Raw genomic sequence first — 59931 nt, forward strand, 5'->3', positions numbered from 1 at the left:
TGAACATTTCCAGAAGAGAAGCAAAATGGTTGCCTCATCACATCAATAAAATACTAGGATCAAGGATGCAGGAAGCTAACCTGAAACACATTACCTTCCCAAGTCAGCCTAAGCCTTTTGTCGACATTAATCTTTACTCTTTTCAAATGTAGATAACTTTTGAAGGATTAAAAGAGAATTTGACTTATTTGATATTTATTGAACTCTTGTTTTACAATTTGTTTTGATTGCGAGCCTGAAGAAAATGACAGTATTTTTGAAATTTCTTCATAATTTTTTCACATTCCCTAAAAATAAGAGAAGGGATAAAAACATTTTCAAACAGGACAAGTTTCAAACGTGAAAAGTCCTTGCAGCTGGAGAGGCTCATTATGCCTCTATTGGAAGAAAGAGAATAAGCGGGGCCATAACATGAAGCATTCCGCGACCTTGAAGCAGAAGGTCCAAGAGATCAGAATGGATGAAGAATAAGAGCTCTTAGCATTTCCAGATGACGTTGTCAATAACCCATCAAGGAGTAGATGCTCGCCATATTTGAAAGGGGCACATATCTCAGTCCGAATAAAAATGCAAGACATTTGTTAGAAGGGTTGATCACTTCTTAAGTAGCACGAAGAAATGCCCTCAAACTATTTGACAACACTACTGTGTAGTGACACCAGAATGAGAACATTCAAGTTGTGATATGTTGGGGCACGAATGAACCCACATCATGTTGAGAAGACAAGATTCAGACCAAGGAGGCATTAAGAATGAGCCTTACAATTTGAGGTGTTGGGGCATTTTGATTCCCGTACCAGTATAAGATAATGTTGGGGCACGACTGAACCCACATCATGTTGAGATGAAAAGATTCAGACTAAGGAGGCATGAAGAATGAGCCTTACAATTTGAGGTAATAGGGGCATTTTGAAAGGCCCGTACCAGTATAAGATAATGTTGGGGCACGACTGAACCCACATCATGATGAGAAAATAAGATTCAGACCAAGAAGTTATTGAGAATGAGTCACGCAAATCGAAGTGTCAGGGGCAGACCGTGAATTTGAGCTGAGCTTACCTTGTAAAGCAAGTCAATTGAGCATCGACCAATGGCAGAGTCCTGGAAGAACAACTCTAAAAGCATAATTGAGCCAAGGATGGAAATGAGGCAACACATTCGTATTTCTGACCATAGCAAGAACTCGAGAGAGTAAGCGCTTTCTCCAAAATGAAGACAGAAGACAAAGGCGAAAAGAAGATAAAAGAAGATCAGATGGCTCTTCAAAGATGCAAGTTGAAAACTATGAGTTGCTACACGAGCATATGAAGTATACCCTTAATAGAATGATCAAATAGAAGAAGACCGAGCTCACCACTTTGGAGCCAAGTGAAGATTGATTCAACATTTATGCATTCATGATAACATCATTTGCATAAAAGAAAATGCATTACACTGATACGTTGAATTGCATTCGTGTTTCTTGCATAAATACATGATTTTGACAGATCTTCCGGCGCAAAGAGAAGATTCAGAATGTTAAAATCCCAATGATCGAAAGGAAGATTTTAAACCTCAAATGCAAAGTGTTAAAGAGGCATACCCTGAAAAACAGAGAGGTCTAATCCATAGAAGGAGCATTGCTTTAAAGTGAAGGCCATCAGATGTAGAAGAAAAACGAAGATTTTCGTGTATGAAGAAAGACTTGCACACATGAGATTGGAGCAAAGTCAATCTTAAGCCTTCACCGAAGAGAAGTGAAGCAAACCATCTGAAGCCTTCACTGGAGAATAGTGAAGCAAACTATCCTAAGCCTTCACCGGAGAATAGTGAAGCAAACCATCTGAAGCCTTCACCGGAGAATAGGGAAGCAATCAATCTGAAGCCTTCACCGGAGAATAGTGAAGCAAACCATCATAAGTCTTCACCAGAGAGTAGTGAAGCAAACCATCTTAAGTCTTCACCAAAAAGTAGTGAAGCAGATCCATTTTAAGCCTTCTCAGAAGAGTGTTGGAACAAACCATCCGGCCATCAGATGTAGGAGAAAAAGAAAAAGTTTTCGAGTACAAAGAAGCTGATCAAGTGATTAAAAGGAAACGCGCGCGAGGAGTCATTAACCGATTCAAGGTCTCAGAAAGGGAGAGGTTCAAATGGCAGTCAAGTCAAGGAAGACTCTCGTATTCAATTGCGGCGAGACAAGCTCTCACAAGAGAAATGATTTCGAAAAGATTCTCTTAAATTCTAAATTTTTGAGTATAATGTTTTTCGAATCTTCAAGCATACATTAATGATTGATAATGTTTGATTTTCAGGTTCGACCTTTGAAGCAAATCAAACTCAAGCCTTCACAATAAAGTGGTGAAGCAAATGAAGATTATTTGAGTTCCATACTCCTTAAAGAAAGAAGGAGCGAACCCGTTTAAAGATGTTCGAGTTCCATACTCCCTAAAGAAAGAAGGAGCGAACCCGTTTGAAGAATATGTCTGAGTTCCATACTCCCTAGAGAAAGAGGGAGCGAACCCGTGAAGAGATGTTCGAGTTTTATACTCCCTAAAGAAAGAGGGAGCGAACCCATTTGAAGATGTTCGAGTTCTATACTCCTTAAAGAAAGAAGGAGCGAACCCGTTTGAAGATGTTCGAGTTCTATACTCCTTAAAGAATGAATGAGCGAACCCGTTTGAAGAGATGTTCGAGTTCTATACTCCCTAGAGAAAGGGGGAGCGAACCCGTTTGAAGAATATGTCTGAGTTCCATACTCCCTAGAGAAATAGGGAGCGAACCCATTTGTTGAAGATTGTGGGTCTTATACTCTCTGAAGAAATAGGGAGCAGACACGATCGTTGAAGATTATGGGTCTTATACTCTCTGAAGATATAGGGGGGAGACACGATAGTTGAAGATTGTTCGAGTCTTATACTCTCTGAAGAAATAGGGGGCAGACGCGATTGATGAAGATTGTGAGTCTTATACTCTCTGGAGAAATAGGGAGTAGACCCGATTGTTGAAGATTGTTCGAGTCTCATACTCTCTGAAGGAATAAGGAGCAGACACGTTTTCAAAAGATTTTCGAGTTCTATACTCCCTGAAGAAAGAGGGAGCGAACCCGTAGGCAAAAGATTGTACGAGTTTCCACTCCATGAAGGAATAGGGAGTGAACATGTTTTCCAAGGATTTTTCAAGTCTCACCCCGGGGGAGGAGTGAAGCATATCCCTCATCAAATTTTGAAGTAAGAAGATGGAATTGGACAAAAACACCCAAGTACAATATGAGTCGTCCGAGCCATTTTAAGCTTTCTTAGAAGAATGTTGGAGCAAACCATCGGATAAAAAAAAAAGTCGAATATTCTCGGGTTTGTGCACGTGAGATAGAGGCGAAAGTCAAGAATAAGACTAAAGAAGGGAAATAGACGGTGCGGTCAGACAAAATTAGGTTATTTTTTGTCTTTGCCACGTTCTTGTGTTCACAACAACAAGCAAAGAGGGGCAGCTGTAATACCCTAATTTTGTCCGGGCCATTTAAATTCATTTGAAGACGATCGAGAATTAAGTTGAAGATGTTTGTGCTTGATGATGAATTATTTCAAAAGATAAATCACGGAAGTTTACGTTTGAAAGCTTGAGGTGTTTAATTGGACTAAGTCGTATAGGTTCGTTTTGGAAATTAAGGCACAATTTGAAATTTAATCCCAAATACAAATTTAAGTGTCTAAAGACCATTTATGTCTTTGAAGTCCAATTACAAGCCAAATTAAATGAAAGTTCGAGATTCAAGTCCAACAGCAGTCTCAAAATGAAAACCCATTACACCAGACTCGACCCATTTGGCACCATTTCCAGCTCTAACACGGTGCTATTGCTGCCCACGTGAAGGAGACACCCAACAGCAGACTCCTCCCACGTGCACCCAATGTGAAGCACTCATCCACTGCAGCAGATCATGCCTCCCAAGGAAGCCCATGCTACTGCCAAGCACCACGCCCGTGAAGACTGAGACATGGCCTGGCTGCCCATGCTCCACAACGCCTAAGTGTCTCCCACGTGAAACGCATAACCGAGCGCCCACGTCAATATGAAGCAGCACTGCCACTGCATCAGTTTGTACCGATCACTCCACTTACAACCTGGAACACCCGGTTGAAACATCACGTGAGGCCAGTAACAACCCTCAGCAGAAACCACCATGAGCTCACCATTTCCAACCCGTGCCCGTGCCTTCACCATTTCCAACCCGGGCTTACCATCCACCCACGTGAAGCGCGGCAGACAAGGCTCGGCACCCCGAGCAAACACCACCAACAGCTCATGCCCATACCCTGCAACGCCCATTACTCCATTAGCAGGGATACACATAATTAAAGAGGAAGCAGAAAACAAAAGCAGTTCTCGAGGCCATCGGGAAGAGCGGTTTTCATCATCAACAAAAAGAAGGGAGCTTGAAAGAAAGGCGGGGGGCATTCATTACAAGAGGAAAGGAGGAGAAAAACAAAGATAAGAGGGGTAACCATTTCGAGCAGAAGGAGTCAGTGATCAATTGGAGAACAAGCAAAGAACATTAGAGCAGGGAAAGAAGGATACCAATAGAGAGCTCACGAACAGCAGAGCACGGAACCAAAAAAACCAACAGAGGAGGGGATTTTTCGGTAACAACAAGGGGGTTCTTGAACGGAAAGCAGTGTAACTGGAGAAGGATTCCCCCGTATTCGAAAGCAATGTGAACAGGGGATCCTTCCATGATTTTACAGAGGAATGAAAGGCTAGAAATCATTTTTAAAGTTTATTTTCCCGATTTCTTCATAAGTTTTTTTTCGTTTTTTTTACAATCATTCTAAAAAATGAAGAGCTCTAAAAAACTAGTGAAATGCCATTCAAAACTATCATCAGCAACAACCCGACAACACAAGCAAAGCAAGCAATAAAACCCACTTTCGTATTTAAGGTATTTCTCTGGGTACATCTTGAACAAACAAAAGGCATTGGTAAGTTCACGAGGTAAATGCTATTATCTTTATTCGTTTCGATTCCATGTGTGTGGTGTGTGTGTGACTTGTTTCAAAATAAACTAAATAGATTGAGGCGAGGGAGTAATGAATACCTGTTAATTGAGTCTTCGTTGGAGAGAACGCTCGGTAGCGTTGGTCGCGGAGAGGAGTCGAGGCTTTCGACTGTTTTGGGTTTTAGAGAAGTTTGGGGTTCAGGAAAGCTTAGGCTCATTTTGGGATTAACCAGTCAGTTTAGATGGGTCACGAAGTGGTCTGGGGTGAGTTTCGTGGTTGAGTCATCGCGGCGCGACGGTTGGAGCCGTGGAGTTTGGGTCTCTCGGCGGCGTTCATGGGATGAGGAAGGGAGATAGAAGAGAGATTGCGGCTGAAGATGGTACAAATGAAAATTAGGGTTCATTTTACCCAATATTTGATATGTATTGATTCCTCAAAATGGTGTCGTTTAGTGGGTGTTTAGGGTTTCCTATTTCGCACGTGGGGTATTCAGCTTAGGAGCCATTTGATTTTCCAGTTTCTTGTATTTCAGTCCTTAATTTGGCATTGATTTGTTTTTAATTTTGTCTTCCTGGTTTACACACATTTAATTTCAGTCCTGTTGTGATATATTTAATTTCTAATTTTTTGACAGTTTACTTTCAATTTTCACATGTTTGGTTCCAGTCCCTAGGTCGAAGTTTGCATGTTTCTAATTCTGTCTATTAATTATATGTTAATTTAATTTATGTCCTAAATGTTGATTTGTTTCATTTCTGGTGTTTAGATTTTAGACTTTAAGGTTTTCGCATGTTACATTTTAGTCATGTGGGTATGTTATTTTAGTGATGTTGCATATTTGGCATAGCATTTTCCCGATTTTCATTTTAGTTTTATAGGTGGTCTCGGTTTTACTTTGATCTTAGAATATGTAATGCATTGATAGGGTTATTTTTGTGATATTTGTTTAATAGGGATTTTAGCTTTAGATTTATTTACTCATTTATTTTAATCGCATGTTTAATTAATTTTTATATGACACCCTTTTTGCATAATTTGTATGTTACCCTCATGTGCATGACCGACGTCGTTACATAATCGGATTAAGGGTAATACCCTTTTAATTTAAAACTGTCGGAATGGCTTCTCCTAACTTACTAGAGAGATATTTTGGCAATTTTAAATTAAAATTGTATCCCGTTAGTAACGCCTAATTAAATTTGGATCTATCACTTTAAAATTTGGGAATGAAAGAAAAAGAAATATTCGACTATTTAAATTAGTTGAAAAAAGATCGTTAGAACTCACCTAAAGATCTGGTCTCGATATTTTTAAATAATCGAATATCCTTTATCTTTCTAATGGTTTGGTAATTTTAATTTGACCTATTTTGTTGCTTTTTGAATGTTATAAAATTTGCATTTATTATGGTTTTAAGGGATCATTAATCAAATTAAACTCGAACTTGTGAAATTCGTTGCAAAGACATTAATTAATCGACTAGGTACCGATTTAGGGCGTTGTGGGGGTGCTAATCCTTCCCCACACGTAACCGACTCCCGAACTCGGATTTTGGTAACGTAGACCGTAAATTTGTCGTTTTAATTAAAATTAATTTTTATTTAAAATGACAACGTTTTTGGGTGCCCAATCACACCCTAATCAAAGATTGGTGGCGACTCTTCGAACCATATGTTTTTATCGTAAAATGAATTCCAAATTTTCGAAACGAGAGGTTTTCTAAAATTGCATTGTTTTTAATTAAAATTTAATTGAAAAGAGAATAATTAAAGATGATGTGGTTTTCAAAATCTCGCCCCCTCCCGCCGCTTAAAAATCGTTTCGACAACTATCGATTTATTAATAGAAAAAGACGGGTTTAAAATGTATAAATAATTAGACGATCATTTTAAAACTTTTAGTAATCGTGTGATTCATCAAAATAACACCTTATAGTAAGAATATTATTTTAAAAAATTTAATAGTTAAAAGACCTAATAAAACATCATCTTATAGTCAATGAATCATTTGTGTAATTTATCTAAAAATATATAATATATGATTCAGTAAAAGTAAGGTGTGAAAATTATATAATTATATAATAATCTAAATAAAATATCATGAAAATATGATATAAATACGAAAGTTATCAAAGATATTTGATAAAATAAAATAAACTGTTGAATTTTATAAATATTGTATTTGAATATAATAAAAATTCACGTCTATTGTCGTCTTCAGCTAATAAAAATCAATACTGTGTCACGTCTTGTCTTTTATACCCTCACTACTTTAACCTTTGTGACCATCTTACCACATGGTTTTGTCAATAATATCAAAAAGCCCACACCACTCTATCTATTATAGAAACTAAACGCAACTGAAACTTAATTCTGCCACACAATCTCCTCTTCTGCTTCATACTGAAACCATAGCTGCTGCTCAAAGTTGCCAGCTTTCCCTCAAGGCTTACCTGCTTCTGGGTATTTTTCTTTCTTCCATGTTTCCTCTCTTTTTCCTTTCTTTTCTTGATATACAAACAGATAATCAACAATTTTCCCATCTCTAACAGATTATATATGTATATAGAAATAAGTATATTCATCATTGAAATCAGTTTTGAGGCTTTTAAAAATCAGTTTTGAGGCTTTTAAGTAACAATTTTTTTTATATTTTCTTTTCATTTAGTTAGGCCATTATTTGGTAGACATTTACTATAATCTTTTACGGCATTTAAGTAAAATGGTAGTCCTCCAGTCCAGAAGCTTGTTAATTTTCTAAATATCTTGTAGATTATAGAAAATCGCTTTTGGAAACAGTTACCACCATTTTTGGAACTTTGAGATTGTTTTGTTAGTTGTTGAAATTTCATCAATTGATTAGAAATTATTTTGTTAGAATCTGCAAGTGGAAGAAAAAGAGATGGTAGTTCAAGCTTTGTGGCTAGAATGAAGCATTTTGTGTTCAAAGGAAATAACTTTTTATCTTTTTTTTCCCTCAGGAAAAAGAAATACTGTGGAGATGCCTTCTCTTCTGCATGTACATGTACACCCAAATCAGCCTATTTCTTTTCCAGGCATTTCGGGTTTTCCTTTATTGCAACCATCAAGAACATCAGCTACTACTAATTTCATGCGAGGTATGTCATTTTGCTTCGGCGGACGGACACATGATTTTATAATAGGGTGTAAACTTATAAAATTTTAGGCGCTCTAAAACTGATTATCAATAAAAAAGTACAAAGAAAAAATCTAAATTATACCAGAATTTGAACTTCTTTGAAGGTATAACTTGTTCATTTCAATTTATCATCTGGGATTTGCCATAAAGCATCTGGAATTTTATGTATTCAGTAAGCTTGAGAGTGGTGAATTATGGTCCTGTTAGTTAATGATATGTTAAGTCATTTGTTTTGAATTTTTTGGACTCAACTAATGATTGAGAATCCATTGAGCTTGATTTGATAGGGTGGAATGAAGATACGCAAGATGAAAAAAATGGAGAAAAGTGAAAAAAAGGAGAAATTATATATATATATTGCCAATACTATTATGGCTTGAAGAAAACTTAATTTGTTCATTTTTTTTCTTTTCCATATGAAACATTTGGTAAAACAATAGGAATCATTTTAGTGGTGATCATTTTTGAGGTACACAAGAAGTTCCCTTTATTTTCTAGAGTCTTTTTCAAAGTCGATGAAAATTCTTTGGTATAAATATAAAAGACAAAGAACACCTTATAATGTTGTATCTGATTGCAGTTATTTTTGGTTACATTGCTTAGGTACTGCTGTGCCTCAGATCTTGTATAAAAGAGAAGCATCTCTCTTTCTGCAAAATGAGTTGAACAACACAAGGTCAAAGAAACTGGTCGCCATTGCTCCCAGATGTAGCAGTTCCACAGACTCCAATGATAGTAAAGATCAAACTAAGGCATGCGCTTCGTATTGCTGATGAAGGAGCTGATATAGATATCGTTTTCTGTATTATGCATGCGTAATTTACCTCTAGATTCTTCATAATACATATTCTTGCCGAATGAAATCTAATTGGCAGTTCCATAAGTACACACTCGACTTTCATCATGGGTTGATCTTGTCGACATCGTTACTGAAGTAATATCTTGCTTGTTCTTGCTCAGACACCGTTCGGGTACACAAGAAAGGATGTTCTATTGATTGGTCTTGGAGTCACTGCCATTGGATTTGGTTTGAAAAGTGGATTGGAGGTATTTTGCCAACAACTTTGGCTATCTTTTTTTCCCTTTACATGCTTGATTGCTTTTATTCTATATTCTTGGTAGCAGCAGCTCGATACCTTGCGAATTATGAGTATGCATCGATGAACAATTTCTTTCAAGTAAGAATCTTCTTGACCTCATGATGATGGTGATGCAGTTTGTGGGAGTTGATCCTTTACAGGCAGGAAATGTAGTTCAGTTGGTAATGGTTTTGGGTCTCACAGTTGGATGGATTTCAACATACATCTTTAGAGTATCGAACAAGGAAATGACGTACGCTCAACAATTACGTGACTATGAAGTCAAAGTCATGGAGGTTTTTGTTTCTTCACTTTTCTCCTTCCAATTTTTAGTTATATCTTCCAAATTGGTGCACTATTGTTTGCCACACCCCTTTGCCCCTAATATGCAACAAAGAAGATATTTTTCTTTAGATATAATGTCAAAATTTATCCTCAAGGCTTGACAAAATAATCACTTTGGTATATATTCTTTTTTAAACATTTTGGTCCAGACATTTCATTTGAGATAAAATGCTCTCGTTTGGATGAAAATCGTTAATTGATAATGGTCATAGTTTGTTGTTGACGGGAAGTTTTCTATGTCTGAAGTGATGATATGACAATGCCACGTGATGACACATAATCACTTTGAACATGTGTCATGCCAACGCTTTGGACACATGACATTTGTCATGTAAGCATGTTAGGCACATAAGACTTATCACATCATCAAAAGTGTTGACTATTAGTCAACTAATGGTTTCAATGGACATTTTGCCTCAAAATGGAACGCTAGGACTAAAGTACTAAAAAAAAAGAGATAGAATAAGAGTCAAAGTGGTTATTTAATCAAATATTAAAATATTGTTTTGGTATTATACCCTTTCTTTATCGTGTTGTTGAAATATGTAGCTTTTTTAACATGGTAAAACCAAAAATACGACCACATGGTAAAATTCATTCACTCTAGAATAGTTTCTGTGTGATTGCCTTAGAATGTTAAAAGAAGAATGCGTCTGTTTAAAGCCGATGACGTGAAATTGCATGTAAAATGTCTCAAACTAGGGTTCATGCATAATCGGTTTGAGAGCTTTCTTGGATCCTGTTTCCACATCACAGCTACAAAACTAGTAGGATCACCAGTCACCTAAGAACCTTGATTGAGATATAATATGAGAGGGGTTCAGCATTTGCCACCAACCTGTAAGATAGTCGATGTTATCCAAAGACGAAAAAAAGAGACGTTGGATCATTTCCTAATCATATACCAATCAGCAAGTAATGTATGTCAGAAATATGATTTTTTCCCTTTATGCAGAAACGGTTAGAAGGTTTGACAGAAGCAGAGCTGGTAGCATTGCTTGAACAAGTTGAAGAAGAGAAGCGACAGCAAGCAAGAGGAGAGCAGGTTAACTGAAGCTGAAGCTCTTTACACTCTAGTATCCACTATTAAATTTTGATAGGCTGGATAATGTGTGGACTTGTATATTTTCGTTACCAAGCAAGTATGTCCCATTGCAGCATCACTGTAAATGTGACATGTATGATTAGTGAAAAGGAGATACATACATGATCCAGTAAGTTTCTTTTGCATGCTATAAACAAACACATTCTCAATGTTGAAGAACCTCAAAACACAGTTGAAAGCACAAAAATAAGCTCTACTGCATCACAAGCATTAATCAACCTTCCCTCTTCCTCTCCTCTTTTCCTTGCTTTCTAGACTTGAAAAATATCAAACTTTTAAGGGTTTTTCTATTTCAATTTTGTTAAAGCAAACAAATATAGCAAAACTCATCTGTTTCTTTCCATTGATCAAAAACCAGGAGGTGCCATTGGAATAGCCTTTCTAGCTACATTTTGTACGACTCCGGCCGTTTCGCAATCAGCAAAATCTCTCGAAGATCCGGTGCTATTAGCTTGTCCAAGGTCCCGCAATGCAAACCTAGTAAAAAAAATGTAATAAACAATTTATTGTTTCGATACATAGGTCACTCGGGGTTAAGGATATGTTACAATCAATATGCTTGAGTGCACTTCAGAACAATTATCATAGGAATAAATTATACCTCTTAGAATAATGCTTGCTATCTCATACTATTTTTTGGTTTAAGCCTCTTGAAAGCCATAAATGTAACTGCAGCAGACAAAGAATACCTGCAGAAAAAGGAGATAGATGCCAGGTAAGGGGTATGATTGTAGGAAGAAGAATTAGCTTCAAAATTCTGAGATAAATCTGTTATTTTATTGTCTTTTCACTAATAAGCTGCTGAGGTGACACCATGATTTAGTTCAGAAAAAGCCAGCAATAGCAAGAATGTGCTCAAAACAAAAGGTGTAGTGACAGGCATACAGAAACCTAAATAATACTATCACGTGCATGCTTCCTTGCCACAATACATCATGCACCCATATACACATCTCAACAGATGAATGTAGAAGGATATATGAATCATCATGTCCCATCATAAGACATTTTATTGAAGTGAATTTTTGGTAAAGATACATATTTCAGATATGCCGAATCTTGAATACACAATATTTTTTTTTTGTAGAAAATATAATTTACTAGAAAAAATACTATGAATTTACTTCAATTCACATTGAAAAATCATAATGGTACAAGACTGTTTTTATAGGTGTAGTTTAAGAAATCCTAGTTACAAATAAAACAGAGTTCTATCTAAGTCAAGAGTTCTAACTAATCTAAAATTATTTTTATTTAAAAAATAGGTTGCTAGAGTTAGTGTTATGATGAAACACTAATATTTACAAAGTAATAACTGTAATATAACTCACACTCCCCCTCAAGTTGGTGAGTAAATATTATAAAGACCCAACTTGGATGTGATTTCATCGAAAGTGACCCTTGGAAGTGCTTTGGTCAAGACATCTGCTAGCTGATTTTTTTGAAGAGACATAGTTTAGTCTTATTGTTCCACCATTCACCTTTTCAGCAATAAGATGTCTTATTGTAAATCAAGTAAATAATGTGCACTTAAACTATAAACAATTAATGTATATAATGGTATGAATAAGGTGATGTGGATGTGTGGAAAAATATTGAAGTGCGTAAAATGTTGTAACAAAAAGGTAAAGTAATGATGTAGCAAAATTAGTGTTGAGAAATGGGTGTACAAGATAAGACAACGGCACGACCTCACACGTGTGAAACTTTCAAGAAAGCTAAAAGACTAGGTTTATCTTGGAATACTATGTCTTGACCTTAATGAATGTTTAACAATTTGTAATTAATACGATGCTCAGTAGAGTTTTCTAAGTTATTTTTAGGTTATCTCTAGTAAGAAACCTGACAGTCAAAATGCTAAAACAATACCTATTAGCGTGAACCCTAGCAAGATATTATCCCTTAAGTCCTACTCTTTTTAGTCGTTGAAACTTTGTCCTTATCTCTAAGGCGAGTTAGGGTTTTGCTTCCCATCTCAACCCTATTGTCCACATAGATTTATGCTTAACTTTCTTGATATTAAGCATCAACATTAGATAAATGATATCTCTCGAAAGCTCTTACAAATCTAAATAATAAAACAGTGAACAAAACATGTGTATAAATTAGAAATGCTTCATCATTCATTAAAACAAAACATAATCATTCAAGATAAACCCAAACCAAGCTAAGTTAGTTCATGGTTGGTAAATAGCATCCATAATCATTCGTTTAATACAACCCATAACAGAAAAGATGAAGAAATAAAGAGCAACTAAAGGTGGAAGAAAACTCTCAAGCTGTGAGCTACCGTGAACTACCCCAAGCATTGCTGCTTCTCTCAAGGCCAACAAGCTTATCCCTTGAAGCTCCAAAAATGGAGGTCACCACGATGACGAGTGACCACCTCTCATTTTTCCCTTTCTTATCTCACATATTCTATTCTCCTTAATAATTGGGGTGCCCTTAGCTTTATATAGTGGGGGCTCCTAGGATTTTGTGTCCTTAATTCTTTATCCTATAGGAAAAAAGATTCCCTTCACGTGTAGGGCATAGTTGGTAGGGTGTCACAAGTGGGTTGCAAAATATCTTCAGCTTTTGTCTTCTAATGCACCCTGAAATATCGTCTAAAATACAGCAACATAAGCTCGATCCTCCAGCAATTCTCCTTAAATTACCTACACATCACCTCACCAAAACAAACCTTTTTTTCTCAAATCATCACCAATTTCATAAATAAATAAAATAAAACAAGCAAACACTACCACATGCAACTATATGCAACTAAATGGGTTTTAAAACAATAAGTAACTCAAGTAATAAGGTATGAAATATACCCTTTTTTATGGGGTTAACACACCCCAAACTTGAGTTATTACTTGTCCTCAAACAATAAAAAGTAATCAACAAAGGAAATGTTATGACAAAGTTCTATCAAAAATAGTTGTATGGCATAAAATGCAACCCTCAAAAATATAGGATTCAACATGCTATACAAGTTGAGAATTCAAGAATTTTTCCCTAAGACAAGGTCATTTACATGTGTGTATAATTGTATTCGATTTATGCTTAACAAAGGTAGAAAAATTCAGCCTTCAGCAATTACAGGAATGTCAACATAGAACCACTGTCCGGAATTTGGATCATTTGTGGAGAGTAAAATGACACAAAATTTAAACACCTGAATCCCTTAAAGGCGGGTTACTTTTGAAACATTTAAAAAGGGGTTTTAACACAAGACTGTAAGTTTAATGGGGTCTAAGGGATCGCAGAGGGACCCTCTAGTGAAAATGTAAAGCTTTCGAGAAGCAATGGGTTTAGTTGAAATTAGGGCAGTTAATGAGAGAGACAAATTGTTAGCTATTCGAGTTCGATTCGGTTAAAGTTCAGTCAATACTCAAATCGAATAGACTAGAACTCTTAACAAGCTAAAGCAAACTACTTGATACCTGATTCGAAAAGCAAGCAAGTAATTTGAAAAAATGATTATTGATTTTTTTTATTTTTAATTCAAATTATTATTAATGTCAACATTTTTGTTGTTTTCCTTCTAAATAAAATACAAGGTTTTCATGTACTTAAGTTTAATGTTTGAACTCGAGTTTGTACTTGAACCGAGCTTGAGTTTGAAGTTCAATCAAGCTAAATCCGAAAATGTTTTGAGATCAAATATTTTTAAGATCGAGTAAAACTTGAAAATTTTCAATCACAACCCAAATCAAAAGAGATAAACCGCCTATAACCACCCCTAACCCAAATGTTACCACCACAAACAGCCTTTACTAACATAGATTCAGCCCGTAATACGTGTCATTTTCATTCCTATGCATTCTCTTCTCTACTCATTCCCACAAAGATGCTTAAAGATATATACCAAATTAAGAGAAAAGAGGAACTTAGTGATAAGGTGTTTAGGAACACACAAATGAATTATTAGTCTCCCAAATTTCAAGTGTAAATGTAAACAATAGCACCTTCAGGAGTATATTTATTGGAAGAAAAAAAACTACCATGGACTGCTATTGTATCAGTGCTTGACTATCGTACTATAAACGACCCAAATCGAGTTCGAATATTGCTGAAATCGATTCGAAAAGTTTAAAGCTGAATTAGACTTGAAAATTCGAAAGTTTAAAGTTCTTAAGCTCGACTCTAACTCGAGAAATTAAAATTCGACTAGAAAAATAACAGATTTATCTCAGAAAAGTTCATGTTGCTTGATTTTTTCTGAACTTAAATTGGGTAAACTCTATCATTAGTCATCAATTTAATATTATTTTTTATTTTGATCACCAAATTATTTTTTTAACAAAATCTTTACTTACGTTAATTTTTTTAATTTTGATTAACGGCCATTAAAAAAGAACAACAATGATAATATAAAATTTTTATTCATATTATTTTTTCTCTCCTTATCAATTTTGATGATGATATTGGTTAAATTTTAAGAGCAATGACCGAAATAAAAAGATAAAATATTAATAATATTATTTAAAAGAAAATAATTCAATTATCAAAATAGAAAAATGATCGTTACAATTATCAAGTGCATGTGAATCATTTTGGACTCATTTCGAGCCTCAATTTATACAATATCCTATTAGGGTTTTCATTGGCTTTATGAATTAAATTTATAATTTAAAATAAAATTGAAGAATCAAGTAAGATAATTTTATAATTTATACAAAATGTAAAAGATTTTTTACAAATTTATAATTTTAAAATAATTTTAATGTTTTTAATTTTTTTTTGAAAAATCTCAAAAAATAATATAATTTTAAATATAATTGAAGAATCAAATAAGATAAATTTATAAGCCGAAGTAACCTAGGTTGGACTGTTTATATTTCAAAGAGTTAAATTTGGATGATAGTCAATACCCAAGCTATTGAGCACCATAAATTTGACTCCAAATTCTTATTAATTCCCATAAAATCGGATGTTAACACCCAAGTGCTCCATCTGCATATTATATAATGTATGATACAATTGCTCACTGCAGCCTTCGGCATAACAACTTTCGGGCCATCACGATAGAGCCATTGTCGGTTTGGTCTGGTGGTGCAGGGGAGAAATCTTTTAGAAAACCGAGCATGTAATAAGCAGATATCGAATAATATGGAAAAGAGTGCGGCACGGTATTCACCTAAGCAACTCATCTTATGCAGGAACGGGACTCAATCCAGATGATCGTTGCACGCCGGCGGCATAGTCTCGAGCCCACAGGTCATAATGTATAATCTCCTCTAGGGAAGGAGTGGCCACAAGTTCTTCTTGGTGCTTCTCACAAGTCAACTCCACCACCTTGAAAATGTCCAAATAGCTGATCCTGAAAACGGGTAAACAAATTTATCAGCTCCAAGTCCTCGACATCCATGGTAAAAGTTCGTTAGACGCCGGAACCGGGAAATACTTGCTTTTCATCAATGAACAGTTCCACGGCTTTCTCATTAGCTGCACTAAGAACTCCGGTCATGGTGCCTCCAGCCCTTCCAGCCGCATAGGCAAGACTCATTGACGGGTATTTCACGTTGTCAGGAGCCTTAAAAGTTAGTGAACCAAGCCTGTATCATCCATCAACCAACTTAGCACATCAGTATGATGGCAATGCATTTAACTGTTATCGTAAAATGTAAACCAAATGAAAACCGATCGAAGCTCGAAAACTAAAATCAGTTGTTAAGTAAATTTTGAAAGGAGAAGAGCTGGTTACTTGCAAAGATCAAGGCGAGGCCAAGTTAGTTCAGAGCAGTAAATTCTTTCTGGCCATGACATAGTGTAGAGGATCGGCAAGCGCATATCCGGCCATCCCATCTGAGCTAAAACTGACGAATCCTTAAACATAAGAAAATGCAAAAATAAAAATAGGGAATGCAATTCGAATTCCAGTCTGTACTATCCGTATCTTGCAATTCAAGGGCACAGCTCCAGCACAAACTAAAAGGTGAACATTGAATAACGTAATAGTCGTGGCATCACCGAGCAGTAACCAACAAGTTATAGTTAAGAGTAAAACCTGTGTTTCAACCATTGAATGTATAATAGACTGCGGATGAATTACAATCTCGATATTATCATACTCAGCTCCAAATAGATAATGAGCTTCAATGACTTCGAGACCCTGTCGAACAGAGAAATCGCTTCATGCTAGTAATCTAGATCAGGGTGACATCTAAACAATAACATGCTATATTAAAAAGTACAACATGAATAATTTCGAATAAGAAATTTGATAAAACTAAACCTTATTGAAAAGGGTAGCAGAGTCCACAGTAATCTTTTTCCCCATATTCCAGTTAGGATGCTTCAAAGCGTCGGCTACTTTAACTTCTTTTAATTTATCAACAGGCCAATCCCTACGGGAAACAAAACGAGCAAATTGTTCAAAATTTCGTTTTTGTGCACTCTCGAGCCTAATTTTAATAATGTCAACTTCAATTTCTTTTCAACTGAGGGAAGAAAGTGAGGAGATGTCTGCGAGTAGACTTAATCATTCTAACTTAAATTACGACTATACACCTGAAAGCCCCACCGGATGCTGTCAAAATAATACGCCGAAGTGCACCCTCTGGTAATCCCTGAATACACTGTAATAAACACAAGACTCTATGAGCTTATTCTGTAATATTGAGAATGTGTTAAAGTGATAAATGGCAGGTCAAACAAGTTGATACAACAAGAGTTACACCAAGAAAAGAGCGAAGACGCCCAACAATTGATATGAAAACAACATAACTGGAAAAGAATTCCGAACTATTAGCAATTTCATATAATCTTTACTCATTGTGTTATAGTTCCATACCTGAAATATGGCAGAATGTTCAGAATCAGCTGGAAGGATTTTTACTTTATGTTTGTGAGCAAGAGGAAGGACAAAGGGACCACCGGCGATCAAGGTCTCTTTATTGGCCAAAGCAATATCTTTGCCTGCTTCTATTGCAGCAACCGTTGGCTAAAATAGACCAAAAACGAAAGAAGGAAATTTTAGCAAAGCTTAAATATACTGATAAACAACAAACTGTTTGCTTCTCTTTTTAAGGCATATTCTAATGGTTGACGGCAAACCGTAGTTTATAATATCTTGGACATACTTAGTCTAGTGGATGGCTGGATGCAAAGAAAGTTGTACACAGAAAACAAATATCAGTGCCTACCTTCAATCCCGCACAGCCTACAATCCCGGTAACTACACTGACAGCATCCGGATGGCGAGCAACCTGGAAAAAATTAGGCCAAACCATTTAAATACTAAAATTTTCTTTATCTAGATAAATAAAAGTATTGATGAATTATATGACACACTACCTCTATAACACCTTGTTCCCCAGGAATAATCTCGGGCTTTTGTTCCATATCAGCCAAAGCCTCTTTTAGTTCACTTACCAAAGACTCATTTCTAACAGCAACCAATTGGGGTTTGAATGTCTTAACCTGTAATAAGAACAATTATCAGCCTCAAAGTTTCTAATCCCTATTCATTTAAGCAAAAACATGAATCTTGTTTTAAATATTTTTTAGCAAAATTTATCAGCCTCCAGTATATCGAATTATCGATAAGAAAAACTTTTAAGCATATGCTGAAACCATTTTGTATGAGATTATGACACCAAAATTGTGTTAGTCCATGAATCAAGCTACTTGAGTCCGAGTTCAACATCTCCAAATGGTTCGTATGCAAGTTCGAGACAAATAATGCTTTACAAGTTGCTGTAACACGATAAAACCGAAAGTTACCTGATCAGCAAGAAGGGTGACATTTGAACCAGCAGCAAGCGCCACAACTTTGAATTTATCTGGATTCTCAGCAACTATGTCCAACGTCTACAAAACACCAAATTATGTATGATTCTAAAGAACTTGATTAAGTGCTAAACAGAACATGGAAGCCTCAAATTGGAGCAAAAAATCTACAAGGGCACATGGCCAGATCAGTTCAATAGTCAAAAGGCCAAAAAGCTGCTTTTAAGCAACTTCCTCCGCATGATTTGTGTGGGTTTGTCAATTAATAAAGATTCTAAGCAGATACTAACATGTAATCACCCAGACTATTCAAAAAAAAAAAAATTAAAAGTTTTCATTTTTCACCCCCTTTTCACCTGAGTTCCAATAGAACCAGTTGAACCAACGATGGAGATAGGCTTGGGGCCATCCCAAGTCTTGAGACCGGGTTCGGGAGAAGCTCTTCCAGGCCATGCAGGTGGTGGTTGTGGAGCCTGAATTGAACACTGAACTCTCTTCCAAAACACTGTACCACAGTCCTTCCTCCTCGAAACAAACCCCCCTTAAAATTTCACAAAACAAAAATATTCAAAATTGTGAATCCAAACCCAATAATCCAAAAGTGAAGCATTCTCAAGGTTCTAAACAAAAAAGAAACAATTTTCCAGGTTTCTAGGAAACCAAACAGATAGGGGGGAGAAACAGACCTGGAAACAACTTGGGGAAGGAGCTGGACTTGGTGGAACCCAAGAAGGAGATGGAGTTTACTTCAGGAGGAGAAACCAAACTCAACGCCATGGAAACTGTTAAAAAAGAGCAAACTTTCAACTACAAAAACAAAAAGGAAAACCCCCACCAGGTTAGACTTTGGAGAAATGGAAAGAGTAGGGGTGTCAAAGGAAATAAACTTTGACAACTCTTTGTATAGAAAATTGGTATATAAATGTGTGGAGGTGGAGGAGTTTGCGAAGTGGCAGACAGTGGTGTGGTCTTCTGGCGTTTGTTTCTTTAGCATATATAGTTCGGCAGTGGGACAAATGAAGCTTAATTTAACCCGAATTTGATGGAATGTAATTCGATTCGTGGCCTTTTAAATGCAATTTTAGTTATAAAAAAAAAGTGTGTTTTGATTGTAAAATTAATGTCAAATAAATAAAAAATAAGAAAAAAAATACGATGAAAACAATAGTTTCAAACCAACCGGAAAAATTATAATTTATAGCTTTTTAATTTTTAACTTTGATTTTAAGAGTAAATTATAATTTTACCTTTATTAATATATGAACTTCACTCAATTATGTATTTACATTTTATTTTAATAATTTAATATTAATATTTTTAAAAAAATAATTAAGTACTTAATAATTTATTTTAATTATTTAAAAACAAATAAAATTCATGATTTGTATATTGAAACATTAATAAAATATTTTATATCTACATGTTAAAAAGTATTGATGATATACTTTTCTTTAATAAAATATTTTATTAATAAAATATTATTAATGATTTATCTTAAAATATTTTCTATATTTTTATTATAGTTGAAGGGATATATTTTATATATCATAGTATTAATAAGTGTAAATATAATTTAAATTATATATTTTTAATTTACAACATAATGTCTATAATGGATATTTTATATTTTCAAATTTATTTTTTAATAACAATATAAAATAGTTAAATTTTAAATTGAGCTTCTAAACAATACTTTTAAAAGTTCTTTTCTACACCACTTTTAAAAGTTATTTTTCAAAAGCCTTGTCAAACTTGTAACATCCTAATCCGATCCAACCTAAAGTCAAGATGATTAGAATGTCATATGGAACCACCTAAGTGACTAATCATTTATTTTGAAAACGTTTAATCATTTTAACATTTAAACATAATATTAATATCACAAAATAGTAGTACAAGTACAAAAATATAAATATTTAAAATACGGGAGCTCCCGACAATAGTCTCCAAATACGCAAGTGCAAAATAGAGTTACAACTCAAATAAATGAATATATAGAATCTATGACAATACATGCTCTCTACAATATTCGAGACGTACTCTGATGAAGGATCGAGTCTGAAAATCTATGACCCGGCGACGAGCTCATCGACTGGCACCTAAGAACCTGCGCACGAACACACATTCCATACGCTGAGCTTCACAAACTTAATGCCAAACAAATAACCCTACTATACTATATGCATTCAACATATGAGCACACTACAGGTATGGTTATGAACATTTGCATACATCAATACAACAAACAAGTAAGCATCATGGTGTAGCTCAGGGTCACTTAGCATCACGGAACTCACACCCTTCTCTGCTTACTAAAGAACCTTAGGCGAGACATGAGTCATACATCATCAACTACTCCCTGGACTTTGAGCTAAGTTCGGTTCACATAGCATCGGAAACTCACTCGGCTAGTTTACTCTTCTAGAGTACTCGAGATATGGCCAAGTCACTAAGCATCGACACTTTATCCAACCAACAATTTAAAGTGCACAACACTGGTTTGGATATATCCGGATAATCCTCATTTTATCATACAAACATAATTCGAGTAACTCAGGTGTCCTCATCGTTTCCCGAGCAATCAAACAATGACATAAGTCTTATAGAATCTTACCTCATTAAGACCTTATATTATCTCATAATTATTAAGGTTTTCACTTGTATTCTTATTGTAAATTTTCCCATCTCGATAAAATCTCGACTTCAATCCTCTATCTCAAACTAGTCTCACTACCCAACCAATCACGATGGTATCGATACTCCCCCTTGGGTACTCAAATTCCCTGTGATACCAATACTTCCCTGAGTATCAGTACCGAATTTACCTTCAATGTTTGAAAATTAGACTCGGTATCGGTACTCGTTTGGGAGTGTCGATACCCACCATCCTCAGTATTGATACTCTTATGAGTAACAATATCAAAATTGCTTTCGATATTTTGAAAAATACCCCTGTATCGATATCTTACCCTTAGTATCGATACTTCTTCGAGTATTGATACTAAAATTAACTTCGATGTTTCTGATCAAGGCCCTAAGTATCGATACCACTTGAGTAGTATCAATACTACTCTAAAAATTCCTTTGAATTTTACCCTCACTCGATGGGCAATATCGATACTGTTATAACAATATCTATACCATCAACCTAGAAACTCTATTTTCTCTCATTTAAAATCCTCTAGTTCATTCCCAAAGTGTCCCCAAGTCCCCCCAAATGGTGTTTAAAGCTTATTTCATACTTAAGGAACATGAGAGGTCATTATTTTACACATGAACAACAACAAATCTCGTTTTCATGCATTTAAACACCCCTAAATGCTCACTAAGGCTCATACACCCAAAACAAGCAACAAACAACACATGTTGACTTACAAGCAGTAGAGGGAGGTTAGAGGTGTGTTACCTTAAACCTAGGAGATGTAAAACAACCTTAAGCTCACCCAAGTACTTCTTTCTCCTTGCTCTTGCTCTCGGAGCCTCACCCACTTCTCTCACTAAAACAACAATGGAAATTGCGTAATTAACTCACCTAGGAGCTTAAGGAAGGTAAGTACGAGATTCCTAAAACTTAGGAATAGTTTAGAGTCTTCTACAAGCTCTACAACATTAATCCCTCCTAAAACCCAACCATGGCTACCATGGTCAAACTCAAAGGTTGAGAGCTTAATTTAAAGCTCTAGAGGAGGTGATTTCAAAATTTACTTTCACAAATCGGAATGAGAATGATGGTTAACAAGTTTCCACCTTGGCGCAAGATAGAGAAGATGAGAGAATGGACTTTAAAGAAATAAATAAGACAAGGTTGATGAGGAAAATAACATATGATAAATGGCCAACTTTTCCACTTCTTCTTTGCTCGGTGACATCACCCAAAATTGAATGGAAATCAGCCTTTGGTATAAGGGAGAAGTTAATTGTTGTTTTGGTCCTTCTTAGATTTACCCCAAATAAAAAATACCCCTTTTTAAACCATAGCGGGCTCTAGCCAAGAACAAAACACTTCATTCATGGACATGAGTTTCTCCCAAGCTAAATGGGTTTATTAAATTTTTTTTCTCGGATTAGCCCGAGACTTCTAACCCGGGATTTGGGACGTTATAAAATTGGCCCTTAATAAAAATGAGTTTAAGTTAGATTATGTCAAATTATGTAAAGAATGAAGTTGATTGGCTCAGATTTATGTTTATAACATAAAATAATTTAGACTCGATCTAAAATAATAATATAATTTTCTTATATATTACAGGACAATTGCTTATATAATAAATAAGTATTAAAATATATTATCTTTTTTATTTAAGTATTTAAAATATTTTTTAATCAAAAGAAGTAACTAAAGCTATCTTTTTGGTCAAAAATAAGTACTTTAAGTATTTTTGGTCAAAATAAATACCTAAAATATACAATTTTTTATCCAAGTACCTAAAGTATTCCTTAATTAATGTCACGTGTCAACTTTTTTATAACTTAGATAAAAAATTTGAATAATTTAGGCACCTATTTTGACATAAAATACTTTAGGTACCTATTTTAACTAAATATAATTTTATGTACTTATATGAAAAATAATAGAATATACTTTAAGTACTTATTAATGATATAAGCCATAGATAATTGTTGTAATACATATATCTCAATAATTATTTTCATTTAATTTTTTATTTTATCAAAAAATAAAAATATACAGAGTTTTACTCAAAATTCATATTAAATCTCAAATTAAATTTCAAATAGGATGAAATTTCTCTAAATTTAAATTAAATTGAATTAATTAACAATTCGAATTCGAATAGGATTATTCGGTTTGAGTTTTTCAATTTACGATTCATTTTATGTTCGGTTCAAAAAATATATATCTAATTTGGTTTAATTTTGGATTTTCATATGGAAACCGTTCGATTCATATTTTAATGAAAAACCGAACCGTGATGAAGGAGTCAGCAATTGGCTTAGGGAGGGGAGTCAATAGTGGTGCCTGTTGTGGCTATTGTATTATGTTAATTGTAATTTTAATTTTGATTTTATAGATAATTTATTTAATTTATGACATTCAATCCAACAACGCAGTTCGATAATAATTAGAAATATCTTAAAATTTTAAATTAAAATTGTTTCCATATATCAAGTAACAAATTAGTTGTCTTAAAATCCTATTTGGAAAGTACAGAAATTGGTATAAATATTTCCCAAAAATATATTGTTTTTAATGCGTGTGGGGATGGGAGAGTTTAGCAAGTGGAGGATAGTGGGTTCCGATTAATTCATAAAAATAATTAATAAAATATTAAATAATATTAATCTTTAATCTTAAAAAATTAATCTAATTAATCGTCTCTCAATATTTTTGTCTCGTTTTCTTTTTCGCTTTGATTTTTATTTAACCGACGATGGTAACATTGGATTTTGTCGGTTGGTGATTATTAGTTTTTTTTTTTACTTTTTATATTATATGTTTTGTTTTTTTCTCAAATCTTTTTAATTTTGAATAAAAATCTTTATCTTTGTGACGTGTTTTTCACTATTCTTGTGACACACATTTCTCTGCTCTCGTGGCACGATCTTTATGGTTTATGGTATGTTTTTTGCCTACTTCTACGGATGTTTGGTGCTCGAGCAAAAACCATCATGACATTTATTTTCTGATTGATTTGTTGGTGGTCATATATAGTCAGATCCCCTCTTTGGTAAAAGATTGTTTGTCAATATAATCAAAATCGTGTATCGTAGCAGCCTACCAGATTGTTTGGTTCACTCACCACTCTTTTATCACTTCGTAAAACGTCTCATTCGACAGAGACAAAGAGTTTTTATGAAGGTTTGATGCTAGTCGCCATTCTCAATGGAATGTGTTGTTTTTCTTCGTATCTTTAGGTTTAATATTTTATTTTTTATATGAATATTTTGGTGACTATTGTCTCCAATTTTCTCTCTATATTTTGGTGGCTATTGTCTCCAATTTTTTTCTCTATATTTTGGTACGTTATAATTCCGATTCCTTCCATTATTAATGAAATTTAGTTTTCCTTATTCAAAAAAATATTAATATTATTAATACTTTTGTGAATATGCGAATGAAATATTTTATTTATAATTGAGTTTGAAATAAAATAAATTATATATTATTTTTAAACAATAGATATGTTATGAATAATTATCATGTAATTACATAGAGTATTCATACTTTATCAGCAAATCATATATAAAAATTATAATTCATTATTATTATAAGAATAATTATATTTTTATAATTACTTTACGATAATCAAACTCAACCTAAGTGTTAAGTGAGTCAAAATTATTTCAAATTTCGGTGCAATATAAATATAAATATAAATATAAATATAAATATAAATATAAATATAAATATAAATATAAATATAATATAAATATAAATATAAATATAAATATAATATAAATATAAATATAAATATAAATATAAATAAATATAAATATAAATATAATATAAATATAAATATAATATAAATATAAATAAATAAATATAAATAAATATAAATATAAATATAATATAAATATAAATATAAATATATATAATATAAATAAATATAAATATAAATATAAATATAAATATAAATATAAATAATATAATATAAATATAAATATAAATATAAATATAAATATAAATATAAATATAAATATAAATATAAATATAAATATAAATATAAATATAAATATAAATATAAATATAAATATAAATATAAATATAAATATAAATATAAATATAAATATAAATATAAATATAAATATAAATATAAATATAAATATAGTTAGACAATGGAAGGAGTGGGACGGTAGCATTAGTACATGATAATTGTAGTGCTTTACATTTTTAAGACTTTAGTAGTTAGTACACGCGTAAAGTTGTGTCCTTGTTGCTCTTAATAAATTGATTTCTTACATTCTAATTGAATTGGTATCATCTGTTAATTAGATTTTAATCTAATTTAAAATAATAAAAGAATCTTTATTATAAATATAATAATAATTATTATTATTATTATAAATATAATAATAATTATTATTATTATTATAAGAATTTTATGCATATATATTTAAGATAAAATAATCAAAACTCTTTAATTTAAAATTCAAATTTATTAATAATTTTATTTTATAATTTTATATAAAATTTTCAAATATAACACGTTAATAATCAATTACAACATTGATTCATATTCGATACATTACTAGTGAAAAAGAATTTCACAAATAGTTTTTTTAAATTATACTAAATATTTGAACATTACTTATAAATTAAAAATAATATTTTAATTACATTTTAAATTTTTTAAATGCTTTAAAATACGCCTAATGTCATTTCAGCATTACTTCTAAATTATTTTTTTCACCACTGGTGTATTAAATAATAAGTCTTACAAAAAGAATATATTGTTATTAACAAATAAACAAAATGTTTATCTTTAAAATAGCTATGTGCTCCATTAAAAAATACACACTCATGTAGTGTGTGCAAATAAAAAAATACACATGCACATAGTGTGTCCAAATTCAAGTGCTTTTGACAATATTTTTGCATGCATAAACATATTTAAAGTTAAATTTTTCGTTAACTGTAGTGGTGATATTCACGTGATATAATTTTATTTTTTAAAATATTTTACATTTTTTTTCTAAATTGAAAAGGAGAAACGTGAGACTCAAAGTCAAGACATTTACTTTAATTTCCTCATCAACAACAAATCAAGATGTGTAATTAATTAAACCGTATTTTATTGATATAAAAAATATCGTTATTTATTTATAGTTATTTAGGGGGAGTTTGGATCAAAAGTATTCCCTCTAAGAGGTAATAAAGCATTGCCTACAATGATTTTTTTTTGCCTTCAATTCTCGATAATCTCATTCCTTCTACGTGGTCCTTCGGGACAATTCTACGTGGTCCTTCGGGACATTTCTACGTGGTCCTTCGGGACATTTCTATGTGGTCTTTCGGGACAATTTCTACGCGGCACTTCGATACATATTCTACGCGGCACTTCGGTGTAATTTTATGTGGCAGTTTCGACTGCAACCCAGAGCACAACCTAAATGCAGTCACATACCTTAAGTTATCAGTAATATACCATGAGTTAATTGACACCGTTAAAAGAATTAATTTTGCCCAAATTGTTTTTGTTGAGTTAGTTGACACCGTTAACAATATCTTAACTAAGAAAATAGAGTCCATTGTCTATGGTTATCTATTGAGTCACTTCTTTGTTAAAAGTTGATATTAATGTTAATCAAGATCCTGATATTCCCTTGACATCTATTATCGATCTCAAATCTCCTCGAAAATCAATATGAGAGAAATTTGAAAATGCTTGTAAAAGAAAAGCGAAACAAGGTATTGGTTCTTCCAGAGTGGCTCCAACTCAGCCTCTGCCTCAAAATGATGATGTGTTGTATGATGTTGATGACCCGGTGAATCGCGTTCTTGGTGAGCCACCTTGGGTCAATGGCTAGGATGTCAGTCCAATGTTTCCTCACTTTCGGATCTTGATGGAGACTCTTGACATGAGGTTTACAACCATGGAGTCTCATTTCACTACTATGAAGACTCAGGTTTCAATGATTATTCTCATTAGTTAGTACTACAAGAGATGCATGTGGAGTCCTGACGTGATATTCTTGCTCAATTTGACTAAGTGGTAGATAGGACAAACACTCTTTCTTGTGACTTTGTCTTCGAATATTAATCCTCCTCTATCGAATGCTTGATCACCTTTACTCTATGTTGTTTGCTTGTATTTTGGTCTTGCATTTGGATTTTATGAGCATTTGATGTATTGGATATTTTTATCTCCAGATGTTTGTTTCTCATATTTTGCTATCTTGGATTTGATTGTTTTATGTTCTTGGATGAATTTATTTGAATTTTCATGTTGGATATTTAATATTTTATGCATTTGATATTTTGGATATTTCATGATTTGAGATATATTTATTTGATTATGGCCTTGTTTAAGCTTTCGAGAAAATTTATTAATGTTGAGTAACTTTATTTGGCGATTTTGATCTTCATATATATATAAGTTTGTCAACATTAATAAATTTTATGTCAGTATTGATATCAGTATCCATACTCAAAGTGGTAGTACTGATACTGGCCTTATGTTTTTGAGAATGTCAAATTATAGTAAGAATTTTTGGTATCGATACTTATCTAGTATATATACTCCATTGATTAGTCTTGATACCCCTGTCTCCCAAAGGGCTATATTTTTTTATTTAATGCAAGTAGTATCGATACTCCAAGTGCGAGTGTCGATAATCAAGGCGTATAAGCAACATTTATTACAGACAACTTCATCTCAATAACTCTATTAACTCCTACAACTATCCAAACAACTAGAATTGAAACGGGTATAAAACAATATTCCAAGTCATATGTGAAGACAAAAGATCAATGAAAGTCAAAGCAATCAATTAAAGCCAAAATGAAAGTCAAAGCAATCAATTAAAGCCAAAATGAAAGTCAACATTCTCAAATATTCTTTTTGCTTTCAAAGAACACTTATGTACCTTCTTTGTATTCATTGTTTCAATTGTTATTTTTGTTATTGAATTGTGCAAATACATTCATAGTGAGGTTTTTCTAAGTTTGTAAATTCGTAATTTTATCTTTGAGAGAGTATCTCAAGAATATGTGGTATAATTCTTGAGGGAATAGTAAGGTTACATCTTATCCTCAAAGGTTGCTATAAATTAGTGAATTTGTGAAAATCCTTAGTGTGGATAGCTAAGGTAGTGAATGTAGTCCTTGGTTTAGAAAGTCGAACCACACTAAATTTTTTGTTCATTCTTTTAGATTTTTGTTTAAGCTTCCACCAAAATTTTTATTTGTCAATTCACTCCCACTTGGCTATTTCTTCCATATGATTGACTCAACAAATATGTATAATACTAAAAACGAATGATACAATCATTCTTATGATAAAAAATATTGAATGACCAAAACAAAATAAAAATAATAGTTGGGATGTGTAGACACTTATTTTTGTCCAGGGTTTATTTAGTATATATATAATAATATAATTCATAGTTTTAGAAAACTTTTTTTTTAAAACATACAACAGATGTTTTTTTTAAATGATTTTGAAAATACATTGCATGGTTTTGAAAATACGTTTTTAAAAGACATATATTATATAATTTTGAAAACATTTTTGAAAACATATATATTATATAGTTTTGGAAACATAGTTTTTAAAACGTATAATATATAGTTTTTAGATTTGTTTTTTGAAAAACGTATAATATATACTTTTAAAAAAAATATTTTAAAAACGTATATTATATAATTTTGAAAACACATATATTATGGTTTTATAAAGCAATTTTTGAAAACGTATATATATTATAGTTTCAAAAATAGTTTTTGAAATCATATGTAATATTAAGTTTTAAGATTGATTTTTTTTGGAAACCTATATAATATATTATTTTTAGTGTTTATTATATATATTTTCTATTATTTATTTATTTATTTCATTTTTATTTTTCAGGTCAAGAGTCTATTTGGGTCCAATGAAGCTCAATCGAGCCATGCCAGCTTGACCCAGCAAAGCAGGTCCGGTTAGGGGGCTCGACCCAACCTAAACCAATTAGGGTTTCGTATCATGGAAGTGAGCTGCAACAGGGAGCGCGTGGAGGCCAGCACCAGCACAGTTCAAAAATTGGTCGAGATTTTTGCAAGATTGGTGTAACAGCTCGCACGAACGACACTCGGCCGAACGTCCAGCAAAAGAATCAGACAGTGATCCTGCCCCTTTCGGAGCTACAACGGTCGGGTTCTATGCTATAAAAGCCTCCGACCAACCCATCAAAAGAACACGAAAAAAATCGATCGAGCAAATGTAAAGAACCAAACAAAAAAGCAAAAAATACACAGCAAAATTAACGAAACTCAAAGCAAATCTAGCAAAAATAATATTCGAGACAACCAATAAGCCCCAATAATCACAAATAGCCTTCGGTTTAGCGTCGGGAGAGGAAAGTCACCGAAAAACGAGAGGTTTCTCATCAAAAAGGTAAAAACCCATGACTTTTAGGCTAGATCTACTCCGATCTAGAGATTATTTCGTTGTTTTGAGGCTAGATTCGGTATCGGGGGGTCGACATGAAGCTTGTGGGTAAGTTTGGGTTTTTCGGCCATCGATGGTGGTGGCCGGAGTGGAGGTCGGCGCGACGGGACTTCACCGGAGTGGTGGCCGGCCATCGGGGCCGGTTAAGGAGAGGGGAGAGTGCTTGAGAGAGTTGGAGAGTTTTTTTACAATGGGGTTTAAAAATGATTTTTTTTGGTCACCTATTGTAAATTGGCTCTGAAATTTTAAATTAATTCAATTTACTCACTGTTTATATTTTTATATTTATGCAATTTAACCCCCTAACCTTTTATTTTTCTTCTTACAACTTTCAATTCATTTCGATTTAGCCCCTATTTTAATAATTTCTTATTTAATATTTTTTAAAATTATCTTTTATTTATTTATTTATTTATTTATTTTTACAATCTAACATTTACTTGGTTTTTAGGATAATTTTAATCGATCAAATGTAAGTAATTTGAATCGAATTTTAAATTTTAATTTTAGCAATTAAGACAACCAGAAAATTAAATTGATACTGAAGGGGTAGTGCAAGAGTGTTAATCCTTCATTGACTGTAATCGACCCCGGATCCGATTAATTCTTGGTGAAACGCAGATCAAGTAAAGGGGTAAATTAAAGTATCCGATCAACCTAATATTAAATTATCGGTGGAACTTCTAACATATTTATTTAAGTCGAAGCCCAACTTCAGGTCCACCCGAAGGACGGTTACGACATGATGCTAAACGTACTATTGTTTTTTCTTCCACTTTAAAGGACCTTCACATCAAGGCGAGCCTGAAATCTCGTCATTCAGTTTATTATATTGACATACATCGTTGGGTACCATTATATAGTTCAATTCATATTTTTCCCATAATATATAACCATTATTGTAATTTTAAATAATATAAACTTAGGATTTATGCAATTATTAGAGTCCTTATAAATGACGGTTGTTTTGGATTAAAATACATTAAGAAAGGGGATCTTAAATAGTAGTGAAATTTGGAGATATTCCAATCTCATGAAGTTTGTCCTTTATGTATTAACTTACAAGTTTGCATCAAAAATAAACTTACACATCGTCGAGACATCAGAGTTGTATATAATAGAATGTATAAATTTAAAATTTTATATTAAAATATATGAAATAATATTATAAAATTTTAGCAAAACATATTATAAAAATATATATAATTATATATAATTATATATATTTATATGATAATTTAAAACTTTAGTGTGCGTTTGGTTCACGGAATGTAAGATTACCAGTAGAATAAAATATTACCAGGGAATAAGATTACTAGGAATGTTGTATTTTGTGTTTGGTTGGTTTAGCAAGAATGTAAGATTATCGTGTTTGGTTAAAGGAATAAAAGATTATTGGAATGTATATTTGAACAAATGTCCTTATTATATATTGTATAATATTACAAATTGTAAAATATTTATATATTTTCTTTAAAAAATTAAATTCATAATATTTATATAATTTTTTTTTGTAAAATTAAAAATATAAAAAAGGTTTAATGAAAGGGTAAAAAATTTTAACCCTGAACTTCATATAAAATTTTAATTATAGATTTTTTTTGTAAATCTAAAATATTTTAAGGATAAATTTGTAATTTAACATTCCTAGAATTTTTATTATTCAATGACAGAAGAATGATATTTTTAAAAAAAAATAAAAATTTAAGGGCATTTTAGTCCAAAACGCCGGTAATGTTACAATACTTAAGTGAAAAGAGGTAATGACATTCTCGATAATATACCCCAAAAAATCTACTATTGCTAATAAAATATTATCTGGAATGAGATTCCCGACCAACCAAACATAAAAATGTGGGAATCCCACAATCCTTGAACCAAACACCCCCTTGAAGATATCTGAGGTCTCTATTATTGCTGGCTAAGATATTCGTTACAGATATTTGTTTAGTAAGAAACATGTAATTTAAGTGGCAGCATCTTGTTCAGCTTTGTCTGTTTACACACCAGCATCTCCCTAGTTTTGTTCTCACAATAGCAATGCCTTCGATGAAACTGAAGTATATATATTTTTAATAGTTTAAAATGATATATTTTTACTTTTATACGTTATATATTTTATTGCATAGAATTAAATTTATAATATATAATATAGAAACTAAAATATATATTGAATTGTTTGTATATAAATAATAATAACTAATAAATAAATTTAATAAAATATGTCATCTGTCATATAAAAACATATTAATGGGGTCTTGATGAGCCTGTTTTTCATGCTAATTTCCCGGATTTTATTTCGAACGCTGTTGATCATGATTCATGACGCTTTTTATGGATAATATATGCCGGTTTTCCATTATAAATAAATCATATTTGTAGAAATCCGTTTTTGTCTGGATCTATAAAAATATTTTTATTTTATTATATATATATATATATTATTTATTATTATTATTTTTATTATTTTATTATTTTTATAGGCCCCGCACTCAACAACCTCAATTTAGTGAGATTTAAAAAATAAACCAACGTATTTAAGTCCTATTAAAACACTAAAACCAACGTATTTGAGTTCTATTAAAATACTAAAACCGAAGCATTTGAGTTCTATTGAAACACTAAAATCGAAGCATTTTGAGTCCAAGTATGACTCTAAATCTGAGGTAAAAATATGTTTCTTTAGATTATAAATAGACTCATGCATCAAGAGGGAAAGACACAGAGAAAAACGTAGAACCAAAATCAGAGGAAGGGGTAACGATTTGGAAAAACTAAGGGAAGAAAAGGAAAAAAAATAAGCGTGGACGATCCAAAGCCAGTATCTAAAAGCACGAGGAGTGACAGAGCATTTTCATTGCAAATCTAGTTTCTCTACACGCAAAACATAAGAGATATAACAACTTTTGACTTATTATTTTTATTTCATTTTTTATTTATTTACTTTATATATATATTTTATTTTCTCCTAATTTTAATATTTTTTATTTCTTTTTTACATTGTTATATATATATATATTTATTTATTTATTTTTTATTAATATTATTATATTAATATTTTTATTATTCTTTTCTCATGTTTATTTTTTTTTTACAATATAACACTTTTGACTTTTTAGGGATACTTTCAATCGATCAAAGATAATTAATTCGAATTGAATTTTTAAATTTCAATTTCAATTTTTATTTTCGCGATTAAGACAACCGATGAATTAATTGGTACCGAAAGGACAGTTCAAGGGTGTTAATCCTTCCTTGACCGTAACCGACTCCCGAACCCGACACGTTTCTGGTACAACGCAGATCAAGTAAGATGGTGTCCGACCTACCTAAATTCGTTTTAAATGGTCGGTGGCGACTCCAATTCATTTAATCCAAGTCGAAGCCCAATTCGGGGCCCAACCGAAAGACGGTGCCGACAGCTTGGCGACTCCGCTAGGGATAGGTAAGTGAGTCAGGCCGAAATTAATTTTCGGTTGTCTTTTTATGCGAAAATGATAAATTTAAATTTATTTATTCGATTCCATTTATTTATCTTTGACTATTTTTCAAATAAATAGTTGTACTGACGTTTTTTAATGATTTCAGATTTTTTTTCAAAATTGTCATCTCTAGCTCTATACCCGAGCTCTAAACCCTATTTAAGTGGGGGTGAAAACGACGCCATCGTGTGAATTTATTCACCGTGCGGGCCTAGCAAGTAGCCTTCGGGATTCATATACCTTATGTCTTCGTGTGAATTTATTCTCCGTATGGGCATAAGGGAATGTTTCCTCCCGAGTTTAACTTAGTCAACACAAGCTTGTAATGGGCTTAGGACTAAGGGTCTGCAAGCCCAAAGGGCACCAGCAAGGAGAACTCGGGTACCCTTTTTAAAACCTAAACCGGGAGACTACAAGGAATTAGAGTCCACCCCAAAGCCTCATTTCAAACCCTAGTATGCCTGAATTATTTCCTGTTTTATTTTCTGTTCAAAGCATGCGAACTAGACAAATATGCGGTTAGGATTTGTTTGAAATTAGCATGTGGGATAGAGATCATGTCCGGGTAAGAATAATAAGCATGTAAGATAGATATAATGTGGGGTAGGATTTTTCATTTTTATTATTGTTTTGATTTACCTCACTAACTCTTTTATTTTTGTTCTATTTTACTTTGTTTTCATTATTCGCATCATTTAAAAGAGGTGTTGATCCACCAAAAAACGTGTTTGTTAAACATGAATAATCTGCATTAATGGACAAAGGGGTTGTAATACAAGAGATGAAAATGCAGAGGATAGTCTACAAGGCGACTATGTGTCACATTCAATCCAGAAGATGTGGTGCCCACAATTGAAGAGTATATCACTCTACTGCATTATAAAGGACTCATAATGAACTGGGTCTACATTAAGCACAATGAAAGTCTATATTTGAAGAACTGATTGGCAGAGGTTGCAGGGGCAAGATGAAGGTTACTGATCTTAGGAGTCCCTTCAAAGACGACAATGACAAAACGATAGCTGAAATTGGAGACCATTGCTGACAAATTCAAGAAACAGACAAATGAACTTCACATAGTTCCTATCAATTAAGGGCTCCAATGACGTATTCGTTAGGAACAGATTCAACAAAAGATAAATGCCAGAGATGCAGTCATTCGAGACTTCTTGGGCCAGTATAAAAAGAAACTCAACATTTGCACGGTTCGTCCAGACTGGTCAACATGTCAGAAGCTGTCAGGATATTTTTGTCTCTTAAAAGATAAAATACTTTTGTCCCAAATAAGGATTATTTCTAATATCATACACATTTTTTGGGTCAATGCCTCGAACATTGCATGCATTATGCATTTAAACATATTTTGCATTTTGTTATTTTCATTTCTTTACATTCGCATTATTTTTCTCTTTTTTATTCACATGTCTCATAAAAAATGAGAATATTTCGATCATATTCCCATGACTTACAAGGAACTTTACCAACAACTTTTTGACACTCACGTAGTGTCATCATACTCGGTGAAGCCCCATACCCCAGGCGGTATGATGAGAATGCTCATTGTGAATATCACGACGGTGTCCCAAGGCACACAATTGAGAACTGTTACGTATTCAAGAGAGTCGTACAAAAGATGCGTAACCATAACTGGATCGACTTCAACAACTTGGGGGCATCCAAGTGAAGAAGATAATTTCATCATTTGAGGTATTTTGTTTGAATTTGTTTTTTTCATCTTTTCTCAAGTTTTTTGTAAGAACATTTGAATAAATTTATGTTGCTTTAATGATGACGAGCAATGAATCACATTTGCAAACTTGCAATTCTTTGAATATCATCTGAATTAAGAAACTCTGTAAATGGTTCAAAGTTACAGATCTTTAGCAAAGTAACATGATTTAAAACAAGGACTTTGACTTTACCCAGAATATACCCTCAAACACCGTACACTTAACCAATGTAACATTTTCCTTTCATAAGGTGTGGACAACATGAGGCATCATTTGCATATGACAATTACTATACTTTTCGTATAATATGTTCAGTGATGATCATGATCTTAACAGATGGAATAGTCGAGTAGGTAAATCTAGTTTAGGTCAGTTACTTAGAAATTGAACTATAAATTTGAGATTCATTGACTTTCAAAAACACCTAGACTATATAACAGATTCTTCTTGATAAACTTAAGAAATTGATTCGTATACCTAAATTATAATATTATATATATACAATAAAGCTTGAGTTGTCCCTCTAGAGCAATTGGTTAAACTCCCCGGCTTTATGGATAATATTCAACTAGCCTGATAAAGGTAATTATACTATACAATAAAGCTTGAGCTGTCCCTCTAAGGCAATTGGTTAAACGCCCTGACTTTATGGATTCAGCTAGCTAGCCAATGGCAAATTTAAATAAGGAGTTTCGGTAAAAATGGACTAAGGGAGTTAAGGAACATCTGTTATAGTCAATTTCACACGAGCACTCAAGGATTTCATTTTTAGACCGATATTTCTGCACTGCCTCTGTTAGAGGAGCCTACAAAGCTTAAACAAATGGGAGATTTCAGAGGACCAAAATAAAAGGTCTAGTAATTGATCATGCTAGTTGCGTCATTTTTTCCGCATCCAATTAAAATGTCGGGCCAAAGAAAAATATGTTGCAATAACCAAAAAATTACATTTTTATGGTTGAAACCTTAGGTCGACCTAAAGCCAACTCATCCATTTTAACATTTGTTAAAGAGCTGTAACTCTGAAAGTATTAAAAGAGCTATTGATTCCTTTAATATACTTTGAACTCATGTTTATATTTTTGATTCAATTGCGAACAATATTTTACAGAATTTTTATCCTTTTCCCTCCTAAAACAAGAAAAAGGAGAAAAACATTTTCAAACAGGACAATCTTAAATATGAAAGGTTTGTAAAGCCAAAGCTTGAAATGGGGCATGGTCGATTCCAACGACAAGACCAGCAGACAAAAATGAGGCTCCATCCAAGAGATAAAACAGAATTAATTCATGTTGCATGCATCTTAGACACACTTAAGAGCATCACATTTTTCATTTTTAGCACACATATTTTTACGGCTTTTAGAGTCAAATTTCAACTTCAAGATGAAAGATAATCGATTCAAAAGCGTATTCGGAAATTGATGGTGGTTGCTCAACTTCACAGCAAAGGGGCGACTGTCAACAAACAACTTTTCAGTTTCATTCAGAGTCAATTTCAACTTCAAAGCGAAGAATATTGGACTTGAGACAACACAAGCTCAACTTCACAACGAATGGGCGACTGACTGTCAACAAACAACTTTTCAGTTTCATTCAGAGTCAATTTCAACTTCACAGCGAATAATATTAGACTCGAGATAACACAAGCTCGACTTCACAACGAAGGGACGACCGACTGTTAACAAGCAACTTTTCAGTTTCATTCAGAGTCAATTTTAACTTCATAGCGAAGAATATTGGACTCGAGACAACACAAGCTCAACATCACAACGAATGGGCGACTGGCTGTCAACAAACAACTTTTCAATTTCATTCAGAGTCAATTTCAACTTCACTGCGAATGATATTGGACTCGAGACAACACAAGCTCAACTTCACAACGAAGGGGCGACTGACTGTCAACAAACAACTTTTCAGTTTCATTCAAAGTCAATTTCAACTTCACAGCGAAGGATATTGGACTCGAGACAACACAAGCTCAACTTCACAGCGAAGGGGTGACTGACTGTCAACAAACAACTTTTCAGTTTCATTCAGAGTCAATTTCAACTTCGGAGTGAAGGATATTTGACTCGAGACAACACAAGCTCAACTTCACTACGAAAGGCTGGCTGGCTGTCAACAAACAACTTTCCAGTTTCAGAGTCAATTTCAACTTCACGGCGAAGGATATTGACCTTGAAACAACACAAATATTTGGATTTTAACTTCACGACGAAGGATATCCAATTCGAGGCTCAACTTCACAACGAAGGGGCCATCTACGGGTTCAACTTCACGATGAAGGGAATCATGCCCACCAAAGGCCTTCGAGTTCAACTACGCTCAGCTCCAAGGCACATCATTTGCAGCATAACTTAAGTCAAGAAGGGTTATCTACCAATCGAAGACCATCGAGTTCGATTACACTCAGCTTCGAGGGCACATCATTTACAGCATAACTCAAGGCTAGAAGGGTTATCTGTGACCAAAAGACCTTCGAGTTCGACTACGCTCAGCTCCAAGGCATATAATTTGCAGTATAACTTAAGTCGAGAAAGGTTATCTGCCAACCAAAGACCTTCGAGTTCGATACGCTCAGCTCCAAGGCACATTATTTGCAGCATAGCTTAAGTCGAGAAGGGTTATCTACCAAAGACCCTCGAGTTTGATTACACTAAGCTTCGAGAGCACATCATTTACAGCATAACTCAAGGCTAGAAGAGTTATCTGTGACCAAAAGACCTTCGAGTTCGACTATGTTCAGCTCCAAGGCATATCATTTGCAGCATAACTTAAGTCAAAAAGGGTTATCTGCCAACCAAAGACCTTCGAGTTCGACTACGCTCAGCTCCAATACACATCATTTGCAGCATAGCTTAAGTCGAGAAGGGTTATGTGCAAAAGACCCTCGAGTTTGATTACACTCAGCTTCGAGGGCACATCATTTACGGTATAACTTAATGCTAGAAGGGTTATCTGTCAACAAAGATCTTCGAGTTTGACTCCACTCAGCTCAAAGGCATCATCATTTGCAGCATAGCTCAAGGCAAAAAGGGTTATCTTCCAAAGACCTTCGAGTTCGATTTCATTAAGCTCGAGGGTGTATCAACCGCGTTGTATCAGCAAGGAACTACTTTCCGATCAAATTTTTACACCCAGGTCTCTAAATCGAGAATAAGACTAAGGTCGACCAAGATTGGCAACAAAGAGTCACTTTTCGATTTCCCACGATTTCAACTTCAAGAAGAATGATATCGTGCCCATTTGATAGACTTTGTGTCACAACAAACATTATCAAGTCCCAAATCAAAGAGAACCGGACAAAAACTGGTTGTCTTTTTCATCTTTGCCCTATTATTGTTAACACAAAAATGTGCAAAGAGAGGCAGTTGTAGACACTCGTTTTTGTCCGGGTTTACAAAAACATTTTATTATATTATATATTATTTATTTTTATTATTAATATTTTTATTTTATTATTTTTGCAGGCCCCGTACTCAACAACCTCGATTTAGTGAGATTCAGAAAATAAACCAACGTATTTTAGTCCTATTGAAACACTAAAACCAACGTATTTGAGTTCTATTGAAACACTAAAACCGAAGCATTTTGAGTCCAAGTAGGACTCTAAATCTGAGCTAAAAATAGATTTCTTTATACTATAAATAGACTCTTGCATTAAAACGAAAAGACACAGAGAAAAACGTGGATCCAAAATCAGAGGAAGGGGCAACGATTTGGAAAAACTGAGAGAAGAAAAAGACAAAAAATAAGCGTGGAGGATCCAAAGCCATTATCTAAAAGCACGAGGAGTGGCAGAGCATTTTCATTGCAAATCAAGTTTCTCTACACGCAAAACATAAGAGATGTAACAACTTTTGACTTATTCTTTTTATTTCATTTTTTATTTATTTACTTTATATATATTTTTTATTTTCTCATAATTTTAATATTTTTTTATTTCTTTTTTACATTGTTATATATATATATATATATTTTTTATTAATATTATTATATTAATATTTTTGTTATTCTTTTCTCATGTTTATTTTTATTTTTACAATCCAACACTTTTGACTTTTTAGAGATACTTTCAGTCGATCAAAGATAATTAATTTGAATTGAATTTTTAAATTTCAATTTAAATTTTTATTTTCGCAATTAAGACAACCAATGAATTAATTGGTATCGAAATGATAGTTCAAGGGTGTTAATTCTTCCTTTACCGTAACCGACTCCCAAACCCGACACGTTTCTGGTACAACGCATATCAGGTAAGATTGTGTCCGACCTACCTAAATTTGTTTTATATGATCGATGACGACTCCAATTCATTTAATCTAAGTCGAAATCCAATTCGGGATCAATGAAAGACGGTTCCGACACACTTTAATCAGATATATTATTGTTAATTTTGACATAAAGTCAACTCTTACCGACCCTTGAACGCCCATACTCTAAACCTCACCAGCAGCACATGACAAGGTCAATCAATGAATAATCCAATTTAGAAAACTTTATATGCGTTGACATATAAAAAAAAAGTTTTAAATTACATAATAAAAACAGAAATTTTAAGAATTCAAATTTTATAATTGATATAGAAAACTTAAAAGTTCGAACAAAACAAATATAATTAAAGAAATATGGTTCATTAATGACCATTTGACTATCAACCAAGCATCACCTCAAATCATTTTCTCATTTTTTTTATTAATCTAAGTACAAAACAATATTTATTACAAGTTTACACTAAAATAAACTGGCCCGTTGCCTAGCGGCTGGAGCATTAAAATGAATAAAACATTGAAGTAACGTGGGAGAAGTTGGGTCCTATTTGTATTCTCTCACTAGAATAGACCAATGTCCTACTTTATTAAACCTTGAAGAACTGCTTACAAATATATATACATGGTTAACTTTTGAAGGGGGGAAACCGTGAGAAAAAAACATGATATTGGTATCACATATTGTAAATTGGCTCTGCAATTTTAAATTAATTCAATTTTACTCACTGTTTATATTTTTATATTTATGCAATTTAACCCCCTAACCTTTTATTTTTCTTCTTACAACTTTCAATTCATTTCGATTTAGCCCCTATTTTAATAATTTCTTATTTAATATTTTTTAAAATTATCTTTTATTTATTTATTTATTTATTTATTTTTACAATCTAACATTTACTTGGTTTTTAGGACAATTATAATCGATCAAATGTAAGTAATTTGAATCGAATTTTAAATTTTAATTTTAGCAATTAAGACAACCAGAAAATTAAATTGATACTGAAGGGGCAGTGCAAGAGTGTTAATCCTTCATTGACTGTAATCGACCCCGGATCCGATTAATTCTTGGTGAAACGCAGATCAAGTAAAGGGGTAAATTAAAGTATCCGATCAACCTAATATTAAATTATCGGTGGAACTTCTAACATATTTATTTAAGTCGAAGCCCAACTTCAGGTCCACCCGAAGGACGGTTACGACATGATGCTAAACGTACTATTGTTTTTTCTTCCACTTTAAAGGACCTTCACATCAAGGCGAGCCTGAAATCTCGTCATTCAGTTTATTATATTGACATACATCGTTGGGTACCATTATATAGTTCAATTCATATTTTTCCCATAATATATAACCATTATTGTAATTTTAAATAATATAAACTTAGGATTTATGCAATTATTAGAGTCCTTATAAATGACGGTTGTTTTGGATTAAAATACATTAAGAAAGGGGATCTTAAATAGTAGTGAAATTTGGAGATATTCCAATCTCATGAAGTTTGTCCTTTATGTATTAACTTACAAGTTTGCATCAAAAATAAACTTACACATCGTCGAGACATCAGAGTTTGTATATAATAGAATGTATAAATTTAAAATTTTATATTAAAAATATATGAAATATAATATTATAAAATTTTAGCAAAACATATTATTAATAAAAATATATATAATTATATATAATTATATATAATTTATATGATAATTTAAAAACTTTAGTGTGCGTTTGGTTCACGGAATGTAAGATTACCAGTAGAATAAAATATTACCAGGGAATAAGATTACTAGGAATGTTGTATTTTGTGTTTGGTTGGTTTAGCAAGAATGTAAGATTATCGTGTTTGGTTAAAGGAATAAAAGATTATTGGAATGTATATTTGAACAAAATGTCCTTATTATATATTTGTATAATATTACAAATTGTAAAATATTTATATATTTTCTTTAAAAAATTAAATTCATAATATTTATATAATTTTTTTTTGTAAAATTAAAAATATAAAAAAGGTTTAATGAAAGGGTAAAAAAATTTTAACCCCTGAACTTCATATAAAATTTTAATTATAGATTTTTTTTGTAAATCTAAAATATTTTAAGGATAAATTTGTAATTTAACATTCCTAGAATTTTTATTATTCAATGACAGAAGAATGATATTTTTAAAAAAAAATAAAAATTTAAGGGCATTTTAGTCCAAAACGCCGGTAATGTTACAATACTTAAGTGAAAAGAGGTAATGACATTCTCGATAATATACCCCAAAAAATCTACTATTGCTAATAAAATATTATCTGGAATGAGATTCCCGACCAACCAAACATGAAAATGTGGGAATCCCACAATCCTTGAACCAAACACCCCCTTGAAGATATCTGAGGTCTCTATTATTGCTGGCTAAGATATTCGTTACAGATATTTGTTTAGTAAGAAACATGTAATTTAAGTGGCAGCATCTTGTTCAGCTTTGTCTGTTTACACACCAGCATCTCCCTAGTTTTGTTCTCACAATAGCAATGCCTTCGATGAAACTGAAGTATATATATATTTTTAATAGTTTAAAATGATATATTTTTACTTTTATACGTTATATATTTTATATTGCATAGAATTAAATTTATAATATATAATATAGAAACTAAAATATATATTGAATTGTTTGTATATAAATAATAATAACTAATAAATAAATTTAATAAAATATGTCATCTGTCATATAAAAACATATTAATGGGGTCTTGATGAGCCTGTTTTTCATGCTAATTTCCCGGATTTTATTTCGAACGCTGTTGATCATGATTCATGACGCTTTTTATGGATAATATATGCCGGTTTTCCATTATAAATAAATCATATTTTGTAGAAATCCGTTTTTGTCTGGATCTATAAAAATATTTTTATTTTATTATATATATATATATATATTTATTTATTATTATTATTTTTATTATTTTATTATTTTTATAGGCCCCGCACTCAACAACCTCAATTTAGTGAGATTTAAAAAATAAACCAACGTATTTAAGTCCTATTAAAACACTAAAACCAACGTATTTGAGTTCTATTAAAATACTAAAACCGAAGCATTTGAGTTCTATTGAAACACTAAAATCGAAGCATTTTGAGTCCAAGTATGACTCTAAATCTGAGGTAAAAATATGTTTCTTTAGATTATAAATAGACTCATGCATCAAGAGGGAAAGACACAGAGAAAAACGTAGAACCAAAATCAGAGGAAGGGGTAACGATTTGGAAAAACTAAGGGAAGAAAAGGAAAAAAAATAAGCGTGGACGATCCAAAGCCAGTATCTAAAAGCACGAGGAGTGACAGAGCATTTTCATTGCAAATCTAGTTTCTCTACACGCAAAACATAAGAGATATAACAACTTTTGACTTATTATTTTTATTTCATTTTTTATTTATTTACTTTATATATATATTTTATTTTCTCCTAATTTTAATATTTTTTATTTCTTTTTTACATTGTTATATATATATATATATATTTATTTATTTATTTTTTATTAATATTATTATATTAATATTTTTATTATTCTTTTCTCATGTTTATTTTTATTTTTACAATATAACACTTTTGACTTTTTAGGGATACTTTCAATCGATCAAAGATAATTAATTCGAATTGAATTTTTAAATTTCAATTTCAATTTTTATTTTCGCGATTAAGACAACCGATGAATTAATTGGTACCGAAAGGACAGTTCAAGGGTGTTAATCCTTCCTTGACCGTAACCGACTCCCGAACCCGACACGTTTCTGGTACAACGCAGATCAAGTAAGATGGTGTCCGACCTACCTAAATTCGTTTTAAATGGTCGGTGGCGACTCCAATTCATTTAATCCAAGTCGAAGCCCAATTCGGGGCCCAACCGAAAGACGGTGCCGACAGCTTGGCGACTCCGCTAGGGATAGGTAAGTGAGTCAGGCCGAAATTAATTTTCGGTTGTCTTTTTATGCGAAAATGATAAATTTAAATTTATTTATTCGATTCCATTTATTTATCTTTGACTATTTTTCAAATAAATAGTTGTACTGACGTTTTTTAATGATTTCAGATTTTTTTTCAAAATTGTCATCTCTAGCTCTATACCCGAGCTCTAAACCCTATTTAAGTGGGGGTGAAAACGACGCCATCGTGTGAATTTATTCACCGTGCGGGCCTAGCAAGTAGCCTTCGGGATTCATATACCTTATGTCTTCGTGTGAATTTATTCTCCGTATGGGCATAAGGGAATGTTTCCTCCCGAGTTTAACTTAGTCAACACAAGCTTGTAATGGGCTTAGGACTAAGGGTCTGCAAGCCCAAGGGGCACCAGCAAGGAGAACTCGGGTACCCTTTTTAAAACCTAAACCGGGAGACTACAAGGAATTAGAGTCCACCCCAAAGCCTCATTTCAAACCCTAGTATGCCTGAATTATTTCCTGTTTTATTTTCTGTTCAAAGCATGCGAACTAGACAAATATGCGGTTAGGATTTGTTTGAAATTAGCATGTGGGATAGAGATCATGTCCGGGTAAGAATAATAAGCATGTAAGATAGATATAATGTGGGGTAGGATTTTTCATTTTTATTATTGTTTTGATTTACCTCACTAACTCTTTTTATTTTTGTTCTATTTTACTTTGTTTTCATTATTCGCATCATTTAAAAGAGGTGTTGATCCACCAAAAAACGTGTTTGTTAAACATGAATAATCTGCATTAATGGACAAAGGGGTTGTAATACAAGAGATGAAAATGCAGAGGATAGTCTACAAGGCGACTATGTGTCACATTCAATCCAGAAGATGTGGTGCCCACAATTGAAGAGTATATCACTCTACTGCATTATAAAGGACTCATAATGAACTGGGTCTACATTAAGCACAATGAAAGTCTATATTTGAAGAACTGATTGGCAGAGGTTGCAGGGGCAAGATGAAGGTTACTGATCTTAGGAGTCCCTTCAAAGACGACAATGACAAAACGATAGCTGAAATTGGAGACCATTGCTGACAAATTCAAGAAACAGACAAATGAACTTCACATAGTTCCTATCAATTAAGGGCTCCAATGACGTATTCGTTAGGAACAGATTCAACAAAAGATAAATGCCAGAGATGCAGTCATTCGAGACTTCTTGGGCCAGTACAAAAAGAAACTCAACATTTGCACGGTTCGTCCAGACTGGTCAACATGTCAGAAGCTGTCAGGATATTTTTGTCTCTTAAAAGATAAAATACTTTTGTCCCAAATAAGGATTATTTCTAATATCATACACATTTTTTGGGTCAATGCCTCGAACATTGCATGCATTATGCATTTAAACATATTTTGCATTTTGTTATTTTCATTTCTTTACATTCGCATTATTTTTCTCTTTTTTATTCACATGTCTCATAAAAAATGAGAATATTTCGATCATATTCCCATGACTTACAAGGAACTTTACCAACAACTTTTTGACACTCACGTAGTGTCATCATACTCGGTGAAGCCCCATACCCCAGGCGGTATGATGAGAATGCTCATTGTGAATATCACGACGGTGTCCCAAGGCACACAATTGAGAACTGTTACGTATTCAAGAGAGTCGTACAAAAGATGCGTAACCATAACTGGATCGACTTCAACAACTTGGGGGCATCCAAGTGAAGAAGATAATTTCATCATTTGAGGTATTTTGTTTGAATTTGTTTTTTTCATCTTTTCTCAAGTTTTTTGTAAGAACATTTGAATAAATTTATGTTGCTTTAATGATGACGAGCAATGAATCACATTTGCAAACTTGCAATTCTTTGAATATCATCTGAATTAAGAAACTCTGTAAATGGTTCAAAGTTACAGATCTTTAGCAAAGTAACATGATTTAAAACAAGGACTTTGACTTTACCCAGAATATACCCTCAAACACCGTACACTTAACCAATGTAACATTTTCCTTTCATAAGGTGTGGACAACATGAGGCATCATTTGCATATGACAATTACTATACTTTTCGTATAATATGTTCAGTGATGATCATGATCTTAACAGATGGAATAGTCGAGTAGGTAAATCTAGTTTAGGTCAGTTACTTAGAAATTGAACTATAAATTTGAGATTCATTGACTTTCAAAAACACCTAGACTATATAACAGATTCTTCTTGATAAACTTAAGAAATTGATTCGTATACCTAAATTATAATATTATATATACAATAAAGCTTGAGTTGTCCCTCTAGAGCAATTGGTTAAACTCCCCGGCTTTATGGATAATATTCAACTAGCCTGATAAAGGTAATTATACTATACAATAAAGCTTGAGCTGTCCCTCTAAGGCAATTGGTTAAACGCCCTGACTTTATGGATTCAGCTAGCTAGCCAATGGCAAATTTAAATAAGGAGTTTCGGTAAAAATGGACTAAGGGAGTTAAGGAACATCTGTTATAGTCAATTTCACACGAGCACTCAAGGATTTCATTTTTAGACCGATATTTCTGCACTGCCTCTGTTAGAGGAGCCTACAAAGCTTAAACAAATGGGAGATTTCAGAGGACCAAAATAAAAGGTCTAGTAATTGATCATGCTAGTTGCGTCATTTTTTCCGCATCCAATTAAAATGTCGGGCCAAAGAAAAATATGTTGCAATAACCAAAAAATTACATTTTTATGGTTGAAACCTTAGGTCGACCTAAAGCCAACTCATCCATTTTAACATTTGTTAAAGAGCTGTAACTCTGAAAGTATTAAAAGAGCTATTGATTCCTTTAATATACTTTGAACTCATGTTTATATTTTGATTCAATTGCGAACAATATTTTACAGAATTTTTATCCTTTTCCCTCCTAAAACAAGAAAAAGGAGAAAAACATTTTCAAACAGGACAATCTTAAATATGAAAGGTTTGTAAAGCCAAAGCTTGAAATGGGGCATGGTCGATTCCAACGACAAGACCAGCAGACAAAAATGAGGCTCCATCCAAGAGATAAAACAGAATTAATTCATGTTGCATGCATCTTAGACACACTTAAGAGCATCACATTTTTCATTTTTAGCACACATATTTTTTACGGCTTTTAGAGTCAAATTTCAACTTCAAGATGAAAGATAATCGATTCAAAAGCGTATTCGGAAATTGATGGTGGTTGCTCAACTTCACAGCAAAGGGGCGACTGTCAACAAACAACTTTTCAGTTTCATTCAGAGTCAATTTCAACTTCAAAGCGAAGAATATTGGACTTGAGACAACACAAGCTCAACTTCACAACGAATGGGCGACTGACTGTCAACAAACAACTTTTCAGTTTCATTCAGAGTCAATTTCAACTTCACAGCGAATAATATTAGACTCGAGATAACACAAGCTCGACTTCACAACGAAGGGACGACCGACTGTTAACAAGCAACTTTTCAGTTTCATTCAGAGTCAATTTTAACTTCATAGCGAAGAATATTGGACTCGAGACAACACAAGCTCAACATCACAACGAATGGGCGACTGGCTGTCAACAAACAACTTTTCAATTTCATTCAGAGTCAATTTCAACTTCACTGCGAATGATATTGGACTCGAGACAACACAAGCTCAACTTCACAACGAAGGGGCGACTGACTGTCAACAAACAACTTTTCAGTTTCATTCAAAGTCAATTTCAACTTCACAGCGAAGGATATTGGACTCGAGACAACACAAGCTCAACTTCACAGCGAAGGGGTGACTGACTGTCAACAAACAACTTTTCAGTTTCATTCAGAGTCAATTTCAACTTCGGAGTGAAGGATATTTGACTCGAGACAACACAAGCTCAACTTCACTACGAAAGGCTGGCTGGCTGTCAACAAACAACTTTCCAGTTTCAGAGTCAATTTCAACTTCACGGCGAAGGATATTGACCTTGAAACAACACAAATATTTGGATTTTAACTTCACGACGAAGGATATCCAATTCGAGGCTCAACTTCACAACGAAGGGGCCATCCACGGGTTCAACTTCACGATGAAGGGAATCATGCCCACCAAAGGCCTTCGAGTTCAACTACGCTCAGCTCCAAGGCACATCATTTGCAGCATAACTTAAGTCAAGAAGGGTTATCTACCAATCAAAGACCATCGAGTTCGATTACACTCAGCTTTGAGGGCACATCATTTACAGCATAACTCAAGGCTAGAAGGGTTATCTGTGACCAAAAGACCTTCGAGTTCGACTACGCTCAGCTCCAAGGCATATAATTTGCAGTATAACTTAAGTCGAGAAAGGTTATCTGCCAACCAAAGACCTTCGAGTTCGATACGCTCAGCTCCAAGGCACATTATTTGCAGCATAGCTTAAGTCGAGAAGGGTTATCTACCAAAGACCCTCGAGTTTGATTACACTAAGCTTCGAGAGCACATCATTTACAGCATAACTCAAGGCTAGAAGAGTTATCTGTGACCAAAAGACCTTCGAGTTCGACTATGTTCAGCTCCAAGGCATATCATTTGCAGCATAACTTAAGTCAAAAAGGGTTATCTGCCAACCAAAGACCTTCGAGTTCGACTACGCTCAGCTCCAATACACATCATTTGCAGCATAGCTTAAGTCGAGAAGGGTTATGTGCAAAAGACCCTCGAGTTTGATTACACTCAGCTTCGAGGGCACATCATTTACGGTATAACTTAATGCTAGAAGGGTTATCTGTCAACAAAGATCTTCGAGTTTGACTCCACTCAGCTCAAAGGCATCATCATTTGCAGCATAGCTCAAGGCAAAAAGGGTTATCTTCCAAAGACCTTCGAGTTCGATTTCATTAAGCTCGAGGGTGTATCAACCGCGTTGTATCAGCAAGGAACTACTTTCCGATCAAATTTTTACACCCAGGTCTCTAAATCGAGAATAAGACTAAGGTCGACCAAGATTGGCAACAAAGAGTCACTTTTCGATTTCCCACGATTTCAACTTCAAGAAGAATGATATCGTGCCCATTTGATAGACTTTGTGTCACAACAAACATTATCAAGTCCCAAATCAAAGAGAACCGGACAAAAACTGGTTGTCTTTTTCATCTTTGCCCTATTATTGTTAACACAAAAATGTGCAAAGAGAGGCAGTTGTAGACACTCGTTTTTGTCCGGGTTTACAAAAACATTTTATTATATTATATATTTATTTATTTATTATTATTAATATATTTTTATTTTATTATTTTTGCAGGCCCCGTACTCAACAACCTCGATTTAGTGAGATTCAGAAAATAAACCAACGTATTTTAGTCCTATTGAAACACTAAAACCAACGTATTTGAGTTCTATTGAAACACTAAAACCGAAGCATTTTGAGTCCAAGTAGGACTCTAAATCTGAGCTAAAAATAGATTTCTTTATACTATAAATAGACTCTTGCATTAAAACGAAAAGACACAGAGAAAAACGTGGATCCAAAATCAGAGGAAGGGGCAACGATTTGGAAAAACTGAGAGAAGAAAAAGACAAAAAATAAGCGTGGAGGATCCAAAGCCATTATCTAAAAGCACGAGGAGTGGCAGAGCATTTTCATTGCAAATCAAGTTTCTCTACACGCAAAACATAAGAGATGTAACAACTTTTGACTTATTCTTTTTATTTCATTTTTTATTTATTTACTTTATATATATTTTTTATTTTCTCATAATTTTAATATTTTTTTATTTCTTTTTTACATTGTTATATATATATATATATTTTTTATTAATATTATTATATTAATATTTTTGTTATTCTTTTCTCATGTTTATTTTTATTTTTACAATCCAACACTTTTGACTTTTTAGAGATACTTTCAGTCGATCAAAGATAATTAATTTGAATTGAATTTTTAAATTTCAATTTAAATTTTTATTTTCGCAATTAAGACAACCAATGAATTAATTGGTACCGAAATGGCAGTTCAAGGGTGCTAATCAATCCTTTACCGTAACCGACTCCCGAACCCGACACGTTTCTGGTACAACGCAGATCAGGTAAGATTGTGTCCGACCTACCTAAATTTGTTTTAAATGGTCGATGACGACTCCAATTCATTTAATCCAAGTCGAAACCCAATTCGGGATCAACGAAAGACGGTTCCGACACACTTTAATCAGATATATTATTGTTAATTTTGACATAAAGTCAACTCTTACCGACCCTTGAACGCCCATACTCTAAACCTCACCAGCAGCACATGACAAGGTCAATCAATGAATAATCCAATTTAGAAAACTTTATATGCGTTGACATATAAAAAAAAAGTTTTAAATTACATAATAAAAACAGAAATTTTAAGAATTCAAATTTTATAATTGATATAGAAAACTTAAAAGTTCGAACAAAACAAATATAATTAAAGAAATATGGTTCATTAATGACCATTTGACTATCAACCAAGCATCACCTCAAATCATTTTCTCATTTTTTTTATTAATCTAAGTACAAAACAATATTTATTACAAGTTTACACTAAAATAAACTGGCCCGTTGCCTAGCGGCTGGAGCATTAAAATGAATAAAACATTGAAGTAACGTGGGAGAAGTTGGGTCCTATTTGTATTCTCTCACTAGAATAGACCAATGTCCTACTTTATTAAACCTTGAAGAACTGCTTACAAATATATATACATGGTTAACTTTTGAAGGGGGGAAACCGTGAGAAAAAAACAAGATATTGGTATCACATCAGGGATCATGCAGATTCATTGGTACAGAGTTGGTAACCAGATAAAAGCGAGCTAAATGCAAATGCAACAAAAGCCAGAAAGGCCATTGAAACTGAGGCACTAGCCATCTCTGTGAATTCATCTTTGCCCCAACTGGTTTGCCACTCATCGACGCTCGTGGCAGCCGCAGATGATGCTGAAAGCAAAAGATAGGCTAGTATCTGCAAGATAGAACCAAAGAAGCAAGCGATTCCCTTTCAGCATGTTGCTCTCCTTGTGATTGCATTGCACGTATAAATAAATGCACCTGGTCAATTTTTGTGATTCAAACAACCATATATATATATTATGACAATTGAATCCATGCATATTGCCCAATTTTACTAGCATATTGGATGCAAAGGCACGTCCAATGAAATCCATTTATCAAGAAAATGGGACATCTAATTATGACCATAGACTAATACTCGAAAACATAGGGCCGTGACCTCGAACAAAGTAATTCAAATAGTTTTATATTGCTTCATTTAGGTGTATAAACCTTTTTTTTTGTCAAAATAGATACCTAAGGTCTCATTTGTAACCACTTATTAGACTATTAGTGTATGTTAAGTGTGATGAGAGTATGAATGAATGCGTGAGGCAGTTGACAGTGTTAGTAATTTGTTAGGCTGTTAGTTTCAGGTTGTTAAGGCTGTTAGAACTGCTTAGCAGTTACAGCTTTGTTAGCTGTGCAAGTGTGTATATAATGCCAGCTGATGTATTGCAAATAATATACCTTCTGTTATCAGTATTCTGCATATGTTAATAGATTCAATATTCATTCAGTTCTAAAGCTTTACATAGCTTCCTGCTCATCTCTTATTCATGTTCACCTGGCCATTAATGGGCCCTTTCTCACACCACTTAAAGGTAAAACCGTTGAACCAAATAACTAAAATCCATGTATGACATGTAACCTGATTCTTAATTTCCTTTAAAAAAATTCTAAAACTAAAATCATTAATTTTCTATAAAAGACACTAAAATCCGTTCTACTCCATCTACCACCATTGAATCAAGCACCACGCCTACCCCTTCCGTCTCCAAACCCTACTACCAATTATCCCACTCTTCCATCGTCACAAATCGACGAATGGGGTGCCATGAATGTATAACGAATGACGAATAAGGGTGCGTTTGGTTCACAGAATGTAAGATTACCAGTGGGAATGTAAGATTACCAGAGAATAGGATTACTGAGAATGTTGTATTTTGTGTTTGGTTGGTTTAGCAGGAATGTAAGATTATCGTGTTTGGTTAAAGGAATAAAAGATTATTGGAATGTATATTTGACCAAATTGTTCTTATTATATATATATTTTTTAACAAGTTGGAAAATATTTATATATTTTCTTTAAAAAATTTAAATTCATAAAATTTATATATATATATTACAAAATTGAAAATATAAATAAGTTTAATGAAAGGGTAAAATTTTATTTTAACCCCTGAACTTCATATAAAATTTTAATTATAGACTTTTTTTGTAAATCTAAAATAGTTTAAGGATAAATTTGTAATTTAACCTTCGTAGAATTTTTATTATTCAATGATATATGATATTTTTGAAAAAAAAATTAAGGGCATTTTAGTCCAAAACACCGGTAATCCAACAATACCTAAGGAAAGGGAGGTTATGACATTCCCGGTAATATATCTCAAAAAATCTACTAATGGTAATAAAACATTACCAGGAATGAGATTTCGGGCCAACCAAACATGGGAATGTGGATTTCATTCCCATGGGAATCCCACATTCCTTGATCCAAACACCCCTAAGGGTAGGTGCCACGAACAACTAGCCTAGCATACGAACCAGAGGTGTTGTGAACTGGGCCTTGCAGATCTTGTAGCGAGAGGAGACTTCATTGATGCGACAACGGGGTGGCATTCATCGACGACATATGTGATTTTAGGGATTTAAGGAATTTTGGAGGAGATTTTTTTAAAATGGGGGGTTTTTAATTCTTTAAGTTAATTTAGAATTTTTTATTTTGAGAAAATAAAAGATAATTAAATTTCATGTTATGTATCAAACAATGATTGAGGGACGAATTTTGTTAACGGAATTTAACAAATCGACCTTAAAATGGTAAAGGAAAGAAACATTAGGCACCTAAAACAAAAAAGAGATTGTTTCGACATTATTCTCATTTAAGCCTTTTATACACACTAGGAACACAACCTGATTAATAGGGTTTACTATTTCAGCCCCTTCATGATGTTTCTAGCATCGTCCTCGACATAAACCATACAAAGCCTAGGCAGACAATAGTGATATAGATAGAACAAAGGAAACAAGGACAAAAATGGAGTTCCGATTGTCACTCTCACCATCACTGGATAAGATTAATTGTTGCGATCCAAAAAGAGGAATTCTAATAAACTTAATTTGCATGCTAATTAAGACAAAAAATGTATCCAAAACCCAGAATGCAAGGGATGATTAACGACTAAAAACGACCCTAAAGTGGCTAATTTACAACAAGTATTCTACAAATACGAAAAACTTGCCTGATCCATGGAGAAATCAAACTGCAAACGAAGATGATGGCGGATGACATGTTTTTGTATGACGAGATAGTAAGCTAGAGCATAGGCTTGAAACCCAGCATATGCAAATCCAATCACAGTTACTGATAGACAATACCTGTAAATGAAACAGGGTAATGTGATTCAATAAATCGACATACTTAAATGCATGGTATTTTCTTTATATTTTCTATAGATAATTTATTTCTGCAGCAGCTATAATTTGATAGGTTTGTTCCTCAACAAAAAATCATGTGCCCTTCCATGTCCATGCTTAAATGAAGGGTTTTGCTAATGATCCACTGTTTAACATTCATTGTTTTCAACGTTAAAGCATATATGAATACATGTATATTTAACTTCAAAAATGCATAACTGTTAAGCAAAATGATTGAATGAGAACAGAACAAACCCCAGAATTATAACATCTATTTTCACCAAGTTAACATAATTATAAAAAAATCATGGCAGCTTTATCGATAAGAAAAACGAAAAACCTGTATTCTTTATAGCGGTCGAAAGAGTCACCGCTCCAGCCTTAAGTTTTATCAGCAGCCATAACAGACAAAGATATCAAGCATAAAATGATCTCGCTTAATAGAAAACCTAGAGCCGCCATCTTCACAGTCTCCTTGACCTTCGATCTCCTCAGCACCGCCGCCACTGCCCTTGCTCCTCGTCCTTCTCCCGCTTCACCATTCAGTTCCGTCTTCGTCGTCATTGCGGGTCCTTCCTCCCTCACCACTCGATTCACTGTCAAATTCGACAGTTGTTGCGGTGGAGTAGTCGGCGGAAGCGGCGGAGAAGGAGAAGGGAAAGAACTGGATTTGAACCGGGTGGATTTGACGACGATGACGAGCGCCTTGCAGTTGTCGACGGGGGAAGCCGCCGGAGAAACATGAGGGGAGGGAGTCTTTTTAATTTGTTATAGTTTTTTAACTTGTTTGGATTCAAAAAAAAAAATATTGGATTATGTTTGAATGAGAAAAATCCACTTAAATATGTATTTATTTTTAAATTAAAAGTACAATATCTATATTTATTTTTAATATGATTTTTATATATTGGTTAAATTCTAAATGATCTAACTTGATCAGAAAATGAACCTAAATGATCTTTATTATCGAACTCAGATAATTTGAGTAACAAACATTAATAACTTGATCTCGAAATGACCTGACCCCCAAAGGTTTGAAATTTAGATGACATGAAATCAGAAGTATCACGAACTTATTTTTAAAACCTTAAATGATCCAAACCTAATTATCCTGATTCTCTCAATTGATAGTTCTAATTGAAAAGGATGAGCTTGGTGACTAAATTTTATATGACTAATTTGATTTTAGGTTGATGAATCAAGGGTGGCTTTACGAATGTCATATATCGAGTTGTGTCATCTAAATTTTTGTGTCAATCTACAATCTATAGCCATGATCATTTTGAATATTTGATTTTTGTCGTAACCGTCTTTCGGTTGGGCCCCGGAATTGGGTTTCGACTTAGGAAAATGGATTGGAGTCGCCACCGACCACTTTAAAACGAATTTAGGTAGGCCGGACACCATCTTACCTGATCTGCGTCGTACCAGAAACGTGTCGGGTTCGGGAGTCGGTTACAGTCAAGGAAGGATTAGCACCCTTGAACCGCCCTTTCGGTACCAATTAATTTGTCGGTTGTCTTTAATTGCGAAAATTAGAATTTAAATTAAAATTAAAATTATTCGATCCGAATTACTTACCATTTGATCGGCTGAAATCATGACTGAAACAAAATATGTTAGATAAAAAGCGAAAACAAAATGTTAATAAATAAAAAATATAAAAAATAATAATAATAATGAAAGAAAGAAATAATACAATAATAATAAAAGGTTAAATTTAAAAAAATATTTAAAAAGTAAAATAAAAAATAAAGATAAAACTTAGGATCAAATTGGAACAAATTGAGCTTAATGAATTAGAAAATGAACTGCAAAAGAACAAATAAAAAGTTATGGGACCAATTCACAGAATATAAAAAAATATAAATAGGGACCAAATTGATTAAATCAGAAATATGGAGGCCAATTTACAGGTAGTGACCAAATTGAACTGCGACTCAAAATCTCAGGGATGACGGAAGGGATTTAAGAATCTTGTATTTGCAGGATGGTCCTTGGTATATAAATACGCAAAACCCCTCATTTTATTCCATTTCCACATTTTCTCTTCGAATTCTTTCTCCCTCAGCTGAGAGAATGCTCTCAACTCTCAAAACTCTCCCTAGGCGATTTCCGGTCGCCGCCTTGTGTCTCCTCCGCCACTCAGGCCACCGCGCCGGCCGCCACTGCCGGTGGCCTATGAAAACCCGAACCCCACCAAAATAAACCTCACGTCCCCGTGAACCCAAAATCAACACTCAAATACCCAAACAACCCCCTTGTCGGAGTATATCTAAAGAAAAACCCTTCGGGTTTTTACCTTTTCCGGAGACCTTTCGCCTTTTCCGGTGGTTTCTTCTCGGTTCCAACGCTTCGATCGGGGCTACCTTCGGTATTTTGGTATTTGTTTTTTTGGGTTTTGTTTCTGTATTTGCCTTGTGGTTCGTGGTTTTTGGTGTTGTGATATTTGGCTGTGTTGTACCGATGATGGTTTTGGTTTACTGTGTTATCTGTTGGTCCGGTTGTGTTTGATGTCCGACGTGGGTCTCGATGATTTTGTTCAGTGACGTCCTCGTGGGTTTTGTGGATCCTGTTGGGTACTGTTGATGCCCGGTGATGGTGGTTTGGCTCTGTATTGGCCAATGATCTCTATGTTTGGTTTCGTTTTCCCCCCCACTGTGTCGGTCACCGTGGTGGGGTATTTATACCCACCCCACCGGTGGTCTACTCCGATGATAACGGGGTCATGAACGTTACTGCTGAAATCCCGGGATGGTTCAGTCCCGGGATCCTCGGCCAACGTCCGGCCGTTTCGCATGGCTCTTGACCTCCTGATTTTGCGACGCTGTTGAGGGTTAAATGAAACCCTAGACAACTGCAACCTTGACCGTTGATCTCCATCTTGATCCAACATCTATGAATTATGCGGCGCTGGACTTAGATGAAACCCTATCTTGCTACTGGGCTGGTTCAGGCCCAGTGTTTGGACCAGACTTGGACTGTTATTGGACATGGACCCTGCACAAAAATAAATGAGAAATAAATAAATTAAAAAAAATAAATAATAATAATATAAACGTTTTCAAAAATATATAAATTTTTAAAATGTTTTAAAAAAACTATATATTATATATATTTTCAAAATGGTTTTTAAAAATTATATATTATATAAATGTTTTCATAACGTTTCCAAAAGTATATATTATATATATTTTAAAATGTTTTAAACTATATATTATATATGTATTTTCAAAAACAATTTGCAAACTATATAATATATATGTGTATATATGTATAAAATAAAATAAAAAAATATGGACGGAAATTAGTGTCTACAGCTGCCCCTCTTTGTCCTTTTTCGTGGAACGAAAACTAGGACAAAGACAAAAAGACACAAATTTTCGTTCGGTGGAGTTGAAGAATAACTCCCTGTCGAATTGAGTTGCAGATGGCTCCTCCGTCGCGAAGTCGAGTCCACCTTGAAATGATATGTAATTGAAGCTGCAATTCAGAATTTGAATCTGGATGTAGCTTTTCGTTTCCAAATTGTAGTCAACTTCGGTCTTCTTCTCGGTTTAAAGACCTTTGTTAAAATTTGACTGGAAAGTAGTTCTTTGATTCCACCATGCCCTTGAGCTGAACGAAAACGAACTCGAAAGGTCTTCACTGACATATAGTTTTTCTCGACTTAAACTATGCTGCTGGAAAACGATTGACTGTCACTAAGTCACGGCTGACCCATGTCTTCTTCTCGATTTGAAAAACTTGATTGCAGCCGAACAGTAGTGTGATTGAGGTATCGTCGAGCTGAATAGAGTCGAACTCGACAATTTTATTGACAAATAACCTTTCTTGCCATGAGTTATGTTGTAAATGATATGACCTCGAAGTTGAGTGTAATCGAACTCGGGAGTCTTTGGCAGATAGCCCTTCTCGACTTAAGCTATGCTGCATATGATGTGCCTTGGAGCTGAGCGTAGTCGAACTCAAAGGTCTTTTGGTCACAGATAACTCTTCTAGCCTTGAGTTATGCTGTAAATTATGTGCCCTCGAAGCTGAGTGTAATCAAACTCGGGGGTCTTTGGCAGATAGCCCTTCCCGACTTAAGCTATACTGCAAATGATGTGCCGTTGAGCTTAGCGTAGTCGAACTCGAAGGTCTTTTTGTCACAGATAACCCTTTTAGCCTTGAGTTATGCTGTAAATGATGTGCTCTCGAAGCTGAGTGTAATCGAACTCGGGGGTCTTTGGCAGATAGCCCTTCTTGACTTAAGCTATTCTGCAAATGATGTGCCTTGGAGCTGAGCGTAGTCGAACTCAAAGGTCTTTGCTAACAGATAACCCTTCTAGCCTTGAGTTATGCTGTAAATGTTATGCCCTTGAAGTTGAGTGTAATCGAACTTAAGGGTCTTTGGCAGATAGCCCTTCTCGACTTAAGCTATTCTGCAAATGATGTGCCTAGGAGCTGAGCGTAGTCGAACTCAAAGGTCTTTGCTAACAGATAACCCTTCTAGCCTTGAGTTATGCTGTAAATGTTATGCCCTTGAAGCTGAGTGTAATCGAACTTAAGGGTCTTTGGCAGATAGCCCTTCTCGACTTAAGCTATTCTGCAAATGATGTGCCTAGGAGCTGAGCGTAGTCGAACTCAAAGGTCTTTGCTAACAGATAACCCTTCTAGCCTTGAGTTATGCTGTAAATGTTATGCCCTTGAAGCTGAGTGTAATCGAACTTGAGGGTCTTTGGCATATAGCCCTTCTCGACTTAAGCTATTCTGCAAATGATGTGCCTAGGAGCTGAGCGTAGTCGAACTCAAAGGTCTTTGCTAACAGATAACCCTTCTAGCCTTGAGTTATGCTGTAAATGTTATGCCCTTGAAGCTGAGTGTAATCGAACTTGAGGGACTTTGGCAGATAGCCCTTCTCGACTTAAGCTATTCTGCAAATGATGTGCCTTGGAGCTGAGCGTAGTCGAACTCGAAGGTCTTGGTGGCAGGTAGCCCTTCTGGCCTTGAGCTAAGCTGCAAATAGTTTGTTTAAAAATTGCTTCCCTTTATGGGTCGAAAACGGTCATGATTCTTCCGGTGGTTCCCCTAAGCTGGTCTGGGAAAACCTACTGATAAATTCTGACAGCCGGATATCTTCCATCGTGGAATTGAAATCTGGCTTGAAAGTGTTAACTGAAAACATGTTGCTCCTGGTGGGTTTGAACCGAACTAGATTTGATCTGAACTGGTTCTCGAACCCATCTGAAATTGGTTCTGAGATCTGTAGTTATGTAAAGTCGGTTAAGGTGTAGCTTCTTGCTGCTGAGTTACATCATCGTTCTTTAAAGGTGCTTACAAGTCGAGTAACCTTCATCCTGAAGTCGAAGCTTGCCTCTGAAAGCTGCAAAATTATGTATGCTAAAATGATGAATGTGATGCACCTAAGTATGTCTAAGATGCATGCAACATGAATAAATTATGTGTTATTTCTTGGACGGAGTCTCGTGCTTTGCCTGGCAATCTGGTCCATGGAATCGATCGTGCCCCATTTGCTTCTCGAGCTTGGGCTTTACAGACATTTCATATCTGAGATTGTTCTGTTTGAAAACGTTTTTCTCCTTTTTCTTGTTTCAGGAGAGAGAAATGATAAAATGTTGTAAAGTATTGTTCGCAATTGAATCAAATTGTAAATGTGAGTTCAAAAAATATCAAAGGAATCAAGAGCTCTTTTAATGCTTTCAGAGTTACAAATCTTTGACAAATGTTCAAAGGGACGAGTCGGCTTTAGGTTGGCCTCCTTTCTAAGGTTTTTTGGTCAAAAATGTCATTTTTTAAATATCGCAACATGCTTTGGCACTTTAATTGGGTGCGGACAAAATGACGCAACTAGCATGATCAATTACTAGACCTTTTATCTCAGTCCTCTGAAATCTTTCATTTGTTCAAGCTTTGTAGGCTCTTCCAACAAAGGCAGTGCAAAAAATATCGGTCTAAAAATGAAATTCTTGAGTGCTCGTGTGTAGTTGACTATAACAGGTGTTCCTTAACTCCCTTAGTCCATTTTACCGAAAATTTCTTAGATAAATTTGATTTAATTTGTCATTATCTGGCTAGCTGAATCCATAAAGCCGGGGCATTTAACCAATTGCTTTAGAGGGACAGCTTAATATTATAATCACAGTTATCAAGTTAACTGAAGGGTTCATCTCATCACAGAGTCTTCAGCCTGACAAGAGCAGTGGAGCGAACACCGAATTGTCAAGTGTCCGAGCAATGTCATGGTTTGAACGTAATCTACTCATAAGGCCAGGGCTTTCAAGTTTCCTCTAGAACCAATTGCCTTAGCGGAATAGCTCAGTTTTTTAAGGATTTAATTTCCTAAGATTGTCAAGAAGAACCTGTTATAGCCTAGGTGTTTTTTGAAAGTCAAGGAATCTCATCTTTAGAGTTCAATTTTCAAGCAACTGACCTAAACTAGATTAACATACTCGACTCTTTCATTTGTAAAGATCATCATCGTCATTGAACATCTTAAATAAAAAACATAGTAATTTTCATATGCAAATGATGCCCCATGTTGTCCGTACCTTATGAAAGGAAAATTGGTTAATTCCAAGAACGGGGTATGGTGTTTGAGGGTATATTCTGGATAAGGTCAAAGTCCTTGTTTTAAATCATGTTACTTCGTCAAAGATTCGTAACTTTGAACCGTTTACAGAGTTTCTTAATTCAAATGATATGCAAAGAATTGCAAATTTGCAAATATGATCCATTGCTTAACATCTTTTAAAGTAACATAAATTTGATTAAAATGTCTTTACAAAAACTTGAGAAAAAATGGAAGAAAAACAAAGTCAAATAGAATGCCTCAAATGATGAAATGATATTCCTCACTTGGATGCCCCCAAGTTGTTGAAGTCAATCCAGTTCTGGTTACGCATCTTTTGTACAACCCTCTTGAATGCGTAACAGTTCTCAATTGTGTGCCCTGGGACTCCGCCGTGATATTCACAATACGCATTCTCATCATACCACTTGGGGTATGAGGGTTTCATGGGTTCTACTGGATATGGTGACACCACATGGGTGTCAAGAAGTTGCTGGTAAAGCTCTTTGTAGGTCATGGGAATTGGGTCGAAATGTTCATTTTCCCTCCTGGAATCTTGTTTAGAAGTACCTAACGGTACAGCTGCAGTTGACTTTGGGCTGGAGATTGTAACACTTTTGCTGGAGTGTTTGATGTTGTTAACCTCTCCATCCCTCTCCCTCATAGGAGGCTTCTTACTGGCTTCCTCATCCTTAATCTTGCCTTGCTTTATGGCCGACTCAATCATTTCTCCGGCCATAACCAAGTCTGAAAAGCTTCCTGATGTGATCGCCACCAGATGCCCGAAGTATGGAGTCTTCAGAGTCTGCACGAAAAGTTTCCGGGTTTCCTTTTCATCTAACGGTGGATGAACTTGCACAGCCAAGTCCCTCCATTTTTGTGCGTACTGCCTGAAACTCTCGTTATGCTTCTTTTCCATGTTTTGTAGCATAACTCGATCTGGCCTTATGTCATTGTTATGCTTGTATTGTTCCAGAAATGATTTGGCCAGGTCCTTCCAGGTCTTGATATTTGATCGGCTTAGC

At 33.9% G+C, this 59931-nt stretch overlaps 2 protein-coding genes and 1 pseudogene across 2 annotated transcripts; 1 reads left to right on the forward strand and 2 right to left on the reverse strand.

Annotated features, from left to right (window-relative positions):
* The first annotated feature begins 7355 nt into the window (after window positions 1–7355).
* LOC120214031 lies at window positions 7356–10770 on the forward strand. The gene is made up of 6 exons (XM_039212033.1): window positions 7356–7435; window positions 7954–8091; window positions 8736–8884; window positions 9093–9179; window positions 9349–9507; window positions 10512–10770. Exons 2-6 carry the CDS (start codon window positions 7974–7976, stop codon window positions 10608–10610), a joined length of 612 nt encoding a protein of 203 aa, XP_039067964.1. The 5' UTR covers window positions 7356–7435; window positions 7954–7973; the 3' UTR covers window positions 10611–10770.
* Window positions 10771–15528: 4758 nt separating this feature from the next.
* On the reverse strand, window positions 15529–19299 carry LOC120214032 (1-deoxy-D-xylulose 5-phosphate reductoisomerase, chloroplastic-like). The gene is made up of 13 exons (XM_039212034.1): window positions 19067–19299; window positions 18737–18921; window positions 18375–18461; window positions 17946–18071; window positions 17795–17857; window positions 17443–17592; window positions 17160–17227; window positions 16885–16996; window positions 16657–16761; window positions 16354–16475; window positions 16058–16204; window positions 15787–15969; window positions 15529–15695 (listed from the first exon to the last, which is right to left on the reverse strand). The coding sequence occupies exons 1-12, from the start codon at window positions 19155–19157 to the stop codon at window positions 15801–15803; spliced, it is 1425 nt and encodes a 474-aa protein (XP_039067965.1). The 5' UTR covers window positions 19158–19299; the 3' UTR covers window positions 15529–15695; window positions 15787–15800.
* Window positions 19300–49590: 30291 nt separating this feature from the next.
* Window positions 49591–55231, reverse strand: LOC120213992 (annotated as a pseudogene).
* Window positions 55232–59931: the final 4700 nt, after the last annotated feature.

Source organism: Hibiscus syriacus, unplaced genomic scaffold (assembly GCF_006381635.1).
Source record: "Hibiscus syriacus cultivar Baekdansim isolate YM2019G1 unplaced genomic scaffold, ASM638163v2 tig00110050_pilon, whole genome shotgun sequence".
Taxonomy (NCBI): Eukaryota; Viridiplantae; Streptophyta; class Magnoliopsida; order Malvales; family Malvaceae; genus Hibiscus; species Hibiscus syriacus.

Bases quoted from the DNA above. Each gene is read 5' to 3' on its own strand.
- LOC120214031 (XM_039212033.1), top strand. From the start codon at position 7,974: ATGCCTTCTCTTCTGCATGTACATGTACACCCAAATCAGCCTATTTCT. The intron at 9,180-9,348 runs GTATTTTGCCAA...ATGGTGATGCAG, and splicing joins GTTTGAAAAGTGGATTGGAG to TTTGTGGGAGTTGATCCTTT. The intron at 9,508-10,511 runs GTTTTTGTTTCT...CCCTTTATGCAG, and splicing joins ATGAAGTCAAAGTCATGGAG to AAACGGTTAGAAGGTTTGAC.
- LOC120214032 (XM_039212034.1), bottom strand. From the start codon at position 19,157: ATGGCGTTGAGTTTGGTTTCTCCTCCTGAAGTAAACTCCATCTCCTTC. The intron at 16,997-17,159 runs GTGTATAGTCGT...TGTTTCCCGTAG, and splicing joins GCATCCGGTGGGGCTTTCAG to GGATTGGCCTGTTGATAAAT. The intron at 16,762-16,884 runs GTTTAGTTTTAT...TCTGTTCGACAG, and splicing joins CTGCTACCCTTTTCAATAAG to GGTCTCGAAGTCATTGAAGC.